We start from the raw sequence: 70,590 nt of genomic DNA, 5'->3' as shown, positions 1-70,590 counted from the left end.
GTATGGCTTAATAGAAGACATAAAGGAGTAATGTTCACAAAAATGAGCAACACGAGATCGAGTGGTTATCCCCTTATGAATATCGCCGAGGATGGAGTTCACAGGGTGATCTCGTTGTATTGCTTGGTGGACTCTTGGGTGTGGCGGTCTTGGACCCTCATCATCTTACTTGTCTTGATCATGGGCATCTCCCCCTTGATCATTGCTCTCCTCTTGAGGTGGCTCATCTTCTTGATCCTCATTCTCATCATCTTGAGCTTGATCCTCATCTTGGGTTGGTGGAGATGCTTGGTTTGAAGATGATGGTTGATCTTGTGCGTGTGGAGGCTCTTCGAATTCCTTAGGACACACATCCCCAATGGACATGTTCCTTAGCGCGACGCATGGAGCCTCTTCATCATCTAGCTCATCAAGATCAACTTGCTCTACTTGAGAGCCGTTAGTCTCATCAAACACAACGTCACAAGAAACTTCAACTAGTCCAGTGAACTTGTTAAAGACTCTATATGCCCTTGTGTTTGAATCATAACCAAGTAAAAAGCCTTCTACAGCCTTAGGAGCAAATTTGGATTTTCTACCTCTTTTAACAAGAATAAAACATTTGCTACCAAAGACTCTAAAATATGAAACATTGGGCTTTTTACCGGTTAGGAGTTCATACGATGTCTTCTTGAGGATTCGGTGAAGATAGAGACGGTTGATGGCGTAGCAAGCAGTGTTGATTGCTTCCGCCCAAAACCGGTCTGAAGTCTTGTACTCATCAAGCATGGTCCTCGCCATGTCAAGTAGAGTTCTATTCTTCCTCTCCACTACACCATTTTGTTGTGGTGTGTAGGGAGAAGAGAACTCATGCTTGATGCCCTCGTCCTCAAGAAAACCTTCTATTTGTGAGTTCTTGAACTTCGTCCCGTTGTCGCTTCTAATCTTTTTGATCCTCAAGCCGAACTCATTTTGAGCCCATCTCAAGAATCCCTTTAAAGTCTCTTGAGTTTGAGATTTTTCCTGCAAAAATAACACCCAAGTGAAGCGAGAATAATCATCCACAATAACTAGACAGTACTTACTCCCGCCGATGCTTATGTAAGCCATCGGGCCGAATAGGTCCATGTGGAGTAGCTCAAGTGGCATGTTAGTCGTCATGATGTTCTTGTGTGAATGATGAACACCAACTTGCTTCCCTGCTTGACATGTGCTACAAATCATGTCTTTCTCAAAATGAACATTTGTCAGTCTCAAAATGTGCTCTCCCTTTAGAAGCTTATGAAGATTCTTCATCCCAACATGGGCTAGTCGGCGGTGCCAGAGCCAACCCATGTTAGTCTTAGCAATTAAGCAAGTGTCGAGTTCAGCTCTATTAAAATCAATTAAGTATAGCTGACCCTCTAACACTCCCTTAAATGCTGCTGAATCATCACTTATTCTAAAGACAGTAACACCTAAATCCGTAAAAAGATAGTAACACCTAAATCCGTAAAAAGACAGTTGTAGCCCATTTTGCATAATTGAGAAACAGAAAGCAAAATGTAATTTAAAGAATCTACAAGAAAAACATTGGAAATAGAATGGTCAGGAGATATAGCAATTTTACCAAGTCCTTTGACCAAACCTTGATTTCCATCCCCGAATGTGATAGCTCTTTGGGGACCATGGTTTTTCTCGTAGGAGGAGAACATCCTTTTCTCCCCTGTCCTGTGGTTTGTGCACCCGTTGTCAATGATCCAACTTGAGCCCCCGGATGCATAAACCTACAAAACAAATTTAGGCATTGTTCTTAGGTACCCAAACAGTCTTGGGTCCTTTCACATTAGAAACAAGCACCTTGGGTACCCAAACACAAGTCTTTGAGCCCTTGTGTTTGGCCCCAACATATTTGGCAACTACTTTGCCTGATTTGTTAGTGAGCACATATGAAGCATCAAAAGTCTTAAATGAAATATTAGGTTCATTTGATGCCACAAGAGATTTCTTTTTAGGTAATTTAGCATGAGTGGATTGCCTAGAACTAGATGCCTCACTCTTATACATAAAAGCATGATGAGAGCCAGAGTGAGACTTCCTAGAATGAATTCTCCTAATTTTGTGCTCAGGATAACCGGCAGGGTATAAAATGTAACCCTCATTATCCTGAGGCATGGGAGCCTTACCCTTAACAAAATTAGACAATCTTTTAGGGGCATTAAGCTTGACATTGTCTCCCTTTTGGAAGCCAATGCCATCCTTAATCCCGGGGCGTCTCCCACTATAGAGCATGCTTCTAGCAACTTTAAATTTTTCATTTTCGAAGTCATGCTCATTAATCCTGGCACTAAGTTGAGCTATGTGATCATTTTGTTGTTTAATTAAAGCTAGGTGATCATGAATAGCATCAACATTAATATCTCTACATCTAGTGCAAATAGTAACATGCTCAATGGTAGATGTAGAGGGTTTGTAAACTAGCATTCTCATTCTTAAGATTGGAAATAGAAATATTGCAAACATCTAAATCTTTAACCTTAGCAATTAATTTTTCATTTTCACTTTTAAGGCTAGAGAGTGATGCATTTAATTTGTCAATCTTAGTAATCAAACTAGCATTATCATTTCTAAGACTAACAATTAAATCATCACAAACATCTAACTTCTCAACCTTAGCAATTAATTTTCCATTTTAATTTCTAAGGTTTGAGATAATATCATGGCAAGTGCTTAGCTCACTAGTTAATTTTTCACACTTATCTACTTCCTGAGCATAAGCATTTTTAACCTTAACATGCTTTTTGTTTTCTTTAATAAGGAAGTCCTCTTGGGTATCCAAGAGTTCATCCTTCTCATGAATAGCTCCTATCAATTCATTTAATTTTTCTTTTTGTTGCACGTTTAGGTTGGCAAAAAGGGCAAGCAAGTTATCCTCATCATCGCTAGAGTTATCCTCATCACTAGATGTTGCATATTTAGTGGAGGCTCTAGATTTTACCTTCTTTTTGTCGTCCCTTGCCGTGAGGCACTTGTGGCCGATGTTGGGAAAGAGAAGACCGTTGTTGACGGTGATATTTGCGGCGTCCTCGTCAGAGGAGGAGTTGGTAGAGCTCTCATCGGAGTCCCACTCCCGACAAACATGGGCATCGCCGCCCTTCTTCTTGTAATACTTCTTCTTCTCCTTCATTCTTCCCTTCTTGTCGTCGCCCCTGTCACTATCACTTGATAACGGATATTTAGCAATGAAATGACCGGGCTTACCACACTTGTAGCACACCTTCTTGGAACGGGGCTTATAATCTCTCCCCTTCCTTTGCTTGAGGATTTGGCGAAAGCTCTTTATGATGAGCGCCATTTCCTCGTTGTCGAACTTGGAGGCATCGATGGGGAGCCTATTTGATGTAGACTCTTCTTTCTTCTCCTCCGTCGCTTTGAAGGCGACGGGTTGCACCTCGGGTGTAGAGGTGGCGCCTCGCTCGATGATTTGTTTGGAGCCTTTGATCATCAACTCAAAGCTCACAAACTTCCCTATAACCTCCTCGGGAGACATTAGCTTATATCTAGGATCACCACAAATTAATTGTACTTGAGTAGGGTTAAGAAAAACGAGTGATCTAAGAATAACCTTGACCATTTCATGGTCATCCCATTTAGTGCTCCCGAGGTTGCGCACTTGGTTCACCAAGGTCTTGATCCGGTTGTACATGGCTTGTGGCTCCTCCCCTTGGTGAAGCATGAATCGACCGAGCTCCCCCTCGATCGTCTCCCGCTTGGTGATCTTGGTCACCTCTTCTCCTTCGCGCGCGGTCTTGAGTACGTCCCAAATTTCTTTGGCACTCTTCAACCCTTGCACCTTGAAAGGGAATTAGGCTTACACCTTTTTCCTAATTGATTTTGGTGGTTGAATTGTCCAACACAAATAATTGGACTAACTAGTTTGCTCTAGTCTATAAGTTTTACAGGTGCCAAAGGTTCACAATAAGCCAATAAAAAGACCAAGAAAGGGTTCAAACAAAGAGAGCTAAAGACATCCCAAAAGGCACCCTGGTCTGGCACACTGGACTGTCCGGTGCACCACCGGACAGTGTCCGGTGCACCAGGGCACTCGAAGCTAAACTCGCTACCTTCGGGAAAATCAGAGGGCGCTTCGCTATAATTCACCAGACTGTCCGGTGAAGCACCGGACAGTGTCCGGTGCCACACCGGACTATCCGGTGTGCCAGTGGAGCAACGGCTACTTCGCGCGCAACGGTCGACTGCAACGCATTTAATGCGCGCCTGCGCGCGCAGAGGACAGAGCACGCGTAGTTGGCGCACCAGACAGTCTACAGGACCTGTCCGGTGCACCACCGGACAGCCCAGAGGCCCCACCAGTCAAAGCTCCAACGGTCGAACCCCAACGACCGGATGACGTGGCTGGCGCACCGGACTGTCTGGTGCGCCATGCGACAGCAGCCTTCCAACGGCTACATTTTGGTGGTTGGGGCTATAAATACCCCCAACCACCCCACATTCAATGGCATCCAAGTTTTCCACCTTTAACACATTACAAGAGCTATAGCATTCAATTCTAGACACTCCAAAGAGACAAATCCTCTCCCAAGTCCAAAGACAACTCAAATCAATAGTGGCTAGTGAGAGAGTGATATTTGTGTTCATTTGAGCTCTTACGCTTGGATTGCTTCTTTCTCTCATTCTTTCTTGTGATCAAACTCAATTGTAACCGAGGCAAGAGACACCAATTATGTGGTGGTCCTTGCGGGAACTTTGTGTTCCGTTTGATTGAGAAGAGAAGCTCACTCGGTCTAAGTGACCGTTTGAGAGAGGGAAATGGTTGAAAGAGACCCGGTCTTAGTGACCACCTCAACGGGGAGTAGGTTTGCAAGAACCGAACCTCGGTAAAACAAATCATCGTGTCTCGCTCTTTATTTGCTCACGATTTGTTTTGCGCCCTCTCTCTCGGACTCGTTTCTATTTCTAACGCTAACCCGGCTTGTAGTTGTGCTTAAGTTTATAAATTTCAGATTCGCCCTATTCACCCCCCTCTAGGCGACTTTCAATTGGTATCAGAGTCGGTGCTTCATTAGAGCCTAACCGCTCGAAGTGATGTCGGGAGCATCCGCCAAGAGGGACATCGGGACGGGCGAGAAGGCCGCCACAAGCCATGGGAAGGCTCCATCCGGGGAGTCCGCCAACAAGGTGAAGGGATCCCCTTCACACAACAAGTCGCGTCGGAGCGGTGACAAGAAGAAGATGATGAGGAAGGTGGTCTACTACGAGACTGACTCTTCATCGCCATCCACCTCCGGCTCCAACACGCCGTCTGTAACTTCTAAGCGCCATGAGCGCAAGAAGTTTAGTAAGATTCCCCTACGCTACCCTCGCATTTCCAAACGTACTCCATTACTTTCCGTCCCATTAGGCAAACCACCTATGTTTGATGGTGAAGATTATAATATGTGGAGTGATAAAATGAGGCATCATCTAACCTCACTCCATACTAGCATTTGGGATGTTGTTGAGATTGGAGTACAGGTACCATCACCGGGGGATGAAGACTATGATTCGGACGAGGTCGCCTAAATCCGGCACTTCAACTCCCAAGCCACCACTATACTCCTCGCCTCTCTAAGTCGAGAGGAGTATAACAAGGTGCAAGGACTAAAGAGCGCCAAGGAGATTTGGGACGTACTCAAGACCGCGCACGAAGGAGACAAGGTGACCAAGATCACCAAGCGGGAGACGATCGAGGGGGAGCTCGGTCGCTTCCGGCTTCGCCAAGGGGAGGATCCACAAGACATGTACAACCGCTTGAAGACCTTGGTGAACCAAGTGCGCAACCTCGGGAGCACCAAGTGGGATGACCATGAGATGGTCAAGGTTATTCTAAGATCCCTCATTTTTCTTAACCCTACGCAAGTTCAATTAATTCGTGGTAATCCTAGATATACACTAATGTCTCCCGAGGAAGTACTAGGAACTTTGTGAGCTTTGAGTTGATGATCAAAGGCTCAGAAAATCATCGAGCTAGATGGCCCCTCCACGCCCGAAGCACAACCGGTCGCATTCAAGGCAACAGAGGAGAAAAAGGAAGAATCTACATCAAGTAGACAACCCATCGACGCCTCCAAGCTCGACAACGAGGAAATGGCGCTCATCATCAAGAGCTTCTGCCAAATCCTCAAGCAAAGGAGAGGGAAGGATTACAAGCCCCGCTCCAAGAAAGTTTGCTACAAGTGTGGTAAGCCCGGTCATTTTATTGCAAAATGTCCATTATCTAGTGATAGTGACAGGGGCGACGACAAGAAGGGAAAGAGGAGAGAAAAGAAGAGATACTACAAGAAGATGGGCGGCGATGCCCATGTGTGTCGCGAGTGGGACTCCGACGAGAGCTCCTCCGACTCCTCCTCCGACGAGGACGCCGCCAACATCGCCGTCACCAAGGGACTCCTCTTCCCCAACGTCGGCCACAAGTGCCTCATGGCAAAGGATGGCAAAAGGAAGAAGGTAAAATCAAGATCCTCCACTAAATATGCTTCCTCTAGTGATGAAGATAATTCTAGTGAAAATGAGGAGGATAACTTGCGCACCCTTTTTGCCAACCTAAACATGCAACAAAAAGAAAAATTAAATGAATTAATTAGTGTTATTCATGAGAAGGATGAACTCTTGGACACCCAAGAGGACTTTCTAATTAAGGAAAATAAGAAGCATGTTAAGGTTAAAAATGCTTATGCTCTAGAAGTAGAAAAGTGTGAAAAACTATCTAGTGAGCTAAGCACTTGCCATGATGTTATCACCAACCTTAGAAATGAGAATGCTAGTTTAATTGCTAAGGTTGATTCAAATGTATGTGATGATTCAATTTCCAATCTTAGAGATGATAATGCTAATTTGCTTGCTAGGATTGAAAAAATGAATGATTCTCTTGCTAGCCTTAGAAATGAAAATGAAAATTTGATTGCTAAGGCTAAAGACCTAGATGTTTGCAATGCTTCCATTTCCAGTCTTAGAAGCGAAAATGATATTTTACATGCTAAGATTGTTGAACTAAAATCTTGCAAACCCTCTACATCTACCGTTGAGCATGTTTCCATTTGTACTAGATGTAGAAACATTAATGTTGATGCAATTCATGATCACCTAGCCTTAATTAAGAAACAAAATGATCACATAGCTCAACTTAATGCCAAGATCAATGAGCATGACTTAGAAAATGAAAATTTTAAATTTGCTAGAAGCATGCTCTATAGTGGGAGACGCCCTGGCATCAAGGATGGTATTGGCTTCCAAAAGGGGGACAATGTCAAACTTAATGCCCTTCCTAAAAGATTGTCTAACTTTGTTAAGGGCAAGGCTCCCATGCCTCAGGATAACGAGGGTTACATTTTGTACCTTGTCGGTTATCCCGAGAGCAAAATTAGGAGAATTCATTCTAGGAAGTCTCACTCTGGCCCTAATCATGCTGTTATGTATAAGGGTGAGACATCTAGCTCTAGGCAATCAACCCATGCAAAATTGCCTAAGAAGAAAACTCCTACTACATCAAATGATCATAACATTTCATTTAAAACTTTTGATGCATCTTATGTGTTAAATAACAAATCCGGCAAGGTAGTTGCCAAGTATGTTGGGGGCAAACACAAGGGCTCCAGGACTTGAGTTTGGGTACCCAAAGTTCTTGTGTCTAATGTCAAAGGACCCAAAACCATTTGGGTACCTAAATCAAGAACTAAATTTGTTTTGTAGGTTTATGCATCCGGGGGCTCAAGTTGGATCATCGATAGCGGGTGCACAAACCATATGACAGGGGAGAAGAAGATGTTCTCCTCCTATGAGAAAAACCAAGATCCCCAACAAGCTATCACATTCGGGGATGGAAATCAAGGTTTGGTCAAAGGATTGGGTAAAATTGCTATATCACCTAACCATTCCATTTCCAATGTTTTTCTTGTAAATTCTTTAGATTACAACTTGCTTTCAATTTCGCAATTATGTAAAATGGGTTACAACTGTCTTTTTACAGATACAGGTGTTACAGTCTTTAGAAGAAGTGATGATTCAGTAGCATTTAAGGGAGTGTTAGAGGGTCAGCTATACTTAGTAGATTTTGATATAGCTGAACTCGACACTTGCTTAATTGCTAAGACTAACATGGGCTGGCTCTGACATCGCCGACTAGCACACATTGGAATGAAGAATCTTCACAAGCTTCTAAAGGGAGAACATATTTTGGGACTAACAAATGTCCATTTTGAGAAAGACAGGATTTGTAGCGCATGTCAGGCAGGGAAGCAAGTTGGTGTTCATCATCCACACAAGAACATTATGACGACTGACAGGCCACTCGAGCTCCTACACATGGACCTATTCGGTCCGATTGCTTACAAAAGCATCGGCGGGAGTAAGTACTGTCTAGTTATTATGGATGACCATTCTCGCTTCACTTGGGTGTTCTTTTTGCAGGAAAAATCTCATACCCAAGAGACCTTCAAAGGATTCTTGAGACAGGCTCAAAACGAGTTTGGCTTAAGGATCAAGAAAATTAGAAGCGACAACGGGACGGAGTTCAAGAACTCTCAAATTGAAGGCTTCCTTGAGGAGGAGGGCATCAAGCATGAGTTCTCTTCTCCCTACATGCCACAACAAAATGGTGTAGTGGAGAGGAAGAATAGAACTCTATTGGACATGGCAAGGACCATGCTTGATGAATACAAGACTTCGGATCGGTTTTGGGCCGAGGCGGTCAAAACCGCCTGCTACGCCATCAACCGGTTATATCTACACCGAATCCTCAAGAAGACATCGTATGAACTCCTAACCAGTAAAAAGCCCAATGTTTCATATTTTAGAGTCTTTGGTAGCAAATGTTTTATTCTTGTTAAAAGAGGTAGAAAATCTAAATTTGCTCCTAAGACTGTAGAAGGCTTTTTACTAGGATATGACTCAAACACAAGGGCATATAGAGTCTTCAACAAGTCCTCCGGGCAAGTTGAAGTTTCTTGTGACATTGTGTTTAATGAGACTAACGACTCTCAAGTAGAGTAAGTTTATCTTGATGAGATAGGTGATGAAGAGGCTCCATGCGTCGCGCTAAGGAACATGTCCATTGGGGATGTGTGTCCTAAGGAATCCGAAGAGTCTCCAAATGAACAAGATCAACCATCTTCCTCAATGCAAGCATCTCCACCAACTCAAGATGAGGATGAGGCTCAAAATAATGAAGGAGAAGATCAAGGAGTTGAGACACCTCAAGAGGAGAGCAATGATCAAGGGGGAGATGCCCATGATCAAGATGAGGAAGATGAACAGGTTCCAAGACCGCCACACCCAAGAGTCCACCAAGCAATCCAACAAGATCACCCCGTGAACACCATCCTCGGCGATATTCAAAAGGGGGTAACTACTCGATCTCGTGTTGCTCATTTTTGTGAACACTACTCTTTTGTCTCCTCTATTGAGACACACAGGATAGAGGAAGCACTTCAAGATTCGGATTGGGTGGTGGCAATGCAAGAGGAGCTCAACAACTTCACTAGGAATGAGGTATGACATTTAGTTCCACGTCCTAATCAAAATGTTGTAGGAACCAAGTGGGTTTTCCGCAACAAGCAAGATGAGCATGGTGTGGTGACAAGGAACAAAGCTCGACTTGTAGCCAAGGGGTATTCACAAGTCGAAGGTTTGGATTTCGGTGAAACCTATGCACCCGTAGCTAGGCTAGAATCAATTCGCATTTTACTTGCCTATGCTACTTACCATGGCTTCAAGATTTATCAAATGGACGTGAAAAGTGCCTTCCTTAACGGACCAATCAAGGAAGAGGTCTATGTTGAGCAACCTCCCGGCTTTGAAGATAGTGAGTATCCTAACCATGTGTATAAACTCTCTAAGGCGCTTTATGGGCTCAAGCAAGCCCCAAGAGCATGGTATGAATGCCTAAGAGATTTCCTTATCACTAATGGATTCAAAGTCGGAAAGGTCGATCCTACTTTATTTACTAAAACTCTTGACAACGATTTGTTTGTATGCCAAATTTATGTTGATGATATTATATTTGGGTCTACTAACGAATCTACATGCGAGGAATTTAGTAGGATCATGACACAGAAATTCGAGATGTCGATGATAGGGGAGTTGAAGTACTTCTTAAGATTTCAAGTGAAGCAACTCCAAGAGGGCACCTTCATTAGCCAAACGAAGTATATTCAAGACATTCTAAACAAGTTTGGGATGAAGGATGCCAAGCCCATCAAGACACCCATGGGAACCAATGGGCATCTCGACCTCGACACGGGAGGTAAATCCGTCGATCAAAAGGTATACCGGTCGATGATAGGTTCTTTACTCTATTTATGTGCATCTCGACCGGATATTATGCTTTCCGTATGCATGTGTGCAAGATTCCAAGCCGGCCCTAAGGAAGCTCACCTTACGGCCGTAAAATGAATCTTGAGATATTTAATTTATACTCCTAAGTTTGGGCTTTGGTATCCTCGGGGATCCACATTTGATTTAATTGGTTATTCGGATGCCGATTGGGCAGGGTGTAAAATCAATAGAAAGAGCACATCGGGGACTTGGCAGTTCTTGGGAAGATCCCTGGTGTCTTGGGCTTCAAAGAAGCAAAATTCTGTGGCTCTTTCTACCGCCGAAGCCGAGTATATTGCCGCAGGCCATTGTTGCGCGCAATTGATTTGGATGAGGCAAACCCTTAGGGACTATGGTTACAAATTAACCAAAGTTCCTCTTCTATGTGATAATGAGAGTGCAATCCGCATGGCGGATAATCCCGTTGAGCATAGCCGCACTAAACACATAGACATTCGGTATCATTTTCTTAGGGATCACCAACAAAAGGGAGATATCGAGATTGTATATATTAACACTAAGGAACAATTAGCCGATATCTTTACCAAGCCACTAGATGAACAAATTTTTAACAAACATAGGCATGAGCTAAATATTCTTGATTCTAGGAATTTCTTTTGATGTTTTGCACACATATCTCATAAATATACCTTTGATCATGTCTCTTTTATATGCTATGACTAATGTGTTTTCAAGTGTATTTCAAACCAAGTCATAAATTGAAAGGGAGTTGGAGTCTTCGGCGAAGACAAAGGCTTCCACTCCACTCCATCGCAATTACTCATCCTTCACCGTCACTCCGAGCAACTCTCTATTTTTGGTATAATCTTCACTCATATGTTATTTACCAAAGGGGGAGAAAGTAGTTAAAAAGGGCTTATATTTCACTCAAAGTATCCGTTTTTGGCGATTCATGCTAAAGGGGGAGAAAGTATTAGCCCAAAGCAAAAGGACCGCACCACCACCAATTTTCAAAATTTGAGTTAAGAAAAGATCGTGAAATGATGATTTTTTCAATTGGTATCTTAATTTTGATAGAATTTAAAATTTGAACACCCTCTTCAAAAACTAATATCTAAAACCCTCTTGAACACTAAGAGGATGATTTTATTAAGGGGGAGTTTTGTTTAGTCAAAGGAAGAGCATTTGAAACAGGGGAGAAAATTTCAAATCTTGAAAATGCTTCTCAAAATCTTATTCATTTACCTTTGACTATTTGCAAAATGACTTTGAAAAGAATTTACAAAAGGATTTGCAAAAACAAAACATGTGGTGCAAGCGTGGTCCAAAATGTTAAAAATATAAAGAAACAATCCATTCATATCTTATGAGAATATATTGGTTTCATTCCAAGCAACCTTTGCACTTACAATTATGCAAACTAGTTCAATTATGCACTTCTATATTTGCTTTGGTTTGTGTTGGCATCAATCACCAAAAAGGGGGAGATTGAAAGGGAATTAGGCTTACACCTTTTTCCTAATTGATTTTGGTGGTTGAATTGTCCAACACAAATAATTGGACTAACTAGTTTGATCTAGTCTATAAGTTTTACAGGTGCCAAAGGTTCACAATAAGCCAATAAAAAGACCAAGAAAGGGTTCAAACAAAGAGAGCTAAAGACATCCCAAAAGGCACCCTGGTCTGGTGCACCGGACTGTTCGGTGCACCACCGGACTGTGTCCGGTGCACCAGGGCACTCGAAGCTGAACTCGCTACCTTCGGGAAAATCAGAGGGCGCTCCGCTATAATTCACCAGATTGTCCGATGTGCCAGCGGAGCAACGGCTACTTCGCGCGCAACGGTTGACTGCAACGCATTTAATGCGCGCCTGCGCGCGCAGAGGACAGAGCACACGCAGTTGGCGCACCGAACAGTCTACAGGACCTGTCCGGTGCACCACCGGACAGCCTAGAGGCCCCACTAGTCAGAGCTCCAACGGTCAAACCCCAACGCCCGAATGACGTGGCTGGCGCACCGGACAGTGTCCGGTGGCGCACCGGACGGTCCGGTGCGCCATGCGACAGCAGCCTTCCAACGGCCACATTTTGGCGGTTGGGGCTATAAATACCCCAATCACTCCACATTCAATGACATCCAAGTTTTCCACCTTCAACACATTACAAGAACTATAGCATTCAATTCTAGACACTCCAAAGAGATCAAATCCTCTCCCAAGTCCAAAGACAACTCAAATCAATAGTGGCTAGTGAGAGAGTGATATTTGTGTTCATTTGAGCTCTTACGCTTGGATTGCTTCTTTCTCTCATTCTTTCTTGTGATCAAACTCAATTGTAACCGAGGCAAGAGACACCAATTGTGTGGTGGTCCTTGCGGGAACTTTGTGTTCCGTTTGATTGAGAAGAGAAGCTCACTCGGTCTAAGTGACCGTTTGAGAGAGGGAAATGGTTGAAAGAGACCCGGTCTTAGTGACCACCTCAACGGGGTGTAGGTTTGCAAGAACCGAACCTCGGTAAAACAAATCATCGTGTCTCGCTCTTTATTTGCTCACGATTTGTTTTGCGCCCTCTCTCTCGGACTCGTTTCTATTTCTAACGCTAACCCGGCTTGTAGTTGTGCTTAAGTTTATAAATTTCAGATTCGCCCTATTCACCCCCACTCTAGGCGACTTTCACACCTTATTATACTCCTCTCGACTTAGAGAGACGAGGAGTATTGTCGGCATTTCGAGACAGGGGGGTCCCTAAGCCGACGAGTGAGTGTGCTGCGTGCCCCAGCCCAGATGGGTCGAGCGCGTGGGCGAGCGCGAAGGGGGGAGAGGCGAGGTGGCCGGAGTCGGGCGTGAGAGAGGTGGAAGTCCCGCGGCCTTCGTGTTCGTCCCGCGCCCAGGTCGGGTGCGCTTGCAGTAGGGGGGTTACAAGCGTCCACGCGGGTGAGGGAAGCGAGCGGTCCCAGGAGAGCGCCTGTCCCGTCCTCGGTCCCGCGCGGCCAACCTTCTCTAAGAAGGCCCTGGTCCTCCCTTTTATAGTCGTAAGGAGAGGATCCAGGTGTACAATGGGGGGTGTAGCAGAGTGCTACGTGTCTAGCGGAGAGAGAGCTAGCGCCCTAGGTACATGCCAATGTGGCAGCCGGAGAGGTCTTGGCACCTTGCTGGCGTGATGTCGTGGCTGTCGGAGGAGCGACGGAGCCTGGCGGAGGGACAGCTGTTGGAGCGGTCGAGTCCTTGCTGACGTCGCCCTGCTTCCGTAAGAGAGCTGAGGGCCACCGTCGTCATAGAGCTCGTGGAGCGCCATCATTGCCCATCCGGCGGAGCTGGCCGGATGGGACGCCGGTCTTGTTCTCCGTGACCCGAGTCGATTCGGGGTAGGATGATGATGACGCTTCCTGTTGACGTGGCGGGCCTGTGCCCTAGGCAGGGCGACGTGGGGGCTCCTCCGAAGCCGAGGTCGAGTCTGTCTTCCGTTGCCGAGGCCGAGCCCGAGCCCCCGGGTCGGGCGAGGCGGAGATCGTTTGGCCGAGGCCAGGGCGGAGTCCGAGCCCTGGGGTCGGGCGAGGCGGAGTTTCGCCGTCTTCCGGGTCTTAGCCCGAGTCCGAGCCCTGGGGTCGGGCGGAGCGGAGTTCGTCGTCTTCCGGGTCTTAGCCCGAGTCCGAGCCCTGGGGTCGAGCGGAGCGGAGTTCGCCGTCTTCCTGGTCTTAGCCCGAGTCCGAGCCCTAGGGTCGGGCGGAGCGGAGTTCGCCGTCTTCCGGGTCTTAGCCCGAGTCCGAGCCCTGGGGTCGGGCGGAGCGGAGTTCGCCGTCTTCCGGGTCTTAGCCCGAGTCCGAGCCTTGGGGTCGGGCGGAGCGGAGTTCGCCGTCTTCCGGGTCTTAGCCCGAGTCCGAGCCCTGGGGTCGGGCGGAGCGGAGTTCGCCGTCTTCCGGGTCTTAGCCCGAGTCCGAGCCCTGGGGTCGGGAGGAGCGGAGTTCGCTATGGCGCCTTTGGCAAGGCCTGACTGCCTGTCAGACTCACTCTGTCGAGTGGTACTGCAGTCGGAGTGGCGCGGGCGGCGCTGTCCTTCTGTCAGACTGGTCAGTGGAGCGGTGGAGTGACGGCGGTCACTTCGGCTCTGCCGGGGGGGGGCGTGTCAGGATAAAGGTGTCAGGCCACCTTTGTGTTAAATGCTCCTGCAACTTGGTCAGTCGGTGTGGCGATTTAGTCAGGGTTGCTTCTGAGCGAAGCCAAGGCCTCGGGCGAGCCGGTGGTGTGTCCGCCGTTAAAAGGGGGGCCTCGGGCGAGACGGAAGTCTCTTGAGGTCGGCTGCCCTCGGCCGAGGCTAGGCTCGGGTGAAGCGTGATCGAGTCACTCGTGTGGACTGATCCCTGACTTAATCGTACCCATCAGGCCTTTGCAGCTTTATGCTGATGGGGGTTACCAGCTGAGAATTAGGCGTCTTGAGGGTACCCCTAATTATGGTCCCCGACAGTAGCCCCCGAGCCTCGAAGGGAGTGTTAGCACTCGCTTGGAGGCTCTCGTCGCACTTTTTTGCAAGGGGACCAGCCTTTCTCGGTTGCATTTTGTTCCGGTGGGTGCGCGCGAGCGCACCCGCCGGGTGTAGCCCCCGAGGCCTCGGAGGAGTGGTTATACTCCTTCGAGGTCTTAATGCCTTGCGTAATGCTTCGGCTGGTCTGGTCGTTCCCTCATGCGAACTGGCCGTAGCCCGGGTGCACGGTCGGGGCCCAAGCTCTCGGGATGGTATGTTGACGCTGTCAACGGTTTGGCCGGAGCCGGTTTTGCGAGAGCAGCCCCCGAGCCTCTGCACAGGGCGAGAGGACGATCAGGGACAGACTCGGCTTTTTTACATACGCCCCTACGTCGCCTTTCCGCAAGGAGGAGGGGGGAGAGTGCCATGTTACCCTCGATGGGCACCGAACATGGTGTCTCCGGTGAGCTGCAAGCGGGTAATCCGAGTGGACGTCCGTGCCCCGTTCGTTGGGGGTCGGCTAGGGGCCCAGAGGCACGCCCAAAAGTACCTGCGGGTGATTTGCCGGACCCGGTCCCCTGGCGACGGGGTCCGAGGGCTCGATGCCTCCCTCCGATGGGATTCCGTTACAAGATCGTTCCCGCTGGTCTCGAAAATGTCCTAGGGTACCTCGGGAGCGCAGCCCGAGCCTCGGTTATGTATCGAACGTACCCCTGGTCATCCCTCGCTCAGTGTCTGAGGCGACTGTGAACCCTTCGGGGGCCAGCCTTCGAACCCCTGATCAGTAATGGGCGCGGAGCCCGAGTAGCCTGAGGCGGCCATGGAACCCTTCGGGGGGCTGGCCTTCGAACCCCTGACCAGTAGTGGGTGTCGGGCCCACGCGATCTGAGGCGACTGTTGAACCCTTCGGAGGGCCAGTCTTCGAACCCCTGATCAGTAGGGGGGGCTCGGAGCCCGGTTCCTTCGCGGAGAAGGATCCTTTTCGGGGTATCCCCCTTTCCCGGTCCCTGTTGCAAGAGATAGAGAAAGAGGAAAAAGGAAAAGGATACGAAATCGAACAACGTGGCGTACCTTTTTCGACGCGGTTATTACGGCGAAGGCGAAGCGTCGCGCGCTTCTCCCGCCAGAGGCGCCGCGTGTCCCGCCGCGGAGTTAATGCGACGGGGCGAGTGGTTGGCGGGGCGGCCGTTGCGCGTGCGCGATCCGTTCGAGGAACGGGTCACGGGCGCACCGTCTTCACGCCGTGGGAGGAGGCTCTCTTGCTGTCCCAGGATGGGACGTGAGCCTGGCTGACGACGTGACTGTTGCGCTCGCCCGCCTGCCACCGCCATTACTGCCGGCCCACTTTCGGCCGCTTTGACCAACGCGCCAGGCTGGCGCTGCTGAGTCGTGTGCTGGGTCGCCTCGAGTCGCGGCATAGGCTCCGCAACCGAAGAGGTGCGACGGTGGCACAAGTGGCGGTGCGGTTGCTTGCATGCAGCAACTGGCGCGCCGGTTGCTTGACGCGTGGGCCTGGGCTTCCAAGCTGGCGTGTCAGAAGTCAGAGAAGCGCGTCCACCTGGCGCGGTTGCATGCCGCCTGCATGGCTGCCCGCCCCTTCCGCCCGTTGGTCTGGGCAAAAGTGGGGGTCGCTTGTAACCGCTGGGCGGTCGTGCGCACCACGCGCGGCGGTTTGGCTTCTTCTGCCCTGAGCCGGTTTGCATGACATGCGGGACCCAGCCCCCGAGTCGCAGGGGAGGGCCTTGGAGCGTGTTGGAGAAGACTTAGCCCGTGGCGTCTGGGGGCGCACGTAGGGAGAGTTGCCTTTAAAAGGAGGGAGACTCCTTTCAGAAGGCAACCATGTCTTCTTCCTCCCTTATGCGTCGCGTCTTTCCATCTTCCAAGCCCCCGGATGGGGGGTACCCGCCGTCTTTCCGCCTCCTCGTTGGAGGAACGCGACTCCGTGGGAGTTGGTACCTCTCATCCATCGTTCGGCTTCAAGGATTTTCATCAGCCGGCCCGGCCGCACCCCTACGCCGGCGATCACCCAGGATGGTGACCACCAGTTTCTGGGTGGGGAAGAGCAAGCCGGGCTGCGATCTTGGTCCCACCCTCAGCTTCAAGGATGTTCATCATCCTCGCTGGGGTGGGGGCCACGCTGAGCCGGCGCTCTACCTCCCGCGCGGGTCCGCGGGTCCCCCTTTTCCGCGGCGTTCGGGGGTGGAGGCGCTCGCTGGCCCGGCGGGCGGCACGGACTTAGACAACGTGGGGCTGATCGACGGCGGGTGTCGTCACCTCCAGCGTGTCGGAGTCGTCGGCCGGGCTCCCGGTGGCCCCTCCTGCCGGAGGGCGGCCGCCGCGCCGTGTGCACGGGAGGACCACCCACGATGCCGCGCGCCGCTAGGGCGGCGTTCGTGTTCTGGGGTGGCCCTGCTTTTTGCACTGGGACGGCGCCCTCGCGCAGAGGCCGGTGCCCCACTCGTCTGGGAGGATTTGAGTGGGGATCTGCCGGGGGGCTGGCGTCCCCTGCCATCGGCGCCGAGGCGGAGGCGGCTCGAGAAGTCCTCATCGCCGACGGGATCACTGCCACCATCCGCGCCCCGGGCCACTGCGCCGGCGTACTTGTCCTCGCCCCTCGAGCGTCGGCGTGGGCGAGGGCAAGATTGCAGCAGCGCCCGCCCACTGTCGCCGTAGTCAGAACGGGCGGCGGCGAGCCGCTCATCAGTCTTCTGTTGCTCCGCAGGCCTTCCCCATGGAGTGGGGTCGTTCGTACCTGCGGAGGGGGAACCGGAGTTCCGTTCGTAATGGCACTTCGAATGCCGGTGTGTTTGTTCATTGCGGCTGTCGGGGCCTGAACATGTATGTAATTTTGGCACGGAGCCGTGTTTTTTCCTCATTTTTGAGCACTAAGTCTCGCCTGTTGATTATCTGAACCGCTTTACCAAGCATGAGTCGCCCCGTGTCAAGGTGACGAGTGAGGTATCCGTATCCCGGAGGCGTAGGAATCCCTCGGCTCGATCGGCCTTGTTGTCTGGGGCTCCTCTAGCTTAGTTCAAGAGACCCCTCGGCCGCTCTTCGATGAGCCGAGGCCAGGGGTAGCGATATCAGTATGAACAGAGGCGGAGTTGGCTCGAGAATGGGAACCTGGTTGGCCGGAGCCTAGCCGGGTTGTCCGTCAGCGGAGCCGACGCCGGAGTCGATCAGCCGAGGCCTCGGGTCGGGCTGGCGCCCTTGGAAGATGCTTGGCCGAGGCCTCAGGGGTAACCGGCCGAGCCGCCTGCTCGGGCCGGATTCCCGGAGAAGTCCTTGATCGCGTCGCCGTCCGAGGCTGGGTTGGACTTCGCTGAAGACGTCGTCGATGCCGAGGGTGCTATGGCTCCCTTCAGCGTGAAGACCTGAGCCTGCAGGATCAGATCGTCTTGTAGCATGTGCCTTCTGCGGCCGCCGAGGCCAGAAAAACACACCCTCGCCGTGCTTGCAAAGCTGCGTCCTTTTTCCTCTTGTTTCGAGCATCTGGACTCCCTGTCGGTAACAGGGATGTTTGTGTGAGCGAGAGTTGCTTCTCGCGGAAGGGACGAGTGAGGTATCCGTATCCCAGAGGCGTGGGAGTCCCTCGGCTCGGTCGGCCTTGCCGCTTACGCGTACTTTCACCCGTCCATGAGGCCCTGTCCCCGACTTAGTCGAGAAAGCTTGAAGGACTGCTTCGGCAGGAGAGCTTCCGAACGTGAAGACTTGTTCGGTCCACGGAGTCGCTTTATCCGAACGCGAGTTACTTATCGCAGAAGGTGATGAGTGAGGTATCCGTATCCCGAAGGCGTAGGAGTCCCTCGGCTCGGTCAGCCTTGGCTGCTTACGTGTACTCCGTCGTTTCCAGGATCCGCTTTCTGAAGTAGTCAAGAAGCACGAAAGAAATCCTGCTAAAAAGAGATCCTTTTTCGAGGAAAAATTCGACGCAGAGGGGGTCTCCCCCCTTTTAGCCCCCGAGGGAGGGTCGGGCTTTGCCGAGGCTAGGCCGACCCTTCCTTGACGACTAAACTTTGCGTAGGTGCGAGGTATATGAACAACTTGGAAACATCTTAAGGGTAGAAGCGACGTAGCTGTTTGATGTTCCAGGCGTTGCCGTAGATTTCGCCTTGATTGTTGGCTAGCTTGTATGTTCCGGGCTTCAGAACTTTGGCGATGACGAACGGTCCCTCCCAGGGGGGCGTGAGTTTGTGCCTTCCCCGGGCGTCTTGCCGTAGTCGAAGCACCAGATCGCCCACCTGGAGGTCTCGGGACCGGACCCCTCGGTCGTGGTAGCGTCGCAGGGACTGCTGGTACCGCGCCGAGTGTAGTAAGGCCCTGTCCCGAGCCTCCTCCAGCTGGTCCAGCGAGTCTTCTCGGCTAGCTTGGTTGCTTTGGTCGGTGTAGGCCCTCGTCCTCGGGGAGCCGTATTCCAGGTCAGTGGGCAAGATGGCTTCGGCCCCGTAGACCAGGAAAAACGGCGTGAAACCCGTGGCACGACTCGGCGTCGTCCTTAGGCTCCAGACCACCGAGGGGAGTTCCTTCATCCATCGCTTGCCGAACTTGTTGAGGTCGTTGTAGATCCGAGGCTTGAGCCCTTGTAGAATCATGCCGTTGGCACGCTCTACTTGCCCATTCGACATGGGATGAGCCACGGCGGCCCAGTCCACCCGGATATGGTGATCCTCGCAAAAATCCAAGATTTTTTTGCCGGTGAACTGGGTGCCGTTGTCGGTGATGATGGAGTTTGGGACCCCGAAGCGATGGATGATGTTGGTGAAGAACGCCACCGCCTGCTCGGACCTGATGCTGTTCAGGGGTCGGACCTCGATCCACTTGGAGAATTTGTCGATGGCGACCAGCAGGTGCGTGTAGCCCCCGGGCGCCTTCTGCAAGGGACTGACGAGGTCCAGACCCCATACAGCGAAAGGCCAGGTGATGGGTATCGTCTGCAGAGCCTGAGCGGGCAGGTGGGTCTGCTTCGCATAGAATTGGCACCCTTTGCAGGTGCGGACAATTCTAGTGGCGTCAACCACCGCCGTTGGCCAGTAGAAGCCTTGCCGGAAAGCATTCCCGACAAGGGCTCGAGGCGCTGCATGATGGCCGCAAGCCCCCGAGTGTATTTCTTGCAGTAGTTCCCGACCTTCGGCGATGGAGATGCATCGCTGGAGGATGCCCGAGGGGCTGCGATGGTAGAGCTCCTCTTCATCGCCCAGCAAGACGAACGACTTGGCGCGTCGCGCTACCCGCCGAGCCTCGACTTGGTCGGGGGTAGCTCTCCTCGACGGAGATATTGCAGGTACGGGGCCTGCCAATCTCGATCAGGCGTGGCCCCGCTCTGCTCTTCCTCGACGTCCAGTGTCTCGCCCTCGGGGGCCGAGGGTACCTCGGGCTGAGCCGAGGGTACCTCGGGCTGAGCCAAGGGCGCCTCGGCCTGAGCCGAGGGTGCCTCGGGCTCGTCGTCGATCTTGACAGAGGGTCGATGCAGATCCCGGGAGAAGACGTCCGGGGGGACCGTCGTTCGCCCCGAGTCTATTTTAGCCAGCTCGTCTGCGGTTTCGTTGTAGCGCCGAGCGATGTGGTTGAGCTCGAGCCCGAAGAACTTGTCTTCCAGGCGCCGAACCTCGTCGCAGTAGGCCTCCATCTTCGGGTCGCGGCAGTGGGAGTTCTTCATGACTTGGTCGATGACGAGCTGCGAATCACCGCGGGCGTCGAGGCGTCTGACCCCTAGCTCGATGGCGATCCGCAACCCGTTGACCAGAGCTTCGTACTCGGCCACATTGTTGGACACCGGGAAATGGAGGCGCAGCACGTAGCGCAGGTGCTTTCCAAGGGGCGAGATGAAGAGCAGGCCCGCGCCGGCTCCTGTCTTCATCAGCGACCCGTCGAAAAACATGGTCCAGAGCTCCGGTTGGATCGGAGCCGTCGGCAACTGGGTGTCGACCCATTCAGCCACGAAGTCCGCCAACACCTGGGACTTGATGGCCTTCCGAGGGGCGAACGAGATCGTTTCGCCCATGATTTCCACCGCCCACTTTGCGATCCTGCCCGAGGCCTCTCGGCACTAGATGATCTCCCCCAGGGGGAAGGATGACACCACAGTTACCGGATGAGACTCGAAGTAGTGTCGTAACTTCCGCCTTGTCAGGATCACAGCATACAGCAACTTTTGAACTTGTGGGTAGCGGATCTTGGTCTCGGACAGCACTTCGCTGACGAAGTAGACCGGTCTCTAAACGGGCAATGCATGCCCTTCCTCTTGCCTCTCGACCACAATCGCGGCGCTAACCACCTGAGTGGTCGCGGCGACGTAGACCAAGAGGGCTTCTCCATCCGCCGGGGGCACCAAGACAGGCGCCTTTGTAAGGAGCGCCTTCATGTTCCCGAGGGCTTCCTCGGCCTCAGGGGTCCAAGCGAAACACTCGGCCTTCCTTAAGAGGCGGTACAGAGGCAAACCTCTTTCGCCGAGGCATGAGATGAAGCGGCTCAGGGCCGCGAGGCATCCCATGACCCTCTGTACACCTTTTAAGTCCTTGATGGGTCCCATGCTGGTGATGGCCGCGATCTTCTCCGGGTTGGCTTCAATGCCTCGCTCGGAGACGATGAACCCCAGGAGCATGCCCCGGGGCACCCCGAAGACACACTTCTCAGGATTGAGCTTGACTCCTTTCGCCTTGAGACATCGGAATGTCACTTCAAGGTCGGAGAGGAGGTCGGAAGCCTTCCTTGTCTTGACTACGATGTCATCGACGTAGGCCTCGACTGTGCGACCGATGTGTTCGCCGAACACATGGTTCATGCACCGCTGGTACGTCGCGCCCGCATTCCTCAAACCGAACGGCATGGTGACATAGCAGTACATGCCGAACGGCGTGATGAAAGAAGTCGCGAGCTGGTCGGACTCTTTCATCCGGATCTGGTGATACCCTGAGTAGGCATCGAGGAAGGACAGGGTTTCGCACCCAGCGGTGGAATCCACGATTTGATCGATGCGAGGCAGAAGGTAGGGAACCTTCGGACATGCTTTGTTGAGACCAGTGTAGTCTACACACATCCGCCATTTCCCCCCTTTCTTCCTCACAAGCACAGGGTTGGCAAGCCATTCGGGATGGAATACCTCTTTGATGAACCCTGCTGCCATTAGCTTGTGGATCTCTTCGCCAATCACTCTGCGCTTCTCCTCGTCGAATCGGCGCAGAGGCTGCCTGACGGGTCGGGCTCCGGCCCGAATATCCAGCGAGTGCTCGGCGACATCCCTCGGTATGCCGGGCATGTCCGAGGGACTCCACGCAAAGACGTCGGCGTTTGCGCGGAGAAAGTCGACGAGCACTGCTTCCTATTTGGGGTCGAGCCCGGAACCGATCCGGATCTGCTTGGTGGTGTCGCCACTGGGGTCAAGAGGGACGGCCTTAACCGTCTCCGCTGGCTCGAAGTTGCCGGCATGGCGCTTCACGTCTGGCACCTCCTTGGAGAGGTTCTCCAGGTCGGCGATGAGGGCCTCGGACTCGGCGAGGGCCTCGGCGTACTCCACGCACTCCACGTCGCATTCGAACGCGTGTTTGTACGTGGGGCCGACGGTGATGACCCCATTGGGGCCCGACATCTTGAGCTTCAGGTAGGTGTAGTTGGGGACGGCCATGAACTTCGCGTAGCATGGCCTCCCTAGTACGGCGTGGTAGGTTCCTCGGAACCCGACCACCTCGAACGTCAGGGTCTCCCTTCGGAAGTTGGAGGGCGTCCCGAAGCAGACGGGGAGGTCGAGTCGTCCGAGGGACTGGACGCGCTTCCCAGGGATGATCCCGTGGAAAGGCGCAGCGCCTGCTCGGACGGAGGACAGATCGACGCGCAGGAGCTTGAGGGTCTCGGCGTAGATGATGTTGAGGCAGCTGCCCCCATCCATCAGGACCTTGGTGAGCCTGACGTTGCCGACAACGGGGTCGACGACGAGCGGGTATTTCCCCGGGCTCGGCACATGGTCGGGGTGGTCGGCCTGGTCGAAGGTGATGGGCTTGTCGGACCAGTCAAGGTAGACTGGCGCCGCCACCTTCACCGAGCAAACCTCCCGGCACTCTTGCTTGCGATGCCGAGCCGAGGCATTCGCCGCATGCCCTCCGTAGATCATGAAGCAGTCGCGGACCTCGGGGAATTCTCCTGCTTGGTGATCTTCGTTCTTGTCGTCGTCGCGGGCCCTGCCACCCTCGGCGGGTGGCCCGGCCCTGTGGAAGTGACGCCGAAGCATAACGCACTCCTCGAGGGTGTGCTTGACGGGCCCCTGATGGTAGGGGCATGGCTCCTTGAGCATCTTGTCGAAGAGGTTTGCACCTCCGGGGGGCTTCCGAGGGTTCTTGTACTCGGCGGCGGCGACAAGGTCCGCGTCAGCGGCGTCGCGTTTCGATTGCGACTTCTTCTTGCCTTTCTTCTTGGCGCCACGCGGAGCAGACGCCTCGGGAGCCTCTTCCGATGGGCGGCCCTGGGGCTGCTTGTCCTTTCGGAAGATAGCCTCGACCGCCTCCTGGCCAGAGGCGAACTTGGTGGCGATGTCCATCAGCTCGCTCGCCCTGGTGGGGGTCTTGCGACCCAGCTTGCTCACCAGGTCGCGGCAAGTGGTGCCGGCGAGGAACGCGCCGATGACATCCGAGTCGGTGATGTTGGGCAGCTTGGTGCGCTGCTTCGAGAATCGCCGGATGTAGTCCCGGAGCGACTCCCCCGGCTGTTGCCGGCAGCTTTGAAGGTCCCAGGAATTCCCGGGGCGCACGTATGTGCCCTCGAAATTGCCGGCGAAGGCTTGGACCAAGTCGTCCCAGTTGGAGATCTGCCCCGGAGGCAGGTGCTCCAACCAGGCGCGAACAGTGTCGGAGAGGAACAGGGGGAGGTTACGGATAATGAGGTTGTCGTCGTCCGTCCCACCCAGTTGGCAGGCCAGGCGGTAGTCCGCGAGCCACAGTTCCGGTCTCGTTTCCCTCGAGTACTTCGTGATAGTAGTCGGGGGTCGGAACCGGGTCGGGAATGGCGCCCGTCGGATGGCCCGACTAAAGGCCTGCGGACCAGGTGGTTCGGGCGAGGGACTCCGATCCTCCCCGCTGTCGTAGCGCCCCCCACGCCTGGGATGGTAGCCTCGGCGCACCCTTTCGTCGAGGTGGGCCCGACGGTCGCGTCGATGGTGCTCGTTGCCGAGGTGGCCCGGGGCCGCAGGCGCGGTGTTACGCGTGCGCCCGGTGTAGACCGAGGCTTCCCGCATGAATCGGGAAGTCGCGGCATGAGGTTCCGAGGGATATCCCTGCCTTCGGGAGGCAGTGCTCTCGGCCCGTCGGGCCGCAGCGCCTTCCAGGAGATTCTTGAGCTCTCCCTGGATTCGCCGGCCCTCGGTGGTTGATGGCTCTGGCATCGCGCGGAGGAGCATCGCTGCGGCTGCCAGGTTCTGACCAACCCCGCTGGATGCGGGCGGCGGCCTGACCCTGACATCGTTGGCGACGCGGTGCTGGAGACCTTGGGGCAGGTGACGTATTTCTCCGGCCAGGGGTTGGCCCGCCCATACCTGCCCGACGTCCCGACGGATCGGCTCAAGCGCTCCTGTTCCCTCGTTGAGCCTGGCCTGCGCCTCGCGGACTTGCTCGAGTTGTGGGTCGTAACCACCCGCCGGAGCGGGGACCACAGCTAGCTCCCATGGGATGTCGGCGCGAGGCACCGGCCTAGGAAGATCACCATCCTCCGGCATGCCGAGATGGTTGCCTTCAGGGGGATCCCCTAGCTCGATGTGGAAACATTCGCGGCTTGGGCCGCAGCTCTCGTCGTCAAGGCTGCGGCTTCCGTCGGAACAGTCGGAGAGGCAGTAGTCACATGCGGTCATGAAGTCCCGCATGGCACCGGGGTTGCCAAGTCCAGAGAAATCCCAACAGATGCTGGGATCGTCATCTTCCTCGGACCCAGAGGGCCCGTAGATCGAGACGTCCGTCAACCGGTCCCAAGGCAACCGCATACGAAACCCCAGTGGGGTTGCACTCGCCTCAATGAGAGCGCCCGCCAAAGCGAGGTCGTTTGGCGGGTTGAGGCCGAGTCGAAATGACGTAAGATGGGAGTTAGTCGGTACCTTTTGGTCGACGAGGAGCGACGTAGTCACATCGGGGACTGGTTGCACCATCATCCCAGGTACGAGGGCGACGTCCTGCAGGCTTTCCGCGAGCGCGCTGGCGTCGTCTTCTTGCTCGGGATCAGCGTGTCGCGGGGGGACGGCGCTTGCCTTCGCCTCGAACGTGAGGTCGACGTCCGGCGTGCCTTCCGTCGGGGCGTCGGGGGCACCGATTCGCTCGACGGCCAACGAAGCGCGGCCTCCCGCTTGGCCTTGATGGCCCCGCCTCCTCCTCCGTTGGCGGGGGAGAAAACGGAGCGAGCTCGAATGTTGTTCTTCCACCACGCGGGGAAGGTGTCGTCGATTCCGCCGCCGGCGGGCGGGTTGTCGGCCGCCATTGTCGTTGTCGCGCGGCGGTGGAAGAAGTATCAGGTCGTAGCTGCCGTCGAAGGACATGAACTCAAGAGTCCCGAAACGAAGCACCGTCCCGGGCCGGAGAGGTTGCTGGAGACTGCCCATCTGGAGCTTGACGGGGAGCTGTTCGTCAGCACACAGCAGGCCCCTACCTGGCGCGCCAACTGTCGGCGTTTCGAGACAGGGGGGTCCCTAAGCCGACGAGTGAGTGTGCTGCGTGCCCCAGCCCAGATGGGTCGAGCGCGTGGGCGAGCGCGAAGGGGGGAGAGGCGAGGTGGCCGGAGTCGGGCGTGAGAGAGGTGGAAGTCCCGCGGCCTTCGTGTTCGTCCCGCGCCCAGGTCGGGTGCGCTTACAGTAGGGGGGTTACAAGCATCCACGCGGGTGAGGGAAGCGAGCGGCCCCAGGAGAGCGCCTGTCCCGTCCTCGGTCCCGCGCGGCCAACCTTCTTTAAGAAGGCCCTGGTCCTCCCTTTTATAGTCGTAAGGAGAGGATCCAGGTGTACAATGGGGGGTGTAGCAGAGTGCTACGTGTCTAGCGGAGAGAGAGCTAGCGCCCTAGGTACATGCCAATGTGGCAGCCGGAGAGGTCTTGGCACCTTGCTGGCGTGATGTCGTGGCTGTCGGAGGAGCGACGGAGCCTGGCGGAGGGACAGCTGTTAGAGCGGTCGAGTCCTTGCTGACGTCGCCCTGCTTCCGTAAGAGAGCTGAGGGCCGCCGTCGTCACAGAGCTCGTGGAGCGCCATCATTGCCCATCCGGCGGAGCTGGCCGGATGGGACGCCGGTCTTGTTCTCCGTGACCCGAGTCGATTCGGGGTAGGATGATGATGGCACTTCCTGTTGACGTGGCGGGCCTGTGCCCTAGGCAGGGCGACGTGGGGGCTCCTCCGAAGCCGAGGTCGAGTCTGTCTTCCGTTGCCGAGGCCGAGCCTGAGCCCCCGGGTCGGGCGAGGCGGAGATCGTTTGGCCGAGGCCAGGGCGGAGTCCGAGCCCTGGGGTCGGGCGAGGCGGAGTTTCGCCGTCTTCCGGGTCTTAGCCCGAGTCCGAGCCCTGGGGTCGGGCGGAGCGGAGTTCGTTGTCTTCCGGGTCTTAGCCCGAGTCCGAGCCCTGGGGTCGGGCGGAGCGGAGTTCGCCGTCTTCCGGGTCTTAGCCCGAGTCCGAGCCCTGGGGTCGGGCGGAGCGGAGTTCGCCGTCTTCCGGGTCTTAGCCCGAGTCCGAGCCCTGGGGTCGGGCGGAGCGGAGTTCGCTGTCTTCCGGGTCTTAGCCCGAGTCCGAGCCCTGGGGTCGGGCGGAGCGGAGTTCGCCGTCTTCCGGGTCTTAGCCCGAGTCCGAGCCCTGGGGTCGGGCGGAGCGGAGTTCACCGTCTTCCGGGTCTTAGCCCGAGTCCGAGCCCTGGGGTCGGGAGGAGCGGAGTTCGCTATGGCGCCTTTGGCAAGGCCTGACTGCCTGTCAGACTCACTCTGTCGAGTGGCACTGCAGTCGGAGTGGCGCGGGCGGCGCTGTCCTTCTGTCAGACTGGTCAGTGGAGCGGTGGAGTGACGACGGTCACTTCGGCTCTGCCGGGGGGCGCGTGTCAGGATAAAGGTGTCAGGCCACCTTTGCGTTAAATGCTCCTGCAACTTGGTCAGTCGGTGTGGCGATTTAGTCAGGGTTGCTTCTGAGCGAAGCCAAGGCCTCGGGCGAGCCGGTGGTGTGTCCGCCGTTAAAAGGGGGGCCTCGGGCGAGACGGAAGTCTCTTGAGGTCGGCTGCCCTCGGCCGAGGCTAGGCTCGGGTGAAGCGTGATCGAGTCACTCGTGTGGACTGATCCCTGACTTAATCGTACCCATCAGGCCTTTGTAGCTTTATGCTGATGGGGGTTACCAGCTGAGAATTAGGCGTCTTGAGGGTACCCCTAATTATGGTCCCCGACAAGTATAGTAGTGGCTTGGGAGTTGAAGTGGCGGATTTGGGATACCTTGTCCGAATCATAGCCTTCATCCCCCACGAATGGTTCCTGCGCTCCAAATTCAACAATGTCCGAAATACTAGCGTGGAGGGAGGTTAGATGGTGCCTCATTTTATCACTCCACATACAATAATCTTCACCGTCAAAAACCGGTGGTTTGCCTAGTGGGACGGAAAGTAAAGGAGTGCGTTTGGAAATGCGAGGGTAGCGTAAGAGGATCTTACTAAACTTCTTGCGCTCATGGCGCTTAGAAGTGATGGACGGTGCGTCGGAGCCGGAGGTGGAAGGCGACGAAGAGTCGGTCTCGTAGTAGACCGCCTTCTTCATTTTCTTCTTCTTGTCGCCACTTCGGTGTGACTTGACGCGGGGAGGTGATTCCTCCCTTTTGTTGCCGGACTCTCCCGATGGAGCTTTCCCGTGGCTTGTGGTGGGCTTCTTGCCGGTCACCATCTCCTTCTTGGCGTGAGCTCCCGACATAACTTCGAGCGGTTAGGCTCTAATGAAGTACCGGGCTCCGATACCAATTGAAAGTCGCCTAGATGGGGGGTGAATAGGCAAATCTGAAATTTATAAAGTTTAAGCACAACTACAAGCCAGGGTTAGCGCTAGAAATATAATCGAGTCCGCAAGAGAGGGCGAAAACAAATCACAAGCAAATAAGAGCGGATGACACAGTGATTTGTTTTACCGAGGTTCGGTTCTTGCAAACCTACTCCCCGTTGAGGTGGTCACAAAGACCGGGTCTCTTTCAACCCTTTCCCTCTCTCAAACGGTCACTTAGACCGAGTGAGCTTCTCTTCTCAATCAAATATGACACTTAGTCCCCACAAGGACCACCACACAATTGGTGTCTCTTGCTTTGATTACAAAGATCTTGCAAACAAGAAATGGGGAAGAAGAAAAACGATCCAAGCGCAAGAGCTCAAAAGAACACGACAAAACTCTCTCTTCTAGTCACTATTGCTTTGAGTGGAATTTGGGACTTGGAGAGATTTTGATTCACTCTAATTGTGTCTTGTATTGAATGCACTAGCTCTTGTATTGAATGTGTTGCCTGAAAACTTGAATGCCTTGAAGTGTGGTGGTTGGGGGTATTTATAGCCCCAACCACCAAAGTGCCCCTTGGTGAAGGCTGCTGTCGAAGGGCGCACCGGACAGTCCGGTGCGCCAGCCACGTCACCCAACCGTTGGGGTTCGACCGTTGGAGCTTCTGACAACTAGGCCACCGGACAGTTCGGTGGTGCACCGGACAGTCAATGTTCATTGTCCGATGCGCCTTCTGGCGCCTGCTCTGACTCTGCGCGCGCAGTCGCGCACTGTTCACTGTTCACTGTTGCTTTTGCAGACGACCGTTGGCGCAGTAGCCGTTGCTTCGCATGGCACACCGGACAGTCCGGTGCTACACCGGACAGTCCGGTGAATTATAGCGGAGTGGCTCCCAGAATTCCCGAAGGTGGCAAGTTCGGAGTTGATCTCCATGGTGCACCGGACACTGTCCGATGGCACACCGGACAGTCCGGTGCGCGAGACCAGGGCAGCCTTCAGTTGTCTTTTGCTCTTTTTATTTGAACCCTTTCTTGAACTTTTTATTTGTTTGTGTTGAACCTTTGGCACTTGTAGAACTTATAATCTAGAGCAAACTAGTTAGTCGAATTATTTGTGTTGGGCAATTCAACCACCAAAATAATTTAGGAAAATGTTTGACCCTATTTCTCTTTTACCATAGTTCCACCATCTACTTTTACAAAAATGTCCCCTATATTGTAATTAACCCGCCGTCCCTCTCACTCTCAGTCGGATCTACATTTAAACATTTAATTAGTAAAAATTAAAATTATGTATAATAGAAATCCATACCAGGGTTGTTGGTTTTTAAACTCTTATTTACATCTATTTAGCAAAAAAACACATATGTCTTTTACGTTTTATATTATATATTTAAGTATAAATAAAAAACAGCCACATATTTGTGTGCGTTTTGCTAGTAAAAGAAGGAAATTTGGATATGTACCAATAAAAGATTATAAATTTAGATATATATCATTGATATCTTATTTGCATGTGTCATTCACGTGAGTCAATGATATATATCTAAAATTTGTAATCTTTTAAATGATATACATTAAATTATTTAAAAAATACCGATGCGCACCACGCGCCGGAACAAAAATATCCCACCCAAACAACTCCACCCTACCGCACCCCAAATTCGCAATCCCTCTCCACCTCTCCTCCCACCGCAGCAGCAGGCAAGCGCGAGGCGGAGGCGGAGAGATGGAGTCGGACCAGGGCAAGCTCTTCATCGGCGGCATCTCCTGGGAAACAACGGAGGAGAAGCTGAGCGAGCACTTCTCCGCCTACGGAGAGGTTACGCAGGCCGCCGTCATGCGCGACAAGACGACGGGCCGCCCCCGAGGCTTCGGGTTTGTCGTCTTCGCCGACCCCGCCGTCGTCGACCGAGCGCTGCAGGACCCCCACACCCTCGACGGCCGCACGGTATGGCAACACCATCTCTTCTATGGCGCGGAACCCTAGTTGGAATATTCGCAAACCGGCGTGGAATATTCGCTTCGATCGTATTCTGATCTGCCCCACCGTCCGAGCTTGACCAGGATTTGTATCGGTTTTGCTGGTACTTTTATTGCCTCAGGTCGATGTGAAGCGGGCACTCTCGCGGGAGGAGCAGCAGGCCTCCAAGGCCGCAAACCCTAGCGGTGGGAGGAACACTGGCGGAGGAAATGGCGGCGGCGATGCAAATGGTGCTCGGACGAAGAAAATATTCGTGGGCGGGCTGCCCTCTACTCTGACTGAGGATGGGTTTCGGCAGTATTTCCAGACCTTCGGCATCGTCACTGATGTTGTTGTCATGTATGACCAGAACACGCAGCGCCCCCGTGGCTTCGGATTCATCACCTTTGACTCGGAGGACGCGGTTGACCACGTGCTGCAGAAGACCTTCCATGATCTTGGTGGGAAGCTGGTTGAGGTGAAGCGTGCATTGCCCCGTGAGGCGAACCCTGGTGGCTCTGGTAGTGGGCGTTCTGGGGTGAGTGGGGGTTACCAGAGCAACAATGGCCATAACACCAGCTCTGGTAGCTATGATGGTAGAAGTGATGGTGGCAGGTACGGGCAGGCACAGCAGGGTAGTGGTGTCTATCCTGGCTATGGTGCTGGGGCAGCTGGATATGGATATGGTGCTAACCCTGCAATTGGATATGGAAATTATGGGGCTGGAGGATATGGAGGTGCTCCTGCTGCTTATGGTGGACATTATGGAAACCCAGGTGCAGCTGGTTCTGGTTACCAAGGTGGACCCCCAGGCTCAAATAGAGGACCTTGGGGCAGTCAAGCTCCATCTGCATATGGAACTGGAGGGTATGGTGGCAGTGCTGGCTATAGTGCTTGGAACAACTCTTCTGGTGGTGGCAATGCTCCCACTAGTCAAGCCCCTGGCGGACCTGCGGGCTATGGAAGCCAGGGTTTTGGGTATGGTGGATATGGAGGTGATCCATCGTATGGTAGTCATGGGGGATATGGAGCTTATGGAGCGCGAAGTGATGGTGCTGGCAATCCTGCTACTGGTGGAGCATCTGGATATGGTGCAGGGTATGGAAGTGGGGGTGCCAACTCTGGCTATTCAAGTGCTTGGAGTGATCCTTCACAAGGTGGTGGATTTGGTGGTTCAGTCAATGGAGGTTCTGAAGGGCAATCAAACTATGGCACTGGCTATGGCAGTGTGCAGCCCAGGGTTGCTCAGTAAAGAAGGCATTTTGAGTGTCTGAAATGAACCAGCACATCTGGGCAGTCTATGTATTGATTTGTCATTCCAGTTCTGATTTGTTCTCAGCATTCTGAAGATTGCCCATTTGCTGGTTAAATCAGTATTTCTCCGGGTTGGAATGCTTGATCCTTTAGTGGCTTACTACTAGAACTTGTAGTCAATAAGTAGCTATAATGTGGAGTAGCAGTATCTTGCAGAATGCTTTTATTAATTTCTACATTTAGCTTTATCTATCTGTGTGCTTTGCCATGAGTGGAGTTTCAGGTTCCTTCATCTCTAGTTATAAGCTAGAGTAGCTTGACTGCTTATGGACAAAATTATCTAGTTGTACCTCTATTCTACAGATCATACATTCGTGTTTGATGGTAGTATTTATGCTGGATATTGTACCTCTATTCTGGAATGTTCTATATTTGGTGGTTGTATTGACATATGGTATTATCAACATTCATGGTTTGAAACAGATGCAACCCCTGAAATATGCAGTCATAGTTGGCTTGATGCTGTAGCTGCTTCTAACATTATGTTCAAACTGTAGTGCAAGTGTTTATATAGCTGGAATGCTACATCCTTCAAGTATGTCATCAAGCTATGAATTCCATCCATTTGGCCCTAGAATTTGATATTTTCCAAGCAGCAGTAAGCTTATTAGCAGCAAGATTGTAGCACTAAGTTTCTGAGGTAGTATAGATAACTGGGTTATCTGTGAAGCTAATTGAATGTTTAGGGGTAGAATTGTATTGTAGAACAGTCAAGGCTCGGCAAGTAAAGTAATTGTCCTTCCTCCTACCTTTCCTTTATGTACAGGTTGAATGGGATGACATTCCTTTTCAGAGATGATACCCAAGCAAGGTTATGAAATCAGGCATCTGAAAAAAAATGTGGCAGTGATTTTACATGACGAGCTGGTAAAAAGTTGCAATATTGGGGTGCAGACAGAATGCAAGATACCAGCTTGAGCGTTTCATTGTCTGAAGGGTCTTGTGCTGTGCTACAAGATAGTGGTATGTGGAATCAAAGATTCTATATTCATGTTTTGTCTGGCAATTTTTTTGACTCTGGTACTTGTCAAAGCGAAACTCTAGACGATTTTTAGCTTTGTTCATTTCAGATTTACTGTGTACTATATCCATTTGGTACAGTAAAATTTAACTTTTGAGAAATAATATTGCGCTAGACATTTAGATTTACCACACAAACATTTTTCAATTTATTTATTATGAAAAGTAACATATTTTTTCCTTCTTACAATTTAGGTGAAATTATTGGTTTTTTAAGTAAAGAAACTCGTCGGACAAGGGTAGTGATTAGGTGGGTTAGCTTTGCTTGTTTATTTCTTAAGGTTGTGTTTGGTTCGGCTTCTGGAAATTGCTTCTGCTGCCAAGAGCAGAATGCCAGCCAAACGGACCGGAAACTGCTTTTTCAGAAGCAGTTGCCTTCGCGTGCTTTTTGGCTTTGAGGTTTCTGTTTTTTTTTTCTTCAAATGGGTGGCAATAGAGAGATGTTTTACAACTGTTTCAAGGGAGATAAAGAGATTATAGGTTTCATAGCTGTTTTAAAACGAACAGTTACAACTTTTTTATAGCACAGCTTACAACAGCTTTTCCACACCGCACAGCATTTTTTTTTTGCAGCTCACAGCTGAACCAAACATACTCTTGCCACTGCATATAATCATGCATTCACATATGGCCTCAACATCGTAATTACTCTTCCTGTGCTCTGTTTACTATCAACGGTGAGTTTGAACTAAAATTGAGAGGGGGCCAATCAAACTTGAAGCACTAATAGACTGGGGGGGGGGGTGATCAGAAATTCATGAGCACCTAAATGATGGAACTAAGTGTTCCTTTAATAAACTTTCTAGGTTAAAGGGTCTACATGAAGGTCTACCCCTATTTACTATGTTGATAACCAGTTGACCTCTGATTTAAGTTGTGTTTTTTATGAAGTGCATACTTTTTTTTCGTTTTTTAATGATGATGCCTTTTATCACTTACCTTGTGGGGCCAATGCTACCATATTCACATTTGTAGTTGCTGATGATGTTTTTTTGAGAATAATGTCAGATGAGCATTGTAATTGTTGAAACACAGCGTATTCTATGTACTATAGAGGCCTGGGTTAATTTGCGTGAACACTTGTCTCCAACATCTAGACCTAGTGTAGGCCTGGTGCACTGATGAGAGCTGTCTCACTCCATCAGTCCATCGCCAGGTCACGGGTTCCAAGCAGCCTCCCCAGTCCCCACGTTTCTGGAAGAAGTCTTCTCGGATTATTCCTTTCCAAGGCCTTGTTTGGTTATTCCTATCCCATATGGATTGAATGAGATTGGAAAAAATTATGAAAGATTTTGACTTGTTTGGGATTGAGACCCACTCATTCGCACCCAATCGACATGGATTGAGAGCAAAACGAATAAGCCCTCATGTGGAAGCCTCTAGCATGGGTCTGCTCCTTATACTTGTCTCTTAACACCTACTAGACCTTGTGCGATGTTAGATCATGTTGCAGAGTGATTTAGTACCCATAATCAAAACTGAGACGCTCTATAAAAAGTTGAGAACTTCAAAATTATGAATTGCTACAATCTGAATCAATTTATTTTCCATCCCACTGCTTTTTTTATGCTTTTGATACCAGGATGCATCATGTAACCTCTGTACCAAAAAAGTGTCATTCTAGTATTTTCCAGACGGGTTAGTATGGAAATGATCTTGGTAACCCTAGTTGTCATTCTAAATTTGAGTTTTTTTTAGGTGCGAGCTTACTCTCCCTTCCCAAAGAGCATGTTTTAATGGCAAAACTCTTGTCAACAGACGAAGTGCAACATGCTGACTCGAGCAGTCGAGCTGCTGTAGCTGGGTCTTGGGAAGGGTCTCGGCTGTGTGTCTGCATACTGATGATCGGTGATGCTTACGATATAGGAATGCCCCAATGTATAGGTGAACTTTTAGTGCTATAGAGGCTTCCTTTTGTTGTCATGATGTCTATGCTCTTTAAGTAGCTGCATAACACCATGTATACTCAGTATAGTTCTACACCTGGGTATGGAAGCCATTCGTGTTTTTGTTTAGTATGAATGCCATGTAATTGTACATTAGGTTGACAATTCAGTTGTTGCTAAATCACGCTCCACTAGTGAATTGTGTAAATGGAAAGAAATGAAATGCATATATATAAAACTCTGATCCTTTACTGCTCTGATTTGACACTGATGGGTTATTTGACTTGTTCCTTATTACTCTCTCCGGCTCCAGTGGCCTCTGGCGTTGGAAGCGAAGGGGACCGGGGCATCTTGTGGCTGGTGTGTATCATCTTCCTACCATCCTAGGACATCTAATTAGTTTGATTAGTTTCTTCCCCGTTCTAGTGGACTCGGTTGCTGCTTTTGGCTTTCACCGAATCCTCTCCAAAGGTGGCGCTGGTGCTACTGTTCCTTATGGTGATGATTTTACTTCTGACCATGATTGTTACAGCGGTAAGGCGGTCTTAGGATCTTTTAACCTTTAAGCATGGAGACGACTTTATATACATGTAAGTAAGGTGAATAATAACAAAAAAAAAATGCATAGCTAAGTAGATAGACCATATATATATCATAGAACATACAAGCCTTAATGAATAGCATAATTTATAAAATAGTATAATTGATAGTTCATAAAACTAACAAACAGTAGTTCATAAAACTAACAAGTCCAAAATATATAGTTCATAATTTTGTAAACTAACAAGTCCATAAAAGAACACAAGGCAACATTAAATTTAGATTCTCAACACTTAGGGCCTGTTTGGTTTGTGGCTAAATGTGTCATACTTTGTCTAATGTTAGTTGTTCGAATTGAATAACTAATCTTAGGCAGAAAAGTTAGGCAAAATGTGGTAACTGAGGTAGTGAACCAAACATGTCTTTAGATAGATCTGGGCCGCCTCTCTTGGACAGCTGCCCCTCTAGGGCTGCTGCCAGCCTACCACCCATGTGCCGCGTCGCCGCAACAAAGTGCACATATCTTCTCCCTCCTCTTTTATGCATCCATGACAGGGACCTCACGCGCTCGTGTCAAAGAGGAGGCCATGGCCTTCCGCAAGAAGATGGCATGCTTGTTACGGCTCAAGGTGCAGACAAGGAGGCTGTCAACGCACACACTCGCGCCCAAGTAGGATGGCAACGCGCAATCCCCCGTCGGGGAATACCTCCCCGTCCCCGCGACGATTTTTTTTCCGTAGGGATTCCCACGAATACTTGTGGGGAACATTTCTTCTCTATCCCTGTTTTTCGCGGGATAAATCTCCAAAAGTGATCCCTATCTCTGTTTAAATTATAATTAAAATATGCGTTATTTATTATTAATATTAAACATTATCACTTATACACATTATCAGATGTAAGAAATCATTATGCACACATCAAAATAAATATATTTGTACAATTAGTGGTCTCTTGATAAGGTAATTATTTATTTTTGTCATTAACTAGTACACAAAAACATAGTCACGTGCAAGTTTAACGAGTCCCCGTGAAGAATGGGAATGGGGAATGCTTTTTCGTCCCATCTCTGTTTACTCGGGGGATAAATGTTCCCTATTTATATCCCCGTGGGGAAAGTTTATTCTCGATCCCCATCCCCTAAGGGCTAGTTTGGGAGCCACATAACCGGAGAAGATCGGAGGGACTAAAATCCACTCCTTATTTAAAATTGAATAAAGAGAGAATTTTAGCCCCTTCAATTCTCTCAGGTTTTTGGACTCCTAAACTAGCCCTAATGGAGGAATTCTCCACGGGAAATCGGGGATCGGGTCCCCATTGACATCTCTACGCCCAAGCAACCACCCTTCTCGAACACGAGAAGGCCACTTCCACCCGACATGGTTTCGGCATTCAAAGGATGAAGATGTCCAAGAGGGATGAAAGGTGAATTGGGCTTCACCAAATTTTCTTGTGCAAACTAAAATTTAGTAACAAGCCCAATATTCACTTCGATTGCCTAAATATGATAAAAGATTTTGCAAACTAATTGTCAATCCTATTCTATCATTCCAATCCCAAGAATTTAAATGTTTGAACTGAAATTCTCAAGTAAATACATATAGTAAAGTAAGGATTAGAATACTCAATGTTTTACCGTGGTCTTAAAGAGTCAGCACTCCCACTAATCCTCATTAAAGCGCCTACATAAGGGTGTCGCTCCCCTTCGCTCCCCTTTGGTCCACGCAAGGATCAAGTGCTCTCTACAAGCCTGTTCTTCGTTGCTCCAATATGATGAACTGCTCACAACCATGTACAATACCGAGTCGGGCACCCACAAGTTCTCTAGATAATCAACGCACTCTCGATCACCACTAAACCGTAATATCGATCACCAAGAGTACCAATCACAAACTCTCACTTCACTCTTCTAAGCTTAATGGGTGCATACTAGTTACCCTCTAAACGCTAATGTCTATTAATCAACCAATTTTCATCCCTCAAGTTCCTTACCGAGGCTCTCCCTCACTTCAAATGGTTGCTTCAACTGTTTAAAATATGTAAGAGCACTAGTATGGACCGATTGGTAGTGTATTTATAACCTCTAACTAGCCAATCAACTATTATAATAACATTAGACAGAAAACATGATTGTCGAACCATTCGACGCCCAAGCATCGAGCCAATTCTCACGGCTCGATAAGATAACGATAATTGTTCACAGGTTCGATGAGCCATTGGTTTGATGACACCACTGTTCACAGGTCCGATGCCTCTATAGGGAGAACCTTAACCGCTACAGTTACACGAAATGGTATGCACATCTACCATCGGATCAGTTTGACGCACCCTAGAATTCTCTGATCTATTTACACAGAGAGTGAGACCGCTCGTAATGGCCCGACGATCAAGCTCTCACATGTTGTTTACATGGAGGCGTCAAACCTTCACCATTGGTCTGATGATTCTAAAAAAATTTAGGGTCTGACATCTCTAAATCCCTTCTAACCTTTCCACCTTTTGGAAACCTAGGAATAGGGTTTGATTTTGGAGTAAACTAGAACAGGAGGCGCCCTTACGGGCGCCCTATAGCATGACTGCATGACACTGTCATCCTATAAGCTGATGAATGGTACAACCATAAATGTAATGGAAGCAAATCTTATTCTTCTGTAAACATCTGTCATTCCAGGGCTTTAATCGAGATGGACGGCAAGCATCTAACTTTGGCTCCAGTTCTGCAGTATTTCTAGTCTGCTAATAGAATGTGGGTTGTGTCCCTTCTCTAGTATCTTGTTTCCAGTAAAGCATCAAGCAATCCGAAATCCATGGCCTGCAAATGACGAAACACATGTAATAGCTCAAAAGGAGAGATTTGATATATTACTTTGTTCTATATAGGCAAGAGAAGCTAATACCTCTGAAGAAGACATGAACCGATCCCTCTGTCCACTTTTGCACCATGTCAAGTGGTTGAATTTTGGATAAAAAAAGTCTTCCGTTTGGATTCCTAGACTATACTCTTGATGGTGGATACGTTGTATAACATAAATCTCTATAATACTTTTTATGGAATAGGTTGAAGCAAGGGCAAAATTGGCTTTTCCACCCTAGAATTCTCAAGAAGCTCATAGAGAAAGGATACTGGATTGTTGCTTTGGATTGTTGGAGTACATATGAAACAGGAATGGGAGTGTTTGGATTAGATCCTGAATTTTTCACCAAAATTAGGGAACCTCAATCGGATCCAAACGTCCCTTAGTCCCCCTTTTTCATCAAAATTGAAGAAGACGGCATTGGCTTGGTCCTGAACTCCTTTCCACTCCCCACTGATGAATGCTGCAACTGCAATTCTTCTGCTGTCTTTAGGAGCAACCATGTTCCTAAAAGTATAGGAATATGAAACAGAAACAAGAATATAGAACGGTACTTTATAATAGTACCGTGATTACCAAAAAAATGTTCCTAGAACAATGTTACCGAAACAAAAAAAAACGTGATCGTGTTTTTAATACAAACGCTAATAGGGTCCTCGAAGAGGAAATCTTGTGGAAATGAATGCAGAAGATTGTGTTTTAGAGTGTTCCATGCAGTACACAGCATTTGTTGCACCAAGGAAGCTAGGACAACGGACCTCTGATGCAATAGCCAATAGGTGCTGGGAACACAACCACGGGGAAATCCTGTGACATCGACTATGTAAGTAGGTATTCGGACAATCGGTGCATGAATATCAACTGTACGATCTTGTCAGGGAAATAAATGGAGAAAATAATGAGAACTTGCATAGGTAACCCTTCTCATTAAATTAGCACAAATATTAAAGCACGCATCCAAATGATTAAGCATACTCTGTTCAAAAAGTCATATTAACATACTCTGGCCATTAATGTCTTTTACAATATATTCTTTAATATTCATGAGATTCTTGTTTTCTCTAATGACTATGAATTAAGGGTTTAGGGTTTAGGGTTTAGGTTGGATAAACATGAATCATAAACATGACTTAAGGCTTCATATGGCTATGTTCCAGCAGCGTGCGGATTCAGTTGTGGATGTGTATTGCAGGTTAGATTTAAGGAAAAGCAAGATATGTACCGAACTCCTTAAGTATTAAATTTGGACACAGGTCACAAAAGTAATGCGACTGTTATGCTTTAAAAAATTTCTCATTTATGTTCTAAGATTGGTTGCATTGCCATCTGTTTCCACGAGCACATTCATTAAAAAAGATGGATATAAGGAAAATTAGTCTCTAGCTGTTATTATGTATCAAAGGGATACTTACATTTGTCCAATCATCACCTGGATTTATATCCATAGGTTTCATATGGCTCGAAAAAGGAAATGAATCAAAAATTTCAAGTTAATTTTTGCCTGAACATATAAAATACTAAAACAACCAAATAATGTTGTATAACATGCACTACAATCATATATGTTTGGAAGATATACTTCGGCACAGTTAATATCACACAGAGATAGAATATATGAGAAATATGCATGCACGATTAGATATCAGGCATTCATATAGGAAAGATGGCACCATTAACCATGCACAACCAAATAATGAATGCACCATCAAATAGGAACTGACCTTTTTGAGAGCACCTGATCACAAATTGGACATGTACCATCATTATTGAGTATTTTCCTAGCATCATCTGCACCTGCTAAACAAGCAATTACCAGCTACATTAAATTGTGTATTCTGTAATAATTAGATAGTAACTTATTTAGAATCAGGATTTAATTCACCAGAGAGGGCAGTAGAGTGGAACCATACATAAAAGATGACCACAGGTGGTCGATACAGCTTGCCCTTCCAAATCCCGCCAGCAAGCTTTGTTCTTGATGGGCACTTTGGCAGGAACTTATGAGATGCAACTGACTTGACATATTAGTCTCACAAACATTGACTCAGGTCTCAGAATCTAATCTAGCAGGAAGACAAGTGAAAAAGAGCATCCAAGGTATTAGAGTGTGCCTTTGAATCAAACTAATATAACACTGATGAGACCTGTAAAAGTCTGGGATGTAGTTTCTTTTCATTTCAGAATAGACTCATGCCTTGGCTCCTTATTACTTGTTTCAAGTTTAGCTATAAACATGGTATTCTTCCCTAAAAAAGGTACTTCTAGTGGCTGTAACAGCCTAGGATACTTAGCTTGACACCCAGGATACTATCAAGATTATATTGGTGGATCCCAACCAGAGGTTACCTTTGTACCTGATGAGCCACCTTTCAGAGTAAAATTAGGCACACTATCAAGATTGACCAGCAGCTTGGTGAGTAGAGCTTACCTACAACTTTGAATATGCTATCTGAACAAAATACTTTAGAATTTATTATGAAAAGGAAAAAGAAGTCGCAACAGGTATCTCAGCACATATAAAATTGTCGATGGTATATTCAAAAGACCAGCACTTCGTGCGCATATAAAAGTGTGTGGATGACAATTTATTATCAAAAGATTGATCAGGCGGCGCACTTCGTGCGCCCAACACTAACCATGGCTATGATGAGGCATATCAAATTAGCATTATAACAAAATCTTTTTTATTAAGTAACAGATGGTAAAGAAAGAATCTATAATTTCACTCGTCAAATCAAAGAACAATTCTGACCTCTGAGAGCTTTGTTGACTGAAGCCTTTGTTGATAAACACTGCAACCTTTCCCATTCTTGCCAGCCTCGACATCCACCAATGAAGAACAAAAATTTCAATAGAAACTAAGGAAAAAACTGAAACGGGTGCGTTTGATTGGTGACCAGATAACAATTACATGTTAAAGGGAGTGGAACGGCCAATAGATAGCTGGTAGTAGCACAAAACGACAGAGCGAAATAGTAGAAGTACCAAGGGAAGCAATGTGTCTGGTTTGTTCAGGCCTAGACTACATAGGCATGCTTTACATATCGCGAGTATGGTCCTCGCAAGATTGCACGCATAGCATAGCTATAACCAGTCACTACCCTAGAAGCACCAAAAGACATATCTTGCAGCCAAGCACACATCATAGCGCTGTTGATATCTTACAAGCATAAAACGATACTCCCTACATAACAGGGAGGCAAGTTCTAAGAGTAACCTAGATGAACTGGGACAGTTCCCAAAAGCGAGCCTCAGTTCCCAAAAGCGAGCTTCCATAGCTGCTGGTGCTCGTGTCCAGAATCGCTGCAACTAAAAAAGGGTAACAGTCAATTAAGAAGTTTTGGCAAGCATTGCAATCTCAAATATAATGCCTAATTTTTTCTCTGTAGATTTCGACCGAAGAAGTTATATATGAAGGGAATCCATCTGAAATCATTTGACTATCGATCTGTTGACTTGTTGATGTTTCAGCCTATTGACATCTTTCCTGAAAACTTGCTAATTTCTATTTTGATCTGTATTGGTAGCAGGTGACACCACTTTCTCTTTTTGTTTATTTATTAGTTCAAAGGACCCCATATGGACCTACTGTTAGTTTTAGAATGCTTGTCTGAGATATCTGATGACCTTGGAGCATGCTTTGAATGTTGTTCCTATGCATCACAATGTTTTAGTTGTCTAAAAGTAGTTACTACTGATCGTTTGGATTTTGATGTACCCAGTGCCCACTACCTTATATTATACTATACACAATTGGAACGCTTGGATGCATATAGCTCATGAATTGTAGGGGAGAATTGGACATACCGTTACTCAGCATCAGCGTCTGTGGAACCAGCAGCATCATCATCTGTTATGTCTTCATCTCTAAAAAGTTTCCTGGCAGCCTTCTTGGAAGGGGATGTGCGAGACCTATGTAAATTTTGTTCTCATGGCATGTATGTAAGAGTGATATCATGATATGGGAATAATAGTGTAGGCCAATTTTTTGGCATGAAGCTAACCTTTTTCCGGTAACACTTTTGTGAGTCTTGTTTGTAGATTCATCTAGCACAGTGTAAGCTGAAAGTCGCCTAGAGGGGGGGGGGTGAATAGGGCGAAACTGAAATTTACAAATATAAACACAACTACAAGTCGGGTTAGCGTTAGAAATAAAATCGAGTCCGCGAGAGAGGGCGCAAAACAAATCGCAAGCGAATAAACAAGTGAGACACGTGGATTTGTTTTACCGAGGTTCGGTTCTTGCAAACCTACTCCCCGTTGAGGAGGCCACAAAGGCCGGGTCTCTTTCAACCCTTCCCTCTCTCAAACGGTCCCTCGGACCGAGTGAGCTTCTCTTCTCAAATCAAAGCCGGGAACAAAACTTCCCCGCAAGGGCCACCACACAATTGGTGCCTCTTGCCTTGATTACAATGGAACTTTGATCACAAGAAAAAGTGAGAAAGAAAAGAAGCAATCCAAGCGCAAGAGCTCGAAAGAACACAAGCAAATCACTCTCTCTAGTCACTATGGCGTTGTGTGGAGTTTGGAGAGGATTTGATCTATTTGGTGTGTCTAGAATTGAATGCTAGAGCTCTTGTAGTAGTTGGGAAGTGGAAAACTTGGATGCCATGAATGGTGGGGTGGTTGGGGTATTTATAGCCCCAACCACCAAAAGTGGCCATTGGAAGTCTGTCTGCTCGATGGCGCACCGGACAGTCCGGTGCACACCGGACAGTCCGGTGCCCCCTGCCACGTCATCATTGCCGTTGGATTCTGACCGTTGGAGCTTCTGACTTGTGGGCCCGCCTGGGTGTCCGGTGCACACCGGACACGTACTGTTCCTTGTCCGGTGTGCCGGAATGGGCGCGCCTGATATCTGCGCGTGCTGCGCGCGTATTTAATGCGCCGCAGGTAGCCGTTGGCGCGGAGTTAGCCGTTGCTTCGGAGTCGCACCGGACAGTCCGGTGCACACCGGACAGTCCGGTGAATTATAGTGGACTAGCCGTTGGAGTTTCCCGAAGCTGGCGAGTTCCTGAGGCCGACCTCCCTTGGCGCACCGGACACTGTCCGGTGTACACCGGACAGTCCGGTGAATTATAGTGGAGTCGCCTCTGGAAATTCCCGAAGGTGGCGAGTTTGAGCTGGAGTCCTCTGGTGCACCGGACACTGTCCGGTGGTGCACCGGACACTGTCCGGTGTACACCGGACAGTCCGGTGCTCCCAGACCAGAGGGCCTTCGGTTGGCCCTTTGCTCCTTAGTTGAATCCAAAGCTTGATCTTTTTATTGGCTGAGTGTGTACCTTTACCACCTGTATAACTTATGCACTAGAGCAAACTAGTTAGTCCAGGGATTTGTGTTGGGCAATTCAACCACCAAAATTATATAGGAACTAGGTGTAAGCCTAATTCCCTTTCAATCTCCCCCTTTTTGGTGATTGATGCCAACACAAACCAAAGCAAATATAGAAGTGCATAATTGAGCTAGTTTGCATAATGTAAGTGTAAAGGTTGCTTGGAATTAAGTCAATATGAATACTTACAAGATATGCATGGATTGTTTCTTTCTTATATAACATTTTGGACCACGCTTGCACCACGAGTTTTGTTTTTGCAAACTCTTTTGTAAATCCTTTTCAAAGTTCTTTTGCAAATAGTCAAAAGGTGAATGAATAAGATTTTGCAAAGCATTTTCACAATTTGAAATTTTTCTCCCCTGTTTCAAATGCTTCTCTTTTGACTAAACAAAACTCCCCCTAAATGAGATCCACCTCTTAGTGTTCAAGAGGGTTTTGATATACCATTTTTTGAAATACTACTTTCTCCCCTTTTTGAACACAATAGGACACCAATTGAAAATATTCAACACTATACCAATTGATACGAAGTTTTTGAAATTGGTGGTGGTGCGGTCCTTTTGCTTTGGGCTCATTTCTCCCCCTTTTTGGCATGAATCGCCAAAAACGGAATCATTAGAGCCCTCTAAGTGCTATCTTCCTCTTTGGTCATAAATGAGTTAAGATGTTACCAAAGACGAAGTCCGGTCCTTTTGCCTGGATGCTCATTTCTCCCCAAAGAATAGAGAGTTGCTTGGAGTGATGGCGAAGTATGAGTTACGGAGTGGAAGCCTTTGTCTTCGCCGAAGACTCCAATTCCCTTTCAATATGCCTATGACTTGGTTTGAAATAGACTTGAAAACACATTAGTCATAGCATATAAAAGAGACATGATCAAAGGTATATAAAAAGAGCTATGTGTGCAATCTAGCAAAAGAAATTGCGTGAATCAAGAATATTGAGCTCATGCCTAAGTTTGGTAAAAGATTGTTCATCAAGAGGCTTGGTAAAGATATCGGCTAATTGATCTTTAGTATTAATGTATGAAATCTCGATATCTCCCTTTTGTTGGTGATCCCTCAAAAAGTGATACCGAATGGCTATGTGCTTAGTGCGGCTATGCTCGACGGGATTGTCCGCCATTTTGATTGCACTCTCATTGTCACATAGCAAAGGGACTTTGGTTAATTTGTAACCGTAGTCCCACAGGGTTTGCCTCATCCAAAGCAATTGTGCGCAACAATGACCTGCGGCAATATACTCGGCTTCGACGGTGGAAAGAGCGACCGAATTTTGCTTCTTTGAAGCCCAAGACACCAAGGATCTTCCCAAGAACTGGCAAGTCCCCGATGTGCTCTTTCTATTGATTTTACACCCCGCCCAATCGGCATCCGAATAACCAATCAAACCAAATGTGGATCCCCTAGGATACCAAAGCCCAAACTTAGGAGTATAAGCCAAATATCTCAAGATTCGTTTTACGGCCGTAAGGTGAGCTTCCTTAGGGTCGGCTTGGAATCTTGCACACATGCATACGGAAAGCATAATATCCGGTCGAGATGCACATAAATAGAGTAAAGAGCCTATCATCGACCGGTATACCTTTTGATCCACGGACTTACCTCCCGTGTCGAGGTCGAGATGCCCGTTAGTTCCCATGGGTGTCTTGATGGGCTTGGCATCCTTCATCCCAAACTTGTTTAGAATGTCTTGAGTGTACTTCGTTTGGCTAATGAAGGTGCCCTCTTGGAGTTGCTTCACTTGAAATCCTAAGAAATACTTCAACTCCCCCATCATAGACATCTCGAATTTGTGTGTCATAATCCTACTAAACTCTTCACATGTAGACTCGTTAGTAGACTCAAATATAATATCATCAACATAAATTTGGCATACAAACAAGTCATTTTCAAGAGTTTTGGTAAAGAGTGTAGGATCGGCCTTACCGACTTTGAAGCCATTAGCAATAAGGAAATCTCTAAGGCATTCATACCATGCTCTTGGGGCTTGCTTGAGCCCATAAAGCGCCTTAGAGAGCTTATAAACATGGTTAGGATACTCACTGTCTTCAAAGCCGGGAGGTTGCTCAACATAGACCTCTTCCTTGATTGGTCCATTGAGGAAGGCACTTTTCACGTCCATTTGATAAAGCTTAAAGCCATGGTAAGTAGCATAGGCTAATAATATGCGAATTGACTCAAGCCTAGCTACGGGTGCATAGGTTTCTCCGAAATCCAAACCTTCGACTTGGGAGTAACCCTTGGCCACAAGTCGAGCTTTGTTCCTTGTCACCACACCATGCTCATCTTGCTTGTTGCGGAAGACCCATTTGGTTCCTACAACATTTTGATTAGGACGTGGAACTAAATGCCATACCTCATTCCTAGTGAAGTTGTTGAGCTCCTCTTGCATCGCCACCACCCAATCCGAATCTTGAAGTGCTTCCTCTACCTTGTGTGGCTCAATAGAGGAAACAAAAGAGTAATGTTCACAAAAATGAGCAACACGAGATCTAGTGGTTACCCCCTTATGAATATCGCTGAGGATGGTGTTGACGGGGTGATCTCGTTGGATTGCTTGATGGACTCTTGGGTGTGGCAGTCTTTGTTCTTGCTCATCCTCCTTTTCTTGATCATTTGCATCTCCCCCTTGATCTATGCCGTCATCTTGAGGAGGCTCATTTGATTGATCTTCTTCTTCATCAACTTGAGCCTCTTCCTCATTTTGAGTTGGTGGAGATGCTTGCATGGAGGAGGACGGTTGATCTTGTGCATTTGGAGGCTCTTCGGATTCCTTAGGACACACATCCCCGATGGACATGTTCCTTAGCGCGATGCACGAAGCCTCTTCATCACCTATCTCATCAAGATCAACTTGCTCTACTTGAGAGCCGTTAGTCTCATCAAACACAACATCACATGAGACTTCAACTAGTCCAGTGGACTTGTTAAAGACCCTATATGCCCTTGTGTTTGAGTCATAACCAAGTAAAAAACCTTCTACAGTCTTAGGAGCAAATTTAGATTTTCTACTTCTCTTAACAAGAATAAAGCATTTGCTACCAAAGACTCTAAAATATGAAATGTTGGGCTTTTTACCGGTTAGGAGTTCATATGATGTCTTCTTGAGGATTCGGTGTAGATACAACCGGTTGATGGCGTAGCAAGCGGTGTTGACCGCCTCGGCCCAAAACCGATCCGAAGTCTTGTACTCATCAAGCATGGTTCTTGCCATGTCCAATAGAGTTCTATTCTTCCTCTCCACTACACCATTTTGTTGAGGTGTGTAGGGAGAAGAGAACTCATGCTTGATGCCCTCCTCCTCAAGGAAGCCTTCAATTTGAGAGTTCTTGAACTCCGTCCCGTTGTCGCTTCTAATTTTCTTGATCCTTAAGCCGAACTCATTTTGAGCCCGTCTCAAGAATCCCTTTAAGGTCTCTTGGGTTTGAGATTTTTCCTGCAAAAAGAATACCCAAGTGAAGCGAGAATAATCATCCACTATTACAAGACAATACTTACTCCCGCCGATGCTTATGTAAGCAATCGGGCCGAATAAATCCATGTGGAGTAGCTCAAGCGGCCTGTCGGTCGTCATGATGTTCTTGTGTGGATGATGGGCTCCAACTTGCTTTCCTGCCTGGCATGCGCTACAAACCCTGTCTTTCTCAAAATGAACATTTGTTAGTTCTAAAATGTGTTCTCCCTTTAGAAGCTTGTGAAGATTCTTCATCCCAACATGTGCTAGTCGACGATGCCAGAGCCATCCCATGTTAGTCTTAGCAATTAAGCAAGTGTCGAGTTCAGCTCTATCAAAATCTACCAAGTATAGCTGACCCTCTAACACTCCCTTAAATGCTATTGAATCATCACTTCTTCTAAAGACAGTGACACCTATATCAGTGAATAGACAGTTGTAGCCCATTTGACATAATTGAGATACGGAAAGCAAATTGTAATCTAAAGAATCTACAAGAAAAACATTGGAAATGGAATGGTCAGGAGATATAGCTATTTTACCAAGTCCTTTGACCAAACCTTGATTTCCATCCCCGAATGTGATCGCTCTTTGGGGATCTTGGTTTTTCTCATAGGAGGAGAACATCCTTTTCTCCCCTGTCATGTGGTTTGTGCACCCGCTGTCGAGTATCCAACTTGAGCCTCCGGATGCATAAACCTACAACACAATTTTAGTTCTTGACTTTAGGTACCCAAATAGTTTTGGGTCCTTTGGCATTAGACACAAGAACTTTGGGTACCCAAACACAAGTCTTGGAGCCCTTGTGCTTGCCCCCAACATATTTGGCAACTATTTTGCCGGATTTGTTAGTTAAAACATAAGATGCATCAAAGGTTTTAAATGAAAGATTATGTTCATTTGATGCACTAGGAGTTTTCTTAGGCAACTTAGCACGGGTTGGTTGCCTAGAACTAGATGTCTCACCCTTATACATAAAAGCATGATTAGGGCCAGAGTGAGACTTCCTAGAATGAATTCTCCTAATTTTGCTCTCAGGATAACCGGCAGGGTATAAAATGTAACCCTCGTTATTCTGAGGCAAGGGAGCCTTGCCCTTAACAAAATTGGACAATCTTTTAGGAGGAGCACTAAGTTTGACATTGTCTCCCCTTTGGAAGCCAATACCATCCTTAATGCCAGGGCGTCTCCCACTATAGAGCATACTTCTAGCAAATTTAAATTTTTCATTCTCTAAGTTATGCTCGGCAATTTTAGCATCTAATTTAGCTATATGATCATTTTGTTGTTTAATTAAAGTCATGTGATCATGTATAGCATCAATGTTTACATCTCTACATCTAGTGCAAATAGAAGTGTGCTCAATAGTAGATGTAGAGGGTTTGCAAGAATTAAGTTCAACAATCTTAGTATGAAGAATATCATTTTTATCCCTAAGATCGGAAATTGTAGTTTTGCAAACATCAAAATCTTTAGCCTTAGCAATTAAATTTTTATTTTCTATTCTAAGGCTAGCAAGAGAAATGTTTAATTCTTCAATCCTAGCAAGCAAATCATCATTATCATCTCTAGGATTGGGAATTGAAACATTACAAACATATGAATCAACCTTAGCATTTAAACTAGCATTTTCATGTCTAAGGTTGTCAATCATCTCACGGCAAGTGCTTAGCTCACTAGATAATTTTTCACATTTCTCAATTTCTAAAGCATAAGCCTTTTTAACCTTAACATGTTTCTTGTTTTCTTTAATTAGACAATCCTCTTGGGAATCCAAAAGGTCATCCTTTTCATGAATAGCACTGACTAATTCATTTAATTTTTCCTTTTGAGCTATGTTAAGGTTGGCAAAGAGGGAACGCAAACTATCCTCCTCATCACTAGCATTATCATCACTAGAAGATTCATATTTAGTGGAGGAGTTAGATTTAACCTTTTTCCTTTTGCCGTCCTTTGCCATGAGGCACTTGTGGCCGACGTTTGGGAAGAGAAGCCCTTTGGTGACGGCGATGTTGGCAGCGTCCTCGTCGTCGGAGGAGTCGCTTGAACTTTCGTCGGAATCCCACTCCCGACAAACATGGGCATCGCCGCCCTTCTTCTTGTAGTATCTCTTCTTCTCCTTTCTTCTCCCCTTCTTGTCGTCGCCTCGGTCACTGTCACTTGATATAGGACATTTAGCAATAAAATGACCGGGCTTACCACATTTGTAGCAAACCTTCTTGGAGCGGGACTTGTAATCTTTCCCCCTCCTTTGTTTGAGGATTTGGCGGAAGCTCTTGATGACGAGCGCCATCTCCTCATTGTCAAGCTTGGAGGCGTCGATTGGTTGTCTACTTGGTGTAGACTCCTCCTTCTTTTCTTCCGTCGCCTTGAATGCGACGGGTTGAGCTTCGGATGTGGTGGGTTCGTCAAGCTCGTTGATTTTCCTCGAGCCTTCGATCATGCACTCAAAACTTACAAAATGCCCGATTACTTCCTCGGGGGTCATTTTAGTATATCTAGGATTACCACGAATTAATTGAACTTGAGTAGGGTTAAGGAAAATAAGAGATCTTAGAATAACCTTAACCACTTCATGGTCATCCCATTTTACGCTCCCGAGGTTGCGCACTTGGTTCACCAAGATCTTGAGCCGGTTGTACATGTGTTGTGGCTCCTCCCCTTTGCGAAGCCGGAACCGGCCGAGCTCCCCCTCGATCGTTTCCCGCTTGGTGATCTTGGTGAGCTCGTCTCCCTCGTGTGCGGTTTTGAGCACATCCCAAACCTCCTTGGCGCTCTTCAACCCTTGCACTTTGTTATACTCCTCTCTACTTAAAGAGGCGAGGAGTATTGTTGTCGCTTGAGAGTTGAAGTGCTCGATTTGAGCCACCTCATCCTCATCATAATCCTTATCCCCTACCGACGGTACCTGTGCACCAAACTCAACAACATCCCATATACTTTTGTGGAGTGAGGTTAGATGAAATCGCATTAAATCACTCCACCTAGCATAGTCTTCACCATCAAAAGTTGGTGGTTTGCCTAATGGGACGGAAAGTAAAGGTGCATGTTTAGAAATGCGAGGGTAGTGTAGGGGGATCTTACTAAACTTCTTACGCTCTTGGCGTTTAGAAGTTACGGAGGGCGTGTCGGAGCCGGAGGTTGATGTTGATGAAGTGTCGGTCTCGTAGTAGACCACTTTCCTCATCCTCTTTTGTTTGTCCCCACTCCGATGCGGCTTGTGGGAAGAAGATTTTTCTTTCTTCTCTTTGTGGTGAGAAGAAGATTTCTTCTCCTTCCCTTTGTTGGAGGAGCTCTTCTTCTTCTCCCTTCGTTTGGTGCGGGACTCTTCCGATGAAGTGCTCCCGTTGCTTGTAGTGGGCTTTTCGCCGGTCTCCATCTCCTTCTTGGCGTGATCTCCCGACATCACTTCGAGCGGTTAGGCTCTAATGAAGCACCGGGCTCTTATACCAATTGAAAGTCGCCTAGAGGGGGGGGGGGTGAATAGGGCGAAACTGAAATTTACAAATATAAACACAACTACAAGTCGGGTTAGCGTTAGAAATAAAATCGAGTCCGCGAGAGAGGGCGCAAAACAAATCGCAAGCGAATAAACAAGTGAGACACGTGGATTTGTTTTACCGAGGTTCGGTTCTTGCAAACCTACTCCCCGTTGAGGAGGCCACAAAGGCCGGGTCTCTTTCAACCCTTCCCTCTCTCAAACGGTCCCTCGGACCGAGTGAGCTTCTCTTCTCAAATCAAAGCCGGGAACAAAACTTCCCCGCAAGGGCCACCACACAATTGGTGCCTCTTGCCTTGATTACAATGGAACTTTGATCACAAGAAAAAGTGAGAAAGAAAAGAAGCAATCCAAGCGCAAGAGCTCGAAAGAACACAAGCAAATCACTCTCTCTAGTCACTATGGCGTTGTGTGGAGTTTGGAGAGGATTTGATCTATTTGGTGTGTCTAGAATTGAATGCTAGAGCTCTTGTAGTAGTTGGGAAGTGGAAAACTTGGATGCCATGAATGGTGGGGTGGTTGGGGTATTTATAGCCCCAACCACCAAAAGTGGCCGTTGGAAGGCTGTCTGCTCGATGGCGCACCGGACAGTCCGGTGCCCCCTGCCACGTCATCATTGCCGTTGGATTCTGACCGTTGGAGCTTCTGACTTGTGGGCCCGCCTGGGTGTCCGGTGCACACCGGACACGTACTGTTCCTTGTCCGGTGTGCCGGAATGGGCGCGCCTGACATCTGCGCGTGCTGCGCGCGTATTTAATGCGCCGCAGGTAGCCGTTGGCGCGGAGTTAGCCGTTGCTTCGGAGTCGCACCGGACAGTCCGGTGCACACCGGACAGTCCGGTGCACACCGGACAGTCCGGTGAATTATAGTGGACTAGCCGTTGGAGTTTCCCGAAGCTGGCGAGTTCCTGAGGCCGACCTCCCTTGGCGCACCGGACACTGTCCGGTGTACACCGGACAGTCCGGTGAATTATAGTGGAGTCGCCTCTGGAAATTCCCGAAGGTGGCGAGTTTGAGCTGGAGTCCTCTGGTGCACCGGACACTGTCCGGTGTACACCGGACAGTCCGGTGCTCCCAGACCAGAGGGCCTTCGGTTGGCCCTTTGCTCCTTAGTTGAATCCAAAGCTTGATCTTTTTATTGGCTGAGTGTGTACCTTTACCACCTGTATAACTTATGCACTAGAGCAAACTAGTTAGTCCAGGGATTTGTGTTGGGCAATTCAACCACCAAAATTATATAGGAACTAGGTGTAAGCCTAATTCCCTTTCATAAGCGTTAGCCTGCGAATTTGCTAGTTTTAGAGACAGCTAAAAAAATGCTGAGGGCACAACATGCATGCTAAGGTAAATGGATGCATAGATGAAGCATATTTAGACATTTAGTTGTGGCAATGGAAGCTGCCTGTAAGCATACGCACCACTGGAAAAAAAATTCATGTTAACTCAGCAAGAGGATAATATACCATTATTGAGCATAGGCTACCAATATTCATGACTGTGACGCGGAGTTCGTACCGGGCGGAGAGTGTTGGCACCAGGGGTGTTGTGGGCTCCTGAATGCGCTTGCACGTTAGGCGGAGCAGGGATAACTTCTGTTCCTAGCAGCAGGTTGTCTCCCTGATGTGGGGTTGTATGTATGATACAATGCAAACAAAAGACATATGTAGGGCTTGTTTCTCAGTGTACACAGAAGGAGAATGAGGTTTTATATTGTAGATAGCTATTTTTTTAACTGAGTACAACAGTGCACCTTGGCGCTATACGAAACTTTGCGACTCTCCGGTGTTAGTGACGACTCACAGATGAAGGCAACCCCCTTGTTTTGTGTGACACCTGATCCTTGTCCTGCTGCAAAGTTAGCAGGTCGCCAAAAATGCTGGTTAGGGCCACAAAAAAACTGCAGTGTATGAGTCTAGTCGATTTTTTCATATGTACTAATAATGCCCAATTTGACAATTTGAGTTTCAACCATGTTAGTTTTAGGTGAGCATTCTACAGTTTGTGTCTGTTGGACAGATGTTGTAGTCTGTTTCATTTTAGACCTAGGTGACCCACCATACACAGGTAGAACGGAATGGAACATCAAATAAACAAGCAGAGAAAAGGAACCATAATTTTCATTCCTAACTTGGCAGAAACTAATGTACATAGCTCGACTAAACAAATACGATAAGCTTTACCTTGAGATAGTATGGTGGATGATGGCTGTGAGGGCGGTGTAGCTGGAAGTGTGCTGCCACCATCCATTTCTGCATTTATAGCATTCACTTGGAAGGAAACACTGCTATAAATAATTGTGCTTTCGGTGAAGCTAACATTCCACTCGAAAGACTTTTCTAGTAGGTTTGTAATTTCACTTGGAATGAAACCAGGTGGATTAGTTGATATGAGGGTGTCCACATTTTTTTTAATGAGGCGATGTGCCATCCGGCCAAAGAAGATAAACTCGGCGGTGTCAGTGTCGTCTTCAGCGGTGAGGCGTATCTTGTACCTGCACAGAGTGGTTTGATTGGTAGGCATCACTAAACATGGAATCTATAGACAGTGAAAGACTTAGTTCAATTTAGATCTAAATTTTGGCTCAGACACTAAATATCTCCTCTAGTTGCCATAGTTTGCTTTCACAAGTTTTCTTTGAGCTATATCACAAAAACAAGCACACTATGCACAAACTGACATAGGCTTATCTGACCATTGCTATGGTATGTTAATACGTTGCGCACTAAACTACACTAAAGTCGAGATACTCTAACTGCAGAGGCCATATACTGGGCAGCCTCCATCATAGCAACCCTTGTGGCAGTAGCTGCAACTCAAGCAGACATATCTACTATTTACTTGATTGGTAAGCAAGCCATGCACTGGGATGTTTGCCATGTCTCAATGTTGCGCATACCTCAAACAAATTTCTAGGGCATATTTACATTCCTAACATCAGCTGGGTATGTATGAATCTTTGCATTGTCAAAACTGATGGGTGCAAGAATCAAAGACAGACAGGAAATGTGTACGGTGTTTTTTTCTTCTTTTTCATTATTTCCTTGCAAATTGCAATATGCAACTGAAAGGGGTAGAGTTGGTACGTGTCTATCATGCTTATAGTGTGTTTAACCTAGAACATGTATGAGTCAACATATTTAGATTAAAACAGAAGGTGTCTAGCAGGACCTTAACAAAAACAGGGAGAGACATGTAAGAGCTGACCTTGGGGTAGGCGATCCGATGTTGTCACAGGAATTATTGGTGCACCTGTATGTGTCACCGTGTGGTTTGGTTGTCCGAAGGCATTTTTTGCATGCGTTGTACCACCACGAGCTATCAATCTTGAGCACCTTTACTATGACAAGCCATTCCTTCTTCTGTAAACAATGTAATTGAAGTAAACAGCTTTGAACCCGCAATAAATCTTAGGACTGAAAGGTTTAGCCGAGTAGCGGGACCTTATTTTCAAAAGGATGGAGGTACTTAATATCCTTGAGTTTCTTGTGTTCAGGGACTGCGACTATTGTACGTTCAGCACCCACTTTTCCCTGATCCCAAATGACCGGGCGGTGGTTTGGTTCAGTACTGTTTATCCATGTCAGTTTAAGAATGACAGTAATCAGACTTGGTGAGAAAGATGACAAAAAACTGTATGTATGTAAACCTAGAATGAGTAAGGTACCTAGCTCTGAGAGCGTTTACTTCTGGGACCGGTGCATTTATGTACCACTTGCATGATGATCCACCCGATAAAGACACATTATCTAAAAAACAATGGAACCTTTCAGACGCCCATGTATTTTAGCTGAGCAACCAAACGGTTGTGGCAGACTTACCAGCGTAACTCCTCACGAGAGTGCCAACAAATATAATGATCTGTGGCGAGGAGTCACTGTCCCTGTGCACCTGTTCAGCTGGGAAAGATGTGGCCCGCTCGCCCCAAAGTACGACATCAACAGTCGGGCCAGCATCCCTGTTGGAGTGCAGGACAGTAAATGTACAAATAAATTGCTCAGCGTATCGTGTTAGGTGTGGACATCGCAGAGAAACAAAAGTCATAAACTGTATATCTAGAGTGCTATCTCATATTGCAAATTACGTGCGAGGTACGTAGAACACTAAATGTTAGGCTTCAAAATAGCTGCTTGTTTAAATGCTCGATGGCAGCTCAAGTTGTTTAGTAATCTTCTATATGAGCAAAGTGTGCATGGTAGGCCCATGTAGCAAAAGAAAGTCTGTCCAGGCAATGGATAATATTAGGCATGAAGGATTGACTGAGCAGGAAGAAGGGTCTCTTCTAAGGTACATTGCAATGAAGTACGGTCGGTTGGAGACATAGGTAGTTTAGAACCAGTTTTGCTTTGCAAGGAAGATGGCATTTTATTTCCCACTATGGCCAACTTGTTTGCAGCATAACCCTGCATGAGTTGTCAATATAGTCCTGCTAAGTTTTTGGACGCAAATTGACCCCCGCGTGATCTAATGACGTTCCTAGTGTCTCGATGCATTTTCCTTTTATCTATTTCCTTGAGCGTATGGATAATTTTGCTAACGTAGAGAATAAAAAGTGGTAGCCCCCACACGGATGGTAATACGTGGTTCAGGTTGCAGGCTGTTCACAGGTCCCTTGCTATGTTATGGCAAAAAAACTGGACTACATACACATATGTGGCAACCAAAAGGAATGTATAGCAGGACAGAAACGCATAGGATACCTTGCATTGCTTATAGTGACTTTTCTCTTCATAACTTCAGCCTGTCGTCCCCTTGTGCGTAGCGATGAAACATGGGAGATCACACTGACAACACCGAGCACATCTACCATAGAGATGGCGAGGGCATTAGTACTGTATTTATGTTACTTGTAACATGTAAACCACTATGCCTAGAAGGTTACCAGTGAAATATTCCTTGTAGTCCACGCGCGGCTGGAGCTGTTCTATGGGAGTGAGGTTATAAGTGCAAACTGGAAAAGCAGGGGGGATCTGGAGGACAACTTCAACTGTAGTCCACTTTGTAAAGCTGATCATGCTGCAGTTTTCTACCGGTTTGTAGAATCTGTTAGCTTTCCTGACTAAGAAATACTTCAAGTTGTATACCCCTCCCTCATCAAGCAGAGCACTAAACTGTTGGCATAACAGAGGATAGATCTGGGCATGTATGCTGTTTCCCTGCAAAAGGAGGTAGCATTTTAAACAACACGCAAGAACTGCATGGAATATTGTATATCATGTTCTATGAGCTGATGGTTACTATGCATGTGCAAGTATTAGACCAGTTTAAGGTTGCATCTACCTCTTCATCAAGCAAAACAAGATCAGTATGCAGGAGCCTACTGTCATCCTGAGGATGAAGGAACTCCCAAAGTCTAGAGACACGCACACACAAGCTGTGAGAGCAGTCTCCAACCATAAGGCTAGGAATGAGTATGTCCCCCATCTGTAGTAATGAAGTAGAGGTCAGTCATTTCCAGCAAAAAAAGCAACCACCATAAAACAATAAACGTTACACCTAATGCTGATAAGGGCAGTATGTTTACCAAAAAACTATTTAGGATAGGAGAAACATGCCAGTTAAAGTTAGTGTAACATCATTTAGTAGGCATCTACCACAGATGTTAGATGACAAGATTTATTGGAGTATGTAGACATAGCTGTTTCCCTTCGAAAACCTACCACGTATAGTGTTTTAATGCCAGCAGGTTGCTAGATGAACGGTACAGGAGACGAAAAATTCTTTTGATGAGGAAATAGTTGCATAGTGGAGTAGGTATTAAAATTAAACACGTTGCTGGTATAAGTCTTTTATTTTACACATAGCTTATGTACAAGTCTGAGTCGATCATGAACTAAGAAGTCGGATGGGGGACCGCATCTACGGCCTGCAACACTTCCCGGTAAACAACATTTCGAGTCTGCGATCCGCAGGAACCATCAGGATTTTCAATCAAAATTCTAAGACCACTTCTAGATGTAACCCTTGAAACAGCGACGTAAAGCTGGCCATGCGTAAACACAGGTTTGTCGAGGTATAGGCCAACCGTTGAGAGGGTCTGACCCTGGCTTTTGTTAATCGTCATGGCATAGCATATTCGTATTGGAAATTGTCTTCTTTGCAGCGTGAAGGGCCATTTGACGTCAGTAGTGTTAAGCGCAATCCTTGGTATGAAAACCTCTTCACCGACTCCGGAGGGCGTTAACACCATGCATCTAAGAACACGATGGCCGATCTCAGTTACAAGCATCCTTGTTCCATTACAAAGTCATGCGGTCTGGTTCAAGTTACGTAGCAGCATCACTGTTACACCTCTTTTTAGCACGAGTTTGTGGCAGGGGAAATTTGTCGCATTAATAGAGTTTAGGAATTCAGTAGGATATAGCATGTCAAAATCAGGTATGCGTTCAGATGACTTTGAGATTGTGTCGCAGCTAAGGCATTCTACACCATGTCCAGGGAGCATTGAGACAATGTAGTCGTTTATTTTATCAGCTGTAAGGTTATTAGGACATACAATGGCGCGTGTAGATAAGTATGTAGGGTCCATATATTTGTCTAACAAATTTGGGTAGACCTCGGATATGAGGGACGCAACTGCATCACCATCGGTGTGTATCAACAAATCTTCAGGAATCGTAACCCATGTAGGTTCGGACTCGTCTCCTCTTGTCACGGCCGGCAGAGCACCATCGCCGATATCTAAGACCCATTTGCTAAATTGTTCCATGTTTGCAGGTTCCTTCCCATGTAAAGAAGGGTTGGAGAGCCTCATATTTCTTCGTAGTTTCAAAACAGTTGCATGTTGCCACAGTGGTGAGCTTGTAATTGATGCGTTCACTATGGCAGCTCGTGAGCCTTTGCGCACAACGGGTAAAATTTGACGAAAGTCTCCTCCAAGGACAATAGGTTTGCCACCAAATGGTATGTTCGCATTTTCTGCTTTATGTTCCGATAGAATATCACGCATAGTCCTATCTAGAGCCTCAAAGCAATGCCTATGGGTCATCGGCGCCTCATCCCATATGACAAGAGAAGTCCGTTGTATAAGTTCAGATAGCATGGTACCTCTCTTGACACCACAAACACTACTCTCATCTAGATCAAAGGGTATTTTGAAACGTGAATGAGCAGTACGTCCTTTTGGTAATAGCAGCGAAGCCACACCAGAGGACGCCACAACAAGCACTATTTTTTGTCGGGACCTCAAATGCGTGAGTATAGCGTTCCACAAGAAAGTCTTACCCGTCCCACCATGTCCACATACAAAAAATAGGCCTGGCGAGCAGGAGAGCGCAGATTCAATAAGCATTTCAAAAATGAATCGTTGGTCAGCATTTAGCTGTGAGACAGCAGCAGTGGCAGCATGGTCACACAATAGTAATGGTCCAGGGCTTAGTTCGTCGTCTATCAGTCGGTTGCCAAACACTTCATCACCACGGGCCGGTAAGATCGGCAGCTCATAATCAGCTATGTTGGCACCACTGTTAGCAAACGTGTCTGCTAGTTTCCTCGAAAGCAACATGAGGAGTTGTTCATGTGGAGCTGTGTAGTGTGGGTTGCCAAGGGCTTCTTTAAGTCCACGATGTATGTCATCGGTAAAGTAGATCCAATATTTATCGAACAAAGCACGAATATTGCAAACAGGACAATGAACGACAATAGTAACGAACAGCTGATGAAGCTGAGACGCCGACGCAGAGACTATTGCCTCATCAAATAGAAGGTTCCACTCGTTGTCACCTTCGAGCAAACCACGGGCTTCGCACGCCTCTCTAAACGTTTCGTACACAGTATTTTGGAAGGTCCTTATATCAACGAAGCTCGTTGCGCCAGAAACAAACATCAAGAGCACGCGTAGATAGTATAGCTCCCCAGCTGTTGGGTGCACGTAGTACATGCGTCCAATCTTGGTAGACGACGACCTCCTTCTACGCCAACATCTAACAGAAGAGTCCCACGACCACTCTTTTGGGAAATCACAATAAGGCAGGTGACGCGCATCACTGTATTTCGAGTTTGTTTCAAACCATTCAGTTAACATTGTCTTCTTCGCTGCACGGCTTAAAAGCAACGTTTGTAGGTCTGCCCCTGGCTCATATCGTACAATGTTTTTTGCAGGTAAGTGTACCGCCAGGCGTTCCACAGAAGGTACTCTAAAGTGAATGTCGAACTCAAAGATTCGCCATAGAGCCTCACATGTTGATAGGTATCTGGCATCAATGTATTCGCGGATCTCATTTGGTGGGGCTATTTGAGGACCTGGAGATGCATTACTTGTGTTCGCAGTCAACTCAAAATATATCCTAGCTCGATCACTTCCCTTCGTAACATATTTAAACAAGTACTTGATCATGTGTGTTTTGTTGCACCACTCGACATTAATATGTGCGTTGTATTTTTTGAGCAACTGGATATTGTATGGCACCACGCTCCTACTGTCCAATTTGACTCCACCTTTTACTACGAACCGACCATTGTTTCGTCTTCTATAAAGGGTATAGCCAAAAGCATCGATGACAGTCTCTTCTTGGTACGTCTTAGGGAATTTTTTAGAGCATCTATCATTTTTCATGCACGGACACCGCTTGTTGTAATCACCGCACGGACCATGTATCATGAATTCATCAACCAGAGCATAGCCCAAGGGATCAATGGCAATGTCAGGTATCTCAGCACATATAAAAGCATCGATGGCACATGCGTCGGTCTCCGAATGACCACCAAGTAACCATAGAAGGCAGTGTATGTGCGGTAGTCCCCTTTTTTGGAATTCTACGGTGTAAATCACTGCATAGTTCAGACTATATATGAGAGCATGCAAATAAATATTAAGGAACCACCCAACGCGACAAGTTAAGATGAAGCTCACCAGCACGTATAGGACCAAAAACTTTATTTTCTCTAATGTCTGCTATGAATTCATCGACCTTCATATGGAAGACCCTTACAACGATATCAGAACGATCGCATGGCTGCTGACCAGGCTCGAAGCGCAGCGCATCGACTATCTCCTTCCATTTAGGGTTGCATGTGAACGTGACAAAGAGATCTGGTGGGCCGTATACTCTACAGATGGCCATCGCGTCCTGGTAGTTCATTACATGGTACCTTCGACCGCCCGTAAAAGACGCAGGCACAATTACCCTTCCACCAACTGAATCTGCACTGGTGAGACCCCTGCCAATGGCGTCGGTTATCCCCTGAACGGATTCACAACGCAATTCCTTTTGGTGATCCGCTATGAATTGCAATCGAGACGCTTCGATCGTAGAATATGCATCAACCGCTAGCTGGTTGCTCAGCCTGCCGTAATATGCATCAACCGCTAATGGGTTCGGTTCGTTGAGCCTGTAATGGGAACGATGCCTAACAAATTCAAGCATTGTAACATACTTGCGGCATGAGGCATCGCCTCCTCCCACGTCAGAATATTTTATTCCAAGGTGGTATCCACGATCACCGTAAGGGAAAAGAAGCGGGTACTGCAAGGCCATGTAGGACGGGTGCAAGCACGAAACATGTTTGAGGCCACCCTCTCTAGCCTGCACGAGGACATCGTACTTGTACTGTGAAGATGAGCAATCGCCCACTATTACAGCAGCAAGCTCACCATTGGCTGGTAAGTTGTACTGTGCGTCATGTCGTGTGTTACAGCCTAACAATCGCAACGTCACCTTTTGGTTCCCTTCTTCGTCTAAACGTTCTTTAGCAAAGCGAAATGCCGCGACCAGCTTGTTATGCTCATCTAGCATGTTAAGCAATAAACGGGCCACCTCTGGGTCTGGACGATCATGGACGTCAGCCTCACTCTCGAACATGCCCAACCTATTTTGCATCTCGTGTTCAGTGTCATATATGTAAAGCTGCGCAAACTGTGGTCGTAATCCATGACTGGGTAGTAGCGAGCCAATGCGATGGTGTACGACACCATTGATTTTGAAAACATAAGGTGTTGTACCGTTATTTATCGATCTATCAACTACGGCACCCAGTGAGGTAAACGCGAAAAGGGAATTGTATGAGCGAATTTGCCTAAGGAACCTTCTGGCACGATTATCACCGTCGAATCGCAGTAGGTCACATAAGGGAGCCGGTGGACATTTGTAAGGCTCCAAAACAATCTTACCTCCTCTGCAACAAAGGTTGTACACAAGCCTGCGCTGCGCAACAGCAGACACGCTTTTGACCCGTTCCTGAAACCAGAAAACTGCGCCACAATGTGGGCACTCGTCTGATGGGCCACCATAGTATGAGCGATCTTTGTAGGTCTCTACACGCAAAGATGGTTCCAGGCTGCATGGATTACTTTAGGAATACGTAGATAAAATAATGTAGGTAGGTGGAACATAAGCACCTTTAAGCAACTCGACATATGATCGTTCAAGAGGCGGTGAGGCTGCATCCGTGCTAACTATAAGCAGCAAGTCGGGCATAAATTCATAGGATTTTTTAACGCCCATCACATATGAAACCTAAAGATGTTTTTTAAAAAGGCAGGCGGTAGGGGACATCCGTTGTTGGCACCTTGTTCAGCAGACGCAAGTGTATGACGCATCTTCTGTATGCGATGTTGTCTGTTAGCGGTGGCAACCGTCGCAGGAAAGTCGAGTAAGGATTTGTCGCCTGCACCCGGTGTGCGCACACGTCTTAGTATGCGCATAGAGATGGAGTAGATAAAGGCAGCAGCAAAAGCTCGAGAGCCACTAACCTGGCCGCTTTCGAGGTACCCGCTGAGAGTGGAATGGAATTGCATAACGTGTCGCATGTGCCGGCGTCGAAGAGGATGGCTGATCAATTGTGTTCATGTGTTCGATAGTAGCTGTTCAAATACACAATGAATGTTTCGTTGGCTATGCGAGAGGGAAAGAGACAGATTGGCTTAAACTAAGGCCATATTCAACCCAAAGAACGTATAATATCAGTACAGACTTTGCGAAATCGCAGGACGTTGGGTAACGGGGTCTCGACGGCAACACGCCATGTTCTCACATGTACCCGCATCTATTAGCGGCAACACACACAACAACAGAAACGCCAAACTAATAGGGTCGTATGGAAGGGAAGATACTACTGCCACATCTCCACGAGAAAGGAGGCAGCAAGCACGGCAATAGAACCAATGAGAAAGCAGTAAGCACGCAACAGCATATATGACTAATTGTTCACCGCGCACTGCGCTACGCGAACCACATAGAAAAGACGAACTGCTTCACTGCTACAGAGGTGACAGATACATAAACCAAGTACGCATGTAATAGAAGGGAGATCCGTAATGAGCACAATGAAGGAGTGTAACGTTTCCAATTTGTCAAATGAGGTCCAGTCTGAAGACAATCATTTCCTACATGTGTAACATAACTACGCATGTAATAGAGGCAACGTTTCCTGTTTGTCAAATCTGTTTCTCCACAAAAAATTCTAGTTTCAAGGGATCGATTAGCCATATAGTCACAGCTAAGGAAGTGCCACCTGAGTATACACCCCATCTGATTGTACTGGTACTACAACGTGTTTGATGGGAAGGAATGGAACCGATAAGAAAATACCGCATACCAAAAGATAGTTTTCTTTGCTGGTAACCAAAGGTAGCCTATTTATTCTAACGCGCTGTTGTTACCTATTTTGGAAAGTTAGAAGCATATAAAGGCTAAACAAGAATGAGGATTCAAGGCAGAGGAGCATCTAGTTTCAGTGACATCTAAGGGTTCTCAAAGGTTTACATGGGCAGATCCAATTTTTCAGAGAGTAAGCTATGGGCCCTAAATCAAAAATAGGTGCACAAGTGCTCCACAATCAACCAATCTGTAGACACCACTATTAATGTATGACATTATTTATGTGTATTTCCTGGTACAGCCTTTCACATAGGAAGATATGGAACCTAAAACAAAGCTAGCTGTGTAAGTTTTCCATATAACAAAAAATGCAGGTATAGGGTAAAACTGCTTAGGATTCTTGACCTGAGTCAGAATCACCCTACAACTGTGCCGGAGGTAAGGATTTCTTGGCAAGCGAGGGCTGGAGTTTGCTAGTTTTAATAAATTTTCCTTTTGATTTCCTGACATGTTTTGAAGACCAAAATTTATACAAATTGGTAACCAGCTGATAGTGGTCCTATTGTGATTTCTGCATATACTGATTGAACTGCACATAAAACAGGGCATCAAGAATTTCACTGCACTCATTGAGCTTGATCTGTCTGACAACAATATAACAGCACTCCCAGCGGAGCTGGTATGTTTTTTTCCTTCCAATTTTTAGTACTTCATTTCTTGTATCTTCCTAGTATCTATTTCAGCACACTATAATATAAATGTTGTGGACAACTCTTCCTGTCCACGAGTTGTATTCTACGCATGTATCTCAATCTAACATGATCTTCTATTTATGGTTGCTTTTCTCTGCAGGGATTGCTTGAAGCTAACCTGCAAGTGTTGAAACTGGATGGAAATCCGCTAAGAAGGTAAGAATGTAACCTCGAGCTAGTATGGGGTCACGTCATAAATTGGAAACCATAAATTAAAAGGGTAAAATAAAAATGAGTTTGCAAGTATGGGGACACTTTGAAGCAACACATTTCAGTTCAGCTAAGATTAGGAAGCAAACCATACACAAAATGATTAGGCAGCAAACGTTCTACTCTACAGTCTACACCAAATTACTAACGGAAACCATGTAACACATAGACTGTAAGCGGAACATCGCCATATCAGGTTCCAAAGATCAGCCAGATCTTTATTACTTTTCTAGTTGTTGTCTCATCATATCTTATCTGGGCATCGTTCTTTACCTCCTAGGCAGGGAAAAAATTCTACGCGTGTAAGGGGCACAGGAAGGAGCGTGAAAACATGGCGAACACAATCAACCAAGAAACTGCAATGAACCAAAAAACCAAAGCAACATAAAAAAGCGAGGAACGGTGGAACCAAGGATTACCTCAAATCGCTGAAGAAGGGACGGACTGAACGATTTCAGGACGTGCGCGTGTTGGCCAGGTCTCCAACGTGGCAGATCTACAACAGATGAAATAGCAGATGAATCAAATGCACAAGAATCCGGTGCAGAGACGAAAAGGAATCGAAACAAAAGCAATAGGGATCCGCAGAAAAGAAACAGACGACGACGACGGAGTCGACGAGAAGAAAGGAGCGACTGCCAGTTAGGGGAAAAAAGGAAGACAACAGCAGAGGGACTTCATATAGGGGGATTGGGAGAAAGCAGTGGCATGGGCGCTGCGGTGGAAGGACAGGACCACAGTAGACCGACGCTGTTCGAAGAAGTACGAATAAACAGTGGGTCGGCGCTGTTGAGAAAGCACTCGTGAGGTGACAGACACGGAGCACGGCTAGAGGCACGGCAAAGCGCGGATTTATCGGATTTTGGAATCCGGTGAACAATCCTCACATGCCGGTATGGGCACGGGCACCGGACGACAACAGTGTATGTCGGATGCCGAGCTATACAGACGAGAACTGAGGAGATGAAGTCACCGGGATAAACGGCGAAGCGCCGGCAGGCACGGACGCGCCGGTCGCGACGGCGGGCCGCCACGGACGCGCTGGCCCCGCCCGAGCCGTACCAACGCAGATCCAGGCGGAGGCCCCCAGGTCCGCCAACTGCAACGGCTCGGCGAGCGGCCCGGGCATCCTTGAGAGCCCCGCCGTCGGATCGAGAACCTCTGCGCGTGGAGAACAGCGTCGGGTCGTGGCTGGCGGTAGAGATGGCAATGGGTACCCGAAACCCGAAACCCGATGGGTTTTTACTCTATTAGGGTACGGGTTTGGGTCAATTTTCATACCCATGGGTTTGTTAATGGGCATAAATCTATACCCAGCGGGTTTATGGGTATGGGTTTGTTCCTATAGTACCCAAACCCGTGAACCCGTGGGTTTTTTAAACCCGACCAAACCTAGTGCATATTGTCATTTTATTTTATAAACGACCAACAAAATTGTTATTCCTTATTTACTTCATATTTTTTATCAATTGGTGAATGTATCAATAGTCAGTGAGAGTGTTGCTTGCTTGCTATTATAGTTTTTACTAGCGTTATATATGTGGTGGATGGATAACTTAGTGCAAGGTCACTTAATTATACAACTTATTATTTGTATTTCATTCTCTCTACTAATAATTTTTATACCAAATCATGAACTCATTGTTCATTACATAGATTTTGGGTCATGATCTCATTAATCATTACGATACTTATTGATTATGAGAAGAACAAGTATATTTGAGATGAAACCCGCGGGTAACCCATGGGTACCCGCTAACCCGATGGGTACGGGATTGGGCAAAATCTCAAATCCGTCATGGGTACGGGTTTTTTAATGGGCATAGATATTTTTCACGGGTACAGGTTTGGGACGACAAAACCCAGCGGGTTTGTACCCGTTGCCATCTCTAGCTGGCGGTGCTGACGACCAACGGAGCCGTCCCCTCCATAGACGGCCGCCACGCTCGCCGCAGCACACAGGAAGCCGCAGCGCGGAGCTCGGGAAGGGAGCCGCGGACGCGAGAGAGCCATCTGCGGACGCGAGCTAGTCTTCTGTGTTCTGTTGACTGCTCCTGTGTAGAGCATGGGCAGCGCAGCGTGACCAGAAGGTTCCGTGAGAGAGTTTTCTGTTGACCTGCTGTGTACGCGAGCATGGGCAGCGCAGCGCGAGAGACCAAAAGGTTCCGTGAAACGCGGGGAAGCGAGCAATTTCGTGTGTCTTTTAACAAGGACTAATACATCAATGGTCCTTAAACCTTAAACGTGACATGTTGTTCTGAACTCTAAAAAAAAGGTGATGTAATTTTTGCTGGACCCATCAAAACCAGGTTTAGTTAAACTGGTTGCCGACATGGTGTGACACGTTAGAGCGCACTAATATCCAACACATTTTATTTCCAAGGTAAAAGTTATAGATTATGTCTATATAAGTTGCATCAAATGAAATATAAAATATATAAAAATAACGGTCGTCTAAAGAAACTAAAATTAGACTTAGCGAAGCATGCAGGTGGATGACATTCTCGCGGAGTCCAACCCACCCACCCAATGGTTACCCTGCAACCTCGGCGAGGAACCTCGGCCATGCACCGGTCGTCTTCGTCTCTGCCCTTACAATTCTTGATCATTTCTCCCCTAGTCCTCGCGCGTCTCCTCCCAAACTACCGATCGCGCGGGAGCCCCGTCTGTCTCTCTCGGTGGTTGGGGGGCCGTGCCGGGACGAGATGGGGGGCCACTACCGCTCGCGCTCCGCCTCCGCGAGCTCCACGGCGACGCGGTCCGACATCACCGAGCTCGACTTTGCTGCGGCCGGCCTCGACTGCCCATTCGGCCGCGTCGATGCACTCGGTCCCGTTGAGCTCCGCGAGACCGCGTACGAGATCTTCTTCATGTCCTGCCGCTCGTCCGGCCCGGCGGCACCTAGCAGGGGCGGCGCGGCGGAAGGGGAGGTGTCGTCGCCCGTTGCCGGCGCTGGCGCGAGGTGTGGCACTGGGGGCGGCGTCATGGGCAGCCGAGTCAAGAAGGCCCTCGGACTCAGGCCGAGGCGGCTGTCGCCGATGATGACCCGCACACTGAGCCAGACGTCGGGGCCGGCGTCCCCTGGCCGCGTGCGGCGGCCGATGACGTCGGCGGAGATCATGCGGCAACAGATGCGGCTCACCGACCAGACTGACGCGCGTCTGCGCCGCACCCTCATGCGCACCGTCGTCGGTCAGGTCGGCGGGGCGCCTATGACAGTCCTCATCTACATCTTTTCCTTGAGAAATGACAGAGTCTGGTTTGCACAGGTGGGCAGGAGGGCGGAGACGATCGTTCTCCCTCTGGAACTCCTCCGGCAGCTCAAGCCCGCAGAGTTCGGCGACACCGAGGAGTACCACCAATGGCAGTTCCGGCAGATCAAGCTCCTGGAGGCCGGACTTATCCTGCACCCCTCCCTCCCCCTCGACCGCCTCCACTCCGCCGTGCTCCGGTTCCGCGAGGTCATGCGCGCAACAGAGATCCGCGCCATCGACACCAGCAAGAACTCCGACGTCATGCGCGCCCTAAGCAACGCCGTGCACGCGCTCTCGTGGCGCTCTGGCACCACCGGTGCCGCTGTAGAAGCGTGCCACTGGGCCGACGGGTACCCGCTCAACGTGCTCCTCTACTGCTCCCTCCTCCAGGCCATCTTTGATCTGAGGGAGAGCACCGTCGTGCTCGACGAGGTTGACGAGCTCCTGGAGCTCATCAAGAAGACGTGGCCGACGCTCGGCATCAACAGGATGCTGCACAGCGTGTGCTTGTCGTGGGTCTTCTTCCAGCAGTACGTGATCACGGGCCAGGTCGAGCCGGACCTCGCCGCTGCGGCGCTCGCCATACTCGTTGACGTGGCAGCCGACACCAAGCACGGGAGCCGTGACCCGATGTACGTCAAGGTTCTCCTGAGCGCTCTCGGTGGGATGCAGGAGTGGTCGGAGAAGCGCCTTCTGGACTACCACGACAGCTTCGAGAAGGACATCGGTGGCGCTGCTACGGAAGGCATGGAGATCCTGCTGTCTCTGGCGCTCGCCGCGGGCAAGATCGTCGCTGACCGGGAAGGCGCCAGCGACGGGAACTTTGCTGTAGACCGCGTCGATTATTACGTCAGGTGTTCGATGAAGAGCGCCTTCACCAACGTAAGCTCGTTGGATTAAGATAATACAGAGTATTCATGTGTTCATCATCATGCATGGCCATTCATCTGGTTGCAGATACTTGAGAATGGACTCGGCGAGGTTGACAGCGTGATCATCGACCGCGACAGCGACCCTGGCTCCGTCCTGATTCAGCTCGCCAGGGACACGGAGCACCTGGCCTTGTTCGAGCGCAGGAACTTCAGCCCGGTGCTGAGGCGGTGGCACCCCGCGCCGGTCGCGGTGGCCGCGGTCACCCTGCACGGCTGCTTCGGCGTCGTGCTGAGGCAGTACCTGGCCAAGGTGACCATCCTCACCGAGGAGCTCGTCCGCGTGCTCCACTCGGCAAGCAGGCTGGAGAAGGCACTGGCGCAGATGACGGCCGAGGACGCGGCGGACTGCGCCGACGGCCGGGCCAAGGGTATCGTGGGCGACATGGAGCCCTTCGAGGTGGAGTCCGTCGTGATGGGACTGCTCAAGGCCTGGATGGACGACAAGCTTGGGCTTGGCAGGGACTGCCTCCTCCGAGCCAGAGACACTGAGGTACGCACGCACGCACGCTTGGACGTACGGCAGAGCTGGAAGTCCCATCGACAAACTTACTGACCCGTGCCTGGTACTGGTCTCTGCGTGTTTTCTAGAGCTGGATACCCAAGTCCAAGGAGGAACCGTTCGCCGGGTCGGCCATGGAGCTGATGAAGCTGGCTAGGTTGACCATCGATGAGTTCTCCGAGATCCCAGCGAGTGCGAAAGACGAGGTGGTTCAAGATCTCGTCGACGGCCTGGAGTCGATCTTCCAGGAGTACATCTTCTTTGTGGCGTCTTGCGGTAAGCTCATCTTGTGCTGCGTGCACACAAGTTTGTTTTCATGGCTAGTAGTACATGTGAAACATGGTTGATGATGGCACGAGTACGACGAGCAGGTTCGAAACAGAACTACCTCCCTCCGCTGCCGCCGCTGACGAGGTGCAACCAAGACTCGGGCTTCTTCCGACTGTGGAAGAAGGCGGCGCTGCCGACGTGCCAGGCGCCGCCGGATGCCACCCCGCGCGGCGGCGGCGGTTCGCACCACGTCCCGCGGCCGTCCATCAGCCGGGGCACGCAGCGGCTCTACGTCCGCCTCAACACGCTCCACTACGTGCTGACCCACCTGGAGGCCCTCGACAGCTCGCTGTCGTCCTCGACCTCTCACCTGGACCGCGCACGCGCCGCGGCGCAGTCGTCGATCTCGGCCGTCGCCGAGGTCGCCGCGCACCGCCTCATCTTCCTGGACTCGCGCCACTCCTTGTACCAGGGCCTGTACGCCCGCAGCGTGGCGGACGCCCGCATCCGCCCCGCGCTCCGCCTGCTGAAGCAGAACCTGTCGTTCCTGGTGTCCGTGCTCGCGGACCGCGCGCAGCCCGTGGCGGTGCGGGAGGTGATGCGCGCCTCCTTCGAGGCGTTCCTGATGGTGCTCCTGGCGGGCGGCAACGAGCGGAGCTTCGTGCGCGCCGACCACGCCACGGTGGAGGAGGACTTCCGGAGCCTGAGGCGCGCCTTCTCCACGTGCGGGGAAGGGCTGGTCCCCGAGGACGTGGTGGCGCGGGAGGCAGAGACGGCCGAGGCCGTCGTGGAGCTCATGGCACGCTCCACGGACTACCTCATCGACGCGTTCAGCGTCGCCACGTGCGACTCCATCAGCGAGGACGGCCGCGCCGGCGCAGGCGGGTGCACGCCGCTGCCGCCCACGACGCGGAGGTGGGACCCCGCCGACCCGAACACCATCCTCCGGGTGCTGTGCCACCGCGACGACGAGGCCGCCAACCAGTTCTTGAAGCGCACGTTCCAGCTGGCCAGGAGGCGGTGAGGCCACGGCCATAGCTTGACTTGAAGGAGCACGAAAGATCCTTACGCGTCCCGCGCCCCGCGGCCCGATTGATGAAATGATGTGCGTGGTGTTTCGCATTTTTCTCGCTGAAAATTGCTCGCAAGCTGTGTCGCTCGCTCGCATTACAGGGGAGAGAAAGGGAAAGGGGAAGAAATTCTATATATCTCGAATACAAATGACCTCTTTTATAGTTCATCACATCCACCACTTGGATGACCATAAAAACAAAAACAGATCAAAATTTATAACTTAATTATTTAGTAATTTGTTTTTTCTATTTATATAGACCGGGTGGATGTGAGAGGTATAAAAGAGTTTCTTTGCATTTCGGATGTAAACAATTTTTTTTCTGAAAGGGAAGGCAGGCACAATGAGAGGAGGTTTGCAGTTCAATCACCGGAAACGGATCGATCATCCTCCGAAATGAACTCGTGTGATTTTGCTTGAACGCTGGCCGCTCCACGCAAGTTGTGAAGAGCCCTTCGAAACTCCAAAATACATAAACGTACGGGGGAAATGCAAACGGAACATGAACAATAAAGGCCCTCAATAGGCCGTAAATGCTGGACTAAGTTTGGGTGGCCCAGAAATACAAAGGCCCATCAGCCCATTCGCTTCTAAATCTCTACTCCTAAGGGCTACTTTGGGTACTATTACTAACTTTAATCCACGTATATTGAGGTAGATTGAAGTGTAACTTAAACTAATTTACACTTTAATCCACCTCAACACATGTTGATTGGAGTAAATACAAGAGTACCCAAACAAAACCTAAGGGTTTTCTCCGTCACCCCTCCTCACTTTGTGCTCGTTTGAACTATAGTTGTGTTGTTGGTTACAGATATATACACCCACCTGGCTACAAAAAGTTTTTTACCTTTTCGTCTACTCAACAAAATACATATGTTTTTTTATGTTTTGTACACTATATTCAAATATAACATAGGTATTTTTTATAAAAAATAGGGAAAAAATAAAAATGGGTTGTATCGGTTCTAGTTTGTCGTGTTGCACCTAAGGTCCAAACACGACACTATGATCGGGCCGGACAACACATACCGGTTAAACAATGGGTTGGGCCATTGCTAAACTGCGTTAGGGCACGAGCCATCCAAGCAGGCCGATCCATTTGGACAATTATGTACACCAGTGATGCCTCGACACGGGCAGACAACAACGCAAACAAGATGATGGTCCGTACATGCGAGACTACTAGGTGTCAGCGCAACAGAGCTGTCAGATCATTGATTGAGGTACACATGTTTTTGATTTGTTAAATTTGAAATTAGTTAGGTTTGATTCGAGATTATAATTGTTTGATTGAGTAGGGGAGGGGTGATGGCGTGGGCACCCGTCGTGGCGTCGCCGCATGCCACACGTGCGTGGTCTGAAGTCGTGATGATGCGAGGACCCCATCGCCACCATCCTCGCAAGCCAGTCGAGACTTTCGACTACTTACTCGGGTGACGACAAGGTGGGAGGGAAGGAGGAAGGAGCAACGTGGTGATGGCTAGGGTTTGATACCGCCCTAGCCACCTCACAAGAGACACTGTGGAGATGGGAAATATGGTCTCACACTCGACGTATAAAATGCATTTATGCATGTTACATGGTAGACACGTTGATATCATACACAACGAGCGATTCAAATAATGTTTGTAAAGGTTTGGAACGCATTTGAACAATTATCTTATTTAAATAATGCCTATCTATACGATATATGCTCCATCTGTTCACAAATGTATAACGCGATTGACGTTTTCAAAAGTTTAATCACCCATCTTATTCAATATTCATTTGAAAATGTAAAATTTTAAGTCATTCTTAAACGATGTTAAGTAATAAACCAAATCACAACAAAATAAATGATAACTCGTGTTTTTTTAAATAAGACGAGTGATTAAAGTTGAAAAAAAATCTACCACATCGTATATTTGTGATGTTGGTAAATAATTTTCCAGAATAACCAATGCCCGTGAGACACCTAATCCTTATGTCATAATAATCTGAACACTTGCCTTGGATTGACTTCAATATATAATTGCTCCAGTGAATAACTAAAAAAATAGAAGGACGATAGATAGTAAAGAAAAGGGAGTATATAGAAATCGTCCACATTATGTGCGCGTGTTGTGTGTGCACATCTACACTACTCTATAAGAAGCTAAAGAGGGCGTCCACACCAGCGGATTCATGCCCTCGCTCCCGTGACGCGCGCGCCCTCGCCTCCCCCCTGCCCACCCCCACCCCCGCCCACCGTCGCGATGCTCGCCTACCCCCACCTCTGCCCGCGACGACGATGCTGCACACTCCCCCTCCCCATGCCTACCGAGGCGACACTGCTGGCGCGATGCCCGCCTACCCCCACTCGCGACGACAATGCAATACCCGCTGTCCCCGCTCCACGCCCATCCCCTTTGATATGGTCCAATCATAATACAGTCTCTTCTCCCTTTGATATATAGATTTAGGGGTTTGGCTCCACCTCCCGCGCCTGATCCGGACCGTCCTTTTTTCTCTTCTCTCTTTTTAG

The 70,590-nt window shown here is 48.7% G+C and overlaps 2 protein-coding genes and 2 long non-coding RNA genes across 10 annotated transcripts; 3 read left to right on the top strand and 1 right to left on the bottom strand.

Moving 5' to 3' along the window:
* The first annotated feature begins 29,268 nt into the window (after positions 1–29,268).
* LOC100382683 (uncharacterized) lies at positions 29,269–35,366 on the top strand. 6 transcript variants are annotated; one of them, XM_035959328.1, is made up of 4 exons: positions 29,269–29,647; positions 29,802–31,613; positions 31,740–31,936; positions 33,752–34,136. In XM_035959328.1, exons 1-2 carry the CDS (start codon positions 29,426–29,428, stop codon positions 30,909–30,911), a joined length of 1,332 nt encoding a protein of 443 aa, XP_035815221.1. In that variant the 5' UTR covers positions 29,269–29,425; the 3' UTR covers positions 30,912–31,613; positions 31,740–31,936; positions 33,752–34,136. The 6 variants fall into 6 exon arrangements, with proteins under 6 accessions (XP_035815221.1, XP_035815220.1, XP_035815226.1 ...); XM_035959333.1 differs by lacking the exon at positions 33,752–34,136 and adding an exon at positions 34,193–35,366 and having other exon boundaries at positions 29,274–29,647; positions 29,802–31,044; XM_035959334.1 differs by having other exon boundaries at positions 29,274–29,647; positions 29,802–31,044; positions 33,752–35,362.
* Positions 35,367–38,574: 3,208 nt separating this feature from the next.
* On the bottom strand, positions 38,575–40,192 carry LOC103643474 (uncharacterized). 2 transcript variants are annotated; one of them, XR_002266411.2, is made up of 3 exons: positions 39,185–40,192; positions 38,996–39,071; positions 38,575–38,732 (listed from the first exon to the last, which is right to left on the bottom strand). It is a non-coding gene; the product is annotated as an uncharacterized lncRNA (long non-coding RNA). The 2 variants fall into 2 exon arrangements; XR_002266410.2 differs by having other exon boundaries at positions 38,577–38,732; positions 38,996–39,068; positions 39,185–40,191.
* Positions 40,193–61,483: 21,291 nt separating this feature from the next.
* Positions 61,484–62,040, top strand: LOC103643473 (uncharacterized). The gene is made up of 3 exons (XR_561032.3): positions 61,484–61,533; positions 61,700–61,774; positions 61,948–62,040. It is a non-coding gene; the product is annotated as an uncharacterized lncRNA (long non-coding RNA).
* A 2,413-nt stretch (positions 62,041–64,453) lies between these two features.
* LOC103643472 (protein unc-13 homolog) lies at positions 64,454–68,450 on the top strand. The gene is made up of 5 exons (XM_008666667.3): positions 64,454–65,254; positions 65,327–66,193; positions 66,269–66,733; positions 66,832–67,018; positions 67,114–68,450. Exons 1-5 carry the CDS (start codon positions 64,553–64,555, stop codon positions 68,034–68,036), a joined length of 3,144 nt encoding a protein of 1,047 aa, XP_008664889.2. The 5' UTR covers positions 64,454–64,552; the 3' UTR covers positions 68,037–68,450.
* The last annotated feature ends 2,140 nt before the right edge of the window (positions 68,451–70,590 follow it).

This window comes from Zea mays, chromosome 1 (genome assembly GCF_902167145.1).
Source record: "Zea mays cultivar B73 chromosome 1, Zm-B73-REFERENCE-NAM-5.0, whole genome shotgun sequence".
NCBI lineage: Eukaryota > Viridiplantae > Streptophyta > Magnoliopsida > Poales > Poaceae > Zea > Zea mays.
The sequence above is the reverse complement of the archived record's forward strand: the minus strand, read 5'-3'. Positions and strand labels throughout refer to the sequence as shown.

What these genes read in the sequence shown, in the direction of transcription:
- LOC103643472 (XM_008666667.3), top strand. Translation starts at nt 64,553, where the DNA reads ATGACATTCTCGCGGAGTCCAACCCACCCACCCAATGGTTACCCTGCA. An exon ending in TGCGCACCGTCGTCGGTCAG is followed by an intron (nt 65,255 to 65,326) that starts GTCGGCGGGGCG and finishes TGGTTTGCACAG; the next exon opens with GTGGGCAGGAGGGCGGAGAC. An exon ending in TCCGAGCCAGAGACACTGAG is followed by an intron (nt 66,734 to 66,831) that starts GTACGCACGCAC and finishes CGTGTTTTCTAG; the next exon opens with AGCTGGATACCCAAGTCCAA.
- LOC100382683 (XM_035959333.1), top strand. Translation starts at nt 29,426, where the DNA reads ATGGAGTCGGACCAGGGCAAGCTCTTCATCGGCGGCATCTCCTGGGAA. An exon ending in ACACCCTCGACGGCCGCACG is followed by an intron (nt 29,648 to 29,801) that starts GTATGGCAACAC and finishes TTATTGCCTCAG; the next exon opens with GTCGATGTGAAGCGGGCACT.